This window comes from Pelobates fuscus, chromosome 9, assembly GCF_036172605.1.
Source record: "Pelobates fuscus isolate aPelFus1 chromosome 9, aPelFus1.pri, whole genome shotgun sequence".
Lineage (NCBI taxonomy): Eukaryota > Metazoa > Chordata > Amphibia > Anura > Pelobatidae > Pelobates > Pelobates fuscus.
In genome coordinates, this window is record NC_086325.1 from 165,975,821 (window position 1) to 166,041,374 (window position 65,554).

The window sequence follows — 65,554 nt, forward strand, 5'->3', positions numbered from 1 at the left end:
AAATTATAGTTAGGGGATGGAGTGATATATAGCAAGTGTGTGTGTGTTTAGGGAATGCAGTGTGTGTGTGTGTAAGGAATTCAATGTGTATAGTGAATGCAGTGTGTGTGTGTGTGTGTGTGAGGAATTCAATGTGTGTAGTGGATGCAGTGTGTGTGTGTGAGGAATTCAATGTGTATAGTGAATGCAGTGTGTGTGTGTGTGTGGAATTCAATGTGTATAGTGAATGCAGTGTGTGTGTGTGTGTGAGGAATTCAATGTCTATAGTGAATGCAGTGTGTGTGTGTGTGAGGAATGCAGTGTGTGTGTGTGAGAGGAATTCAATGTGTATAGTGGATGCAGTGTGTGTGTGTGTGTGAGGAATTCAATGTGTATAGTGGATGCAGTGTGTGTGTGTGAGGAATTCAATGTGTATAGTGGATGCAGTGTGTGTGTGTGTGTGTGAGGAATTCAATGTGTATAGTGGATGCAGTGTGTGTGTGTGTGTGTGAGGAATTCAATGTGTATAGTAGATGCAGTGTGTGTGTGTGTGTGTGTGTGAGAGAGAGGAATTCAATTTGTATAGTGGATGCAGTGTGTGTGTGTGAGGAATTCAATGTGTATAGTGGATGCAGTGTGTGTGTGTGTGTGTGTGTGTGTGGGAGAGGAATTCAATTTGTATAGTGGATGCAGTGTGTGTGTGTGTGAGGAATTCAATGTGTATAGTGGATGCAGTGTGTGTGTGTGAGGAATTCAATGTGTATAGTGAATGCAGTGTGTGTGTGAGAGGACTTCAATGTGTATAGTGAATGCAGTGTGTGTGTGAGGAATTTAATGTGTATAGTGAATGCAGTGTGTGTGTGAGGAATTCAATGTGTATAGTGAATGCAGTGTGTGTGTGTGAGGAATTCAATGTGTATAGTGGATGCAGTGTGTGTGTGTGAGGAATTCAATGTGTATAGTGAATGCAGTGTGTGTGTGTGTGAGGAATTCAATGTGTATAGTGGATGCAGTGTGTGTGTGTGAGGAATTCAATGTGTATAGTGGATGCAGTGTGTGTGTGTGTGTGTGTGTGTGTGTGTGTGTGTGTGAGGAATTCAATGTGTATAGTGGATGCAGTGTGTGTGTGTGTGTGAGGAATTCAATGTGTATAGTGAATGCAGTGTGTGTGTGTGTGAGGAATTCAATGTGTATAGTGGATGCAGTGTGTGTGTGTGTGTGAGGAATTCAATGTGTATAGTGGATGCAGTGTGTGTGTGTGTGTGTGTGTGAGGAATTCAATGTGTATAGTGGATGCAGTGTGTGTGTGTGTGTGAGGAATTCAATGTGTATAGTGGATGCAGTGTGTGTGTGTGTGTGTGTGTGAGGAATTCAAGAGCTACACTGCTATATCTGCTATTCTCTCTTGGAGGAGAGGTCTTCTCACTGGCAGCTGGATCCAGGAGTTTGGTCCAGGGTGAGAAGGGACAGTGAGAACCCCAGCCAAGCTGCGGCGGCTAAGGGGCTACGGTGTACGGTGTGGTGCTTATGGTGCTCAAGGCTTATTAGGAAGCATCGATTGGTGGAGGCACCCAGTTGGGGTGCCTGGCGGTCCATCACAGTGAGCCTTTATGTTAATTGGAAGATTGAATTCCCCACCACCACATTAGCCTTGGGGCCTGCGCATAAAATGGCGGCCGCTCCTGAATCTCAGCTACTTCCTAAACCACCAGCCACTTATCTGAAGGCCTTTGACGACTTGTGTGCCAGATTGAGCGCGTGCCTGGAACAGCGCAATCAGCTGCTTTCTCAAGAACGTTTCAATGTCATGGACACCCAACCAGCTAACCACACATCGGTCTACTTACAGCCTACTACCAGCTACCGCGCTGTGAGCATCAGTGGGAGATCCCCTTCCACCGATGGAGGCGCAGAGAGTGGCCTGATCCATGGGCAACACGTCATGGCTTGCATAAGGACCTGGGGCTGGTGGCACACCAATTTCTCCTGCACCATCTTTATATTTCATGATATGAGGTCGGGGTGGACTGATAGCTCACCATTTCGGGCTGGTCCTCGTATAAGCTATGAGCTGTTTTACTGCTCTTTTTATTTGTCTGCAAATTGCTCCTTTTTTCTGTTTTTCTCTGAGCCTTGTAATACGGTGAGGGTGCGACATCCTTTTATTGGGCAAGCTGAGACCTAAGTTCGAGCACCCAGTGATCCCTTTCTACATAAATAACAATGTAGCTACATGTATTGCACTTTCCCTTTACGTTTTATCAATAGTAGGGATATGTTCAGTTAATCATTTATTATTATTATTATTATTATTATTAATTCAAAATGTGCAGCCTACTGTATACTGTACTGTATTCCTGCAAGAGACCTTATTTACAGAACTGGAACCGCACTCCATCCTCTGTCCTCAGCCTTTCGAACACACAGAATAAACCGAACGTTCTCCAAATGTGTAAAAATAAGAATCTTGATTTATATTCTCAGACTAACAAGTCTTTAGCTTCCTGTGAGCATTTTTACACTAGATTCCATATGGCGACCACTGACCTCTGGTACCTAAAATTGATTACTTTTCCAGAGATCTAAAGGTTAAAGAATCTGCACTGACACCGCTGACTAATTTTGAAAGACAAGTCATGGTTGTGTTTCTTATTTATTTTCTTTTTTTTTTTTTTGTATTTGCTTGTTTCATCACTTAATTTTGTAATTTGTTGCCAAAAAACATAATTTTTTTTAGGTTAGATGTGTATTTTGTCGGTTACTGCCTCCCCCTCCCCCCCTCTCGGTTTAAACGAAACATAAAATCGCAATTAAAGGGACACTATTGACACCAAAACAACTTTAGGTTACTTAGTTTTTTGTGTATAGATCATGGTCCTGTTGTTTGTAATGCTCAATTATCTGCTATTTACGAGTTAAATCACTATTGCTTCTGTTTATACGCACCCTAGCCACACCTCCCCTGGCTGTGACTGACACAGCCTGCATGAAAACAAAATGGTTTCATTTTCAATCAGATGTTAACTGCTTTAGAGGTTTTATTTCCTGCTCTGTAAATTGAACTTTAATTACACACAGGAGGCTCCTGCAAGATCTAGCAAGCTACGAACAGAGCATGAGATAAGAAATTCTAAATTAACCAGAGTGCAATGAAAGAAAGTTTAAACATTAGATGATTCTTTACAGGAAGTGTTTAGGAAGGCTGTGTAAGTCACATGCAGGGAGGTGTGACTAGGGCTGTATAAACAAAGTGATTTTAATCCTAAATGGCAGAGAATTGAGACTGCAGGGGCATGATCTATACTCCCAAACGACTTCATTAAGTTAAGTTGTTTTGGTGACTGTTGTGGCTCCTTTAAAGTTATCTTTATTCCAGCAACAGGACAGAAACCTCATGTTGCCTTCCCTATATTATTGTAGTCAAATAAAAGGTGAAACACTGGTTGATGAATGAACTACCAGCATAGTTTTATCAAAATATGCCGTCTTTTAATACATTTCGGAAGATAATGATTTATACCCACATCGTGTCTGATTAAGGCAGCACAGGACTTTTTTCTTTTATATTTTTCATTAATTTCTGTTTGTTTTATTTTTGTTTTGTTGTTTTAATATTCTGTTTAATAGAACCCCTTGTGTTTCGCATTATAACGTACAATAATGGCTGATCTTTGTAAGCTCTGTATTTCTATGTGAGACGACTACCAGATTAAACACTGTAGTTGTTATGGTTAAGTGAGATCATTTAAGTTGTGCTCATATAGTTATCATTTTATGAACTCCTAATAACTCGTTCAAAACTATTGTCTGTTTACCGTTAATTTGTCTCTAATATTAAAAATCTTCCCACTCATACAAACTATAATTTCAGAAAATGTGCCGGTGAATTTCTGTGCATAATTCTAATTTTTCGAGTGAATCTGTATCTGTTTAATTCTAGAATCGCCGTATCACGGCACGTGTGAGAATAAACGCGATGGATTTCTGGAATTTAACTAATGTGTGAACTTGTGGTTGGGTCACACTTTGTTAGGGCTGGAGGCTGGAGCCATTATATAATTTTAAAAACCAGTTTACATTTATATCATGCTGCCTCACATGATATATTAATACATACTATTTGGAAATAAAGCAGACGGAAAAGATAGTGACTGGAGACCTGCTCAGACCAGTGTTACAGCTTCCAGAAACTCCTCAATTTATGCTTTCCTGTAGTCCCCGCCAAACGGAACCCATAGTGGATGGATGGGGTGCTGAGCCCAATCGGAATCTACTCTGGATTCCAAATCTACACAGCAAAACAGAGAATTGGAGGGGGAAGGGGTGTACCCCCGGAACATGCATTAAAACATGTTATGTATATACACATCCGAAACCTCCCACGCCACAGCTTTGTACACGTTTCCTACGCAGGTGCCTAACACCAAGTCCCATACAGCAAACACAGTGATAAAGGCTGCACTCCTGGGTCTTTTTAATAAAATTCTTCCTTTATATATAAAACGCTGATGGTTCCCCATAGAGATCATTGGTATAATGAATTTCTATTAGGAGATGCTGATTGGCGCATTGGATTGGCTGAGATCATCACCACTGATTATCTCAGCCATGGGTGGGGGGGTTACCCTTTAAATTTTCTCATTTTATAAAGACTGCAATGTCTCCCACGCTGCACTCTCTTGTTCAATGAGATCTGGACGTATTGTGTTCCTGCCCTCCCCACGACCTCTCCATCGCCATGTTTAATGGTATATACACCTCCCCACCAACTCGAAAAAAGGCTACACTTTCCATAGCCAGTAGGGGGCAGACTTGTATCCATTGGGGGTTATGGCTAAATACCCAGAATTATGACTGTCTCTTATTACTGAACTGACCCTTCCTGCTGGTATGTTTATTAGACAAATTACCATAATTTGTTGTGGTGTTTTTTTTTGGTGTTTTTTTTTTTTGTGATGTCCTGTTTTATTTTAAATATTCGCCATCGCAATCCAGTTTTATTCAGGGCTCAAGTTGCATTGAAAGGGTGAGAAATAGAACCATTGTTTCTCTGTCTCCTCCTCTCTATATGCTCTCAGTGCTGACTGACAGGCGCAAAGGGCGGAGCTTGTAGCAATGTTTGAATGGCAGCCATTATGTAGGTACTCCGTTCCAGGATAGAAGGATGTGAATTTCTATATTTAATTTTATTTTTCCAGAAATCACAATTATTATTATTTTTTTAATATAGCGGTAAGTAAATGAAATATTAATAGATTCAGGAACTGGCAATTCCCCTGTAAGTCTTTTTATTAACCTTTATTACTATTTAACTGTGAAAATTGGAGCACAATAGAGGTCACGGATCGGGGCGCTCTCCTACATTCAATTCTACAGTAAAATAAATAAATAAAAATTTGCCGGCTGTTCTCTCTGGGGACCCCAGGTTCTGACAGACCGTTAAGATTATTCAAAGATCTGGCAGAACCTCGAGGATATTATCTGTTATTTTCTCATTACTAAATTTCACAGCTGCAAGCGCTGTACGTAGAATTCATGGCCCCTACAGGGAGCGTAAATGGGGGAAATGCTAAACCATCAGTCCCAGGAAATAAACTCAAATTCTATCATTTTGCTGTTTAAAGCCCTGTCTTTCTGTTCAGTGTTGTGTGCTCCTTTTCTTATCACTGAGAGGTAAGTTTGCCGTAAGACATTCAAAGTACCATAACCACTGAGACACTGTCTATTATTACAGCTCAGTGCAGTAGTTATGGCGCAAGACTTAGTTTGGTGCAGTTTTTGTTACACCATTTTCTAGCGGTTTCCCTGCACCCAAAGCCCAGCAGTTAACTTGCCAATTACACAATGTGATAGGCTGTAAACTCAGAGCTGACCCACCCACAGCGCTCTCAATGTATTATCACCGTCTCCGGCGTCTCGTACAAATATGTTTAGACTTAACTCACGTTCTGTACTGGGTGGCAGTCTTAAGTGTATTTTGTCATTGTCTACACTGTAATGTAGGTGTTTTGCCGAAGCAGTTATGTTTCTGGCACACACCGGGTTAAAGTGAGAATGAAATTTGACATTACACAGGGGTGCGGAATAACCAGACGCAGCCACTGGAATGTGCTCACGGCCTGTAAGTTAGGAAAATGTTTTATTCTGGAATCCGGATCGTGTACATGTGTTGTGCTGATTAGGGTCTGCCCCGGGGACTCGAGTTTTGGAAAAGCCGGCATCATTTTGAAGGATAACATTGTGCTATCTGTGAAAGGCATTGTGTGATTTGTTTATATTTTGCCGATGATGTCATGTTTTTGTTTACTTTTGACATCATTCAATAAATGGTGCAGGAATCGTATATTCTCCAGTATTTATCACAACGTATCCGCTGTCACAAAATTTCCACCAAAAACCGCACTGAACAAACTAAGCAACATTCACGGTTTTATTAGCGAAGCAATCACGAACGGCAATTTAATATAAACGAGAGAATTCATAATATATTTCACTCTCTACTTTTACCAATTATCGAGGATATTATTGCAGTTATTCTTTCATCGCCCCAAGCGATGCGTTCCTGAGCCACGGGATTCCTCCAATACGGTAGTTTTTCCCATCTCTTCCTACTTGGCAGGAACGCAGGCTGGCAACATTATTTAATAAAATGTCCTTTGCCAGGAATTCCAAATAAATGTCAAACTTTAATTTCTGGTAAACAGGAGCGAGAAAAGACACAAACTGGGATGGTGGATTAGGGGTCCCATATCGGGACTGTCCCCCTGAATACAGGACCGGTTACATGCGTGAAGTGAATAGTAGCCCCATGTATAATTGTACCTTACTCCCAGTATTTATATATATATATTTTTAGTTTTTATTTTGTTGGACGGTCATGTCCAGAGATATCTGAGATGTAACGCATTGCGTCAGGGTGGGATGAGTGAGGATATAATTTGGTCTATTCACTCAAGTCTTATTTGTAGCTATCTGAATTCTGGATGGAATCTGCTGTCTTCATTGTTTTGCCGTTTGGATCGCAGTTTGCTACAGTTTGTTATTAAGTGAATAAGCCTGGAAGAGACTCTTGGAAGGAGAGCTGTTATTACCGAGATGAAAATCTGTGAGAATCTAACGCAGAGCTCTGTTTATCGATGATTTCATTTCAGCTGGCGTTCTTCTAGGAATCAAGCGAACATCTGTAAACTCTGTGTTTTGGGGATTTTATTAGCTCTTTAAAAGTTATTCCACAGAGGGCTAACATTATTTAGTAAAATTAAAATAGCAAAAGGTCTCTTTATTGCCTCTTTTACCCGAGGAATGTTTGAAGGGTTTCTCTAACCCTTTTTCACTGATAGTATAATGATAATAGGGAATTATTCTATCAGTCACCCCAGCAAAAACAATCAAATAGCCTTTTAAAATAAAGCTTTACTTACCTTAATCCAGCGCTGGACGAAGCTCCTCGGCACTGCTCGATTTACCGCCGTCTGCCATCAAGGGAGCCGCGCCAAGGCCCAATTGGACCTGTGAAAATAGGCAGAGAGGGAGGATTGGATGGTGGGGATTTAAAAAAATAAATGTTACTGGGATTAGGAGGAGAGAATGCTTCCCTCGCTGACGGAGTGTCACGGCTTACGGTGATTCTGCTGGCGTGTTTGCACATAAAGTAAGCAGCCACGCCAACAAACAATTCTTACTTATCTTGCTCGCGGCAGATCACTGCCCGACATCCCTCCGGTCCGGTCCCCAGCGGGTGCAACGCTCTTAGGAGCGCCGACTTCTGCGGTTTGGATTTTTGTTATAAACTTGCCTTCGCCTACACCAAAGATGGCGCCAACGTGCGTGCGATGTCACGTCAAAGACACACACGCATGTTTTGGGGTCAGAGGTCTGAGGCAGCCAATTACAGCCAAAGGCGGGGTATTTAAACCCAAATGACCTTTCTGTCAGTGCCCTGTCGTGGTTTCCCTTTGATGGTTATCCAAGAGTGTGTTCCTAATCTTGTATATCTGATTTTTGACTTTGGCTTCGTTCTGACTCCCCTGATTTCTGGTACCCTTGAGTTTTGGCTTTTCCATATCGCTGTGTCTCGTTCTGTATCCCTGGCCTCTGCAAGTATTTTGACTATTCTCGGGTACGTTAAGTCCGGCCATTCTAAGGTCCGGTTAGACGTTATCCTTAGTCCTAGGTGTGATACAATTCTGCGTGTTGGATCAATGTCAGGGTACCTGTGGTCTCTACCTCCGAAAGAGGTAGAGACTTAGCTGTTCCTCCATCCAGACGGTCTGATGGCTCCCTTCCCCGCGGTCTATCCGGTCATGCTAGGCCGGCCGCGAAGGAGTGACTGCCTTTTACAGCATCTAGGCAGGAAGTAGTCATCAGGACACTCCCCCGGAACAACCTGTCAGTCAATGGCTGCAGGACCAATCAGGACGCCTTGGAGGCGTGGTTACTGCTCTGAACAGGGTATTTAACAGAGCTTCTTTCATTAGCTCATTGCCCTGTCGTGGTTCTAGCTTGTTCTAGTCACTCAGTGCTTGTGTATTCTATTATCCCTTTTGGTTTTGACCTGGCTTGTTTACCTTACTCTGCTTATCTCTGTTACCCTTGATTTGGCTTGTCTCTCGCTTACCTGTCTTCTGTTACCCTCGACCTCGGCTTGTCTTTGACCATTCTATACTGTACTACTTACGTTAGTCCGGCCATTCTAAGGTCCGGTATACGTATCTGGCTACTGTTTGTACTCTGCGTGTTGGATCCCTGTCCCGATCCTGACATTACGACAGGGCCAATGGATCCTGCAAGTACAAACAGTCAGCTGGCTGCTCCTGATCCTAGGTTTGAAGCCATGGATCACAGAATGGATCAGATGGCGCTTGCGCTACAGGCTCTATTAGCTTGTGCCAATAACCCACCAGAGGAGATACGGAATACCCCTGTTTCTCCTGTCGGTTCAGGTCTAGAGGTAGCCACAGTGGGTGCTTCTTCTCACATTACCCCCCCAGTACGCTATGGTGGGGCTCCTGAGAAGTGTCGTGGTTTTTTAAACCAAATTAGTATCCACTTTGAATTGCAACCTCGCTCTTATCCTACAGATAGGGCAAAAGTAGGATTTATTATCACCCTACTCATTGAGAAAGCACTGAGATGGGCCAACCCACTATGGGAGAACGATAATCCATTAGTTTATAACTATAACGCATTTGTAGCTGCTTTTAGAAGAACATTTGACCCTCCAGGTAGAAAGGTTAATGCAGCCAGATTACTGTTGCGCCTGAGACAGGAGAACCAAACACTGGTGGATTATGCACTAGAGTTCAGGTCTCTGGCGGCAGAAATCAAGTGGAATGAGCAGGCGTATATGGATGTATTTTTGAATGGCCTATCTGATGTAATCCTTGATGAGGTTGCTACCAGAGAACTCCCTGAGAATTTAGAGGATTTAATTTCGTTCATCTCTCGTATAGATGAACGTCTAAGAGAGAGACAGAACACTCGAGAGAGGAACCAGAGACCTTCTTTTAGGTTTGCTCCCGCTGTTCCAAGTCCTGACTCCACGATATCTTTGCTTACTGAACCTATGCAGATAGGGTATACCCGCCTCTCTGAGGAGGAAAGACAGCACAGGAGAAGAGAGGGTTTGTGTATGTATTGTGGAGCCAAGGGTCATTTACTCTCGAACTGTTCTAACCGCCCGGGAAACGCTCGCACCTAAGTCTCTCTAGAGGACAGGCCTTGGGTGTTTCTATTTTGTCCTCTACTCCTGATTATAAAGATCACAGGCTTCTGCTACCAGTTTCCTTAACTTGGGGGAAGGAAGTAGTAAGGGCTATGGCATTGATAGATTCCGGTGCTGCTGAGAATTTTATCGACCAAGCCTTTGCTAGTAAGAACAATTTCCCATCCCAGCTAAGGGAGACACCTTTGGCCGTTGAGGCCATAGATGGTAGACCACTACTAGACCCTGTTATCTTTCGTGAGACCATACCCATTAATCTAAATGTGGGTATCCTACACGTGGAGAATTTATCTCTTCTGCTCATTTCGTCTCCTTCCGTTCCCATAGTTCTGGGGTACCCATGGTTGAAAAAACATAACCCTATTATCGATTGGGAGTTAGGAGAGATACTCTCGTGGGGCCAGGGCTGCCAGGATCGGTGTTTGTGCAAGGTTTCTCCATTAGCTAATATTAACATACCGGAGAATCCTACTCAGTCCACAGAAAGACAAATACCAGACCTTTACCTAGACTTAAGGGCAGTGTTTGACAAGAAGAATGCCGATTCTTTGCCTCCACACAGGTCATTTGACTGTAAGATTAAGCTTCTACCCGGCACTATGCCTCCGAGGGGCCATGTATATCCTTTGTCTGTTCAGGAAAACTCGGTTCTAGAGGAGTATATTCGGGAGAATTTAGAAAAGGGATTCATCAGGAGGTCTTCTTCTCCGGCCGGGGCTGGGTTCTTTTTCATTAAGAAGAAGGATGGCACGCTGAGACCTTGTATCGATTACCGAGGCTTGAATAAAATAACTGTCAGAAATGCCTATCCTATCCCACTGATTACCGAGTTATTTGATCGTCTTAAGGGCTCCAAAATCTTCACCAAGTTAGATCTCAGAGGGGCTTACAATTTGGTGAGAATCCAGCAAGGTCACGAGTGGATGACGGCATTCAATACCCGGTATGGCCATTACGAATACACTGTTATGCCATTTGGACTATGCAATGCTCCTGCAGTATTTCAAGATTTGATTAATGAGGTACTTAGGGAGTTTCAGCATGATTGTGTTATTGTTTACCTGGACGACATACTAATACACTCTAAGGAGATTGAGACTCACCATAGACAGGTCAGAAAGGTATTACACAAGCTGCTGCAACATGGTCTATATTGCAAATTGGAGAAGTGCAGTTTTGATCAGTCTCAGGTAGACTTTCTTGGATACGTGATTTCTGGGGAGGGTTTTAAAATGGATCCTGTAAAACTTCAATCTATTTTAGACTGGCCCTTGCCCAAAGGACTCAAGGCTATCCAAAGGTTTATTGGTTTTTCCAACTACTATAGGCGCTTCATTAAAGGATACTCCTCTATCATTGCGCCTATTACCAATATGACCAAACAAGGGGCTGATACTAAGTTCTGGTCTAAGGAAGCTCTGGGTGCTTTCAAGACTCTCAAGGAACTTTTTGCCTCGGCTCCCATTCTAGTTCATCCTGATACGACTCTGCCTTTCTTGCTCGAGGTCGATGCCTCTGAGACAGCAGTTGGGGCTGTTCTGTCTCAAAGGTTAGGGGTGGATAAACCGTTACACCCTTGTGGTTTCTTCTCTAAGAAATTTTCTGGGCCTGAGAGCAGATATGACATCGGGGAAAGGGAACTGTTAGCAGTCATTAAAGCCTTAAAGGAGTGGAGACATTTGTTGGAGGGGACCCTACACCCTATTACGATTTTGACGGACCACAAAAACTTGTCCTATATTGGGGAGGCTAAGCGCTTATCCTCTAGACAAGCTCGTTGGTCCTTATTCCTGACTCACTTCAATTATGTACTGACTTACAGACCTGGTTCTAAAAACTCTAAAGCCGATGCATTATCTCGCCAATATGAACCTTCTACTGTACCTGAACCAGTTCTTTCTTCTATAGTTCCGAAATGCAATATCATTGCTAATACGAATCTCAGGATTCATTCTCCATTACTGGCCGAGATCATTAAGTTGCAACATCTAGCACCTAAACGGACTCCTGCGGGCCGTCATTTCGTTCCTCCTGCTCTTCAACTGGAACTTTTACAGTGTTTACATAATAGCAAGATGGCGGGACATCCTGGTATTCGCAAAACTTACGCGTTGATCTCTAAGGACTTCTGGTGGCCTGCTTTACGGAGGGATACTGAGGAGTTCATCGCTGCATGTGAAGTTTGTACTAAAACCAAACAACCCCATACGCTTCCATGTGGATTCCTGCAACCCTTGGAGGTTCCAGAAAAACCATGGTCCTGTTTGGCCATGGACTTTATTGTCGATCTACCCATCTCTAAAAGACAGACTGTTATCCTCACCGTGGTTGACAGGTTTACTAAGATGGCACACTTCATTCCCCTGCCTAAACTCCCGTCTTCTCCCGAATTGGCAGAGATATTCGCTAAGGAGATTTTTCGCCTACATGGGATACCCTCTCAAATTGTATCGGACAGAGGCTCCCAATTTGTTTCCCGCTTTTGGAGGTCCTTCTGCTCTCAACTTGGTATTAAATTAAACTTTTCTTCTGCCTATCATCCTCAGTCTAACGGAGCTGCTGAACGTACCAACCAGAAAATTGAACAATATTTACGATGCTTTGTTTCTGAACACCAGGATGATTGGGTCGGTTTGATTCCTTGGGCGGAGTTTGCACACAACAATCTCGTTTGCGATTCTACTCATTCAAGCCCCTTCTTCATGAATTATGGTTTTCATCCATCTATTCTTCCTTCGGATTCCCCTTCCCAGGGGGTGCCGTCGGTTGATGTTCATGTTGCCAATTTGAGGAAGTTGTGGGATCAAACTCGACAAATCCTTGTGCACAACTCTATGTTGGTCAAGAAACACGCTGATAAACGTAGAAGGGCGGCTCCGGTCTTTGTTCCAGGTGATAGGGTATGGCTGAGCACGAGGAACATCCGTTTAAAAGTGCCCTCCATGAAGTTCGCTCCTCGTTATATTGGACCCTACAGGGTGCTGACCCGTATCAATCCAGTTGCGTATCGTTTAGCTCTTCCTAATACCTTACGCATCCCGAACTCGTTTCACGTTTCATTGCTGAAACCACTCATATGTAACAGATTTTCCTCCACAATAGCCCCTCCTCGCCCCGTTCAGGTGGAGGGTCAGGAGGAGTATGAGGTTAACTCTATTATTGATTCTCGAATCTCCCGGGGGAGAGTACAATATCTGGTTGATTGGAAGGGATATGGTCCTGAGGAGAGGAGTTGGGTACCTCAGGAGGATGTTCATGCTCCCCGTCTCCGCAGGGCGTATCACTCTCGCTTCCCATCTCGTCCCGGTTCATTCCGCCCGGTGGGCGTATCTGAGAGGGGGGGTACTGTCAGGGTACCTGTGGTCTCTACCTCCGAAAGAGGTAGAGACTTAGCTGTTCCTCCATCCAGACGGTCTGATGGCTCCCTTCCCCGCGGTCTATCCGGTCATGCTAGGCCGGCCGCGAAGGAGTGACTGCCTTTTACAGCATCTAGGCAGGAAGTAGTCATCAGGACACTCCCCCGGAACAACCTGTCAGTCAATGGCTGCAGGACCAATCAGGACGCCTTGGAGGCGTGGTTACTGCTCTGAACAGGGTATTTAACAGAGCTTCTTTCATTAGCTCATTGCCCTGTCGTGGTTCTAGCTTGTTCTAGTCACTCAGTGCTTGTGTATTCTATTATCCCTTTTGGTTTTGACCTGGCTTGTTTACCTTACTCTGCTTATCTCTGTTACCCTTGATTTGGCTTGCCTCTCGCTTACCTGTCTTCTGTTACCCTCGACCTCGGCTTGTCTTTGACCATTCTATACTGTACTACTTACGTTAGTCCGGCCATTCTAAGGTCCGGTATACGTATCTGGCTACTGTTTGTACTCTGCGTGTTGGATCCCTGTCCCGATCCTGACAATCAACTAGTAATCCTGACAGGAAGGGAGGGGAGACACAAGCTTACTCTTGTAGACTTTGCCTAATGAGGTGACACTTGTCGCTAGCATGCAGTGAGTGCTGACAAAAATGTAATTTATGCACAGAAATGACATTAGGCAACCTGGGCTTCCTTAGTCACATGTGCTGGGGCTGCAACTAGCCTCCGGCCCACAATTAGAAATATATCTAGATGTGCTGTGTTTTTTCATTATTAAAAATGATTATAACTAATCCTAATAGTAATATTATAATACTAATAATGCAACATATTGTTATTATGTTATAGTAACGGCAATAATAATATTATAATAATTCTAATAAAATAATAGTTATAATAAGAGTAGCAATATAGTAATAATAAAATATAATCGTTAAGGATGCAATGCATGAATTGGCCCCAGCAGCACCCTTATAATGTAACGCATGTTCAGGTGAATGCAGCCTCTCGGTTATATAGATATAAAATAAACCCTGAAATTGGAGTGAAGTTTTGAATGTTCATCATTTGACTGCCACCTTCTGTCTAAAACCAGTACTGCACTTCATCCCCATTACCATCGCATCCTACAATGCTCAGCATCATACAGACACATTGTTTAATATTCTACTTTCTCCCTCCACGCCGACAAATGTATATTATCGAAAATCGGCAGAATAAACTGGAGCCCTTTCAATGTGTGTCTGGTAATTTAGCAGTTCAGGCTCTGCCCCTCCCCCCCCCCCCCAAATATTGGTTTTATAAACTTCTCCCTGTAAACATTCAGCAATTCTGTCTTCCATCTTTGGACGCACAGACTGTGGGACATTGGATGTATGATGGAACGCGTGCAGACTGGCCGGCAATATTCATAGAACAATTACACCGGTTATTGTTACAAAAAGAAAACTTGATTCATTTGCTTTTAATGATTCGGGATCAACGTTACAAAACATTCCATCTTTTACATTTTTGTATAATTGTTTTTTTACATTTTAATTCTCACACCGACCAAACCCTAATCACAATAATCTTTTGACGTCACTAGGTTTGGGGTAGAAGCTGCTGAGAATTATGGGAAGCCATGCAGATTAGGTATGTTAGCTCGCCTGTAGCTTTTAACAGCCGAGCCGTTAGTTACTGTAGAAGCTGCTGTTCAGGACAAACTCTAATGCAGGGCCCCATTTACCACTCTGCGAGGAATATTGTTTCTAACTTGCCGCCATCTTGTTTTGAAATGACCATTTTTAAGTCTGCATGAACTTTTGAAAAGTCCCGAGAGAATCAGGTATTCCTGTGAAGGGTCACAGAGAGATGGCTCAGAGTGATGAGATAGATACAGAGGGATCATGTAATACAAGCAAGTTCTTTGTTTTTGGCATCGTCTCATTGCGTATTTCGCCAAACGGAATGTTGCCCTAATCTTATGTCTAACAAGCAGCTTGTTATTCTTTTTTTTACCTGATGCTAGACTGACAGGCCTCGCTTCTCGAGACTCCCCACATGTAACCGGTCTTGTTAATTAGCCGCCTCTAATCATCCTATGTATGTACACGCTCATGTTTCTGATGTGATCTGGGGATAAACGCTGTATTTATCGTCTGACGATTGTTCGTCAGAGTATTCCTGTCTCTCTAATACTGACAATATTTCTGTTCGGTTCATCAAACTTACCTTTTCGTCAAATAAACTCTGAGTCATTTCCAGGCTCGACTACGATATCTGAAGCCTTTAAATCAAATCTTTAATAATTCTCTTCCAGTTAACCTTTCATTTTCTTTATCTAAAAGTTCCACTTTCCATCAGTAATCCCTCCCACGCCCCGTCTCTCGTTTATTCTCTGTCTGCTTGCGGACATATCATTTATCTGTCTTAATAACTAGCCCGGACACTCTAAGGACTGCTACGCGTTCCTGTAAGGTTTCCTTTATGTGTAATCTCCGTTCTTGACAACCTGATACTTAGTGACGGTGCTTGTCTTGCAGTTCAATGAAACACACAGAGCCCAGTTAACGAGGTAAATTTTATTTAATATTTTTTATTAGGAAATGACTGAACAAGAATTTTTCTTTCACTGTTCTGTCATCCAGAAACACATGGCTATTTTGCACTTTGGAAAGATTTTAAAAAATACAAACTGTAAAAGGCTTTCCACACGACATAAAATCAGAGCATTTTACGTTATTAACCTACGCAGATGTCAGTGTCTTCGTTTTGTATAGCAAGATAAAAGGTTATAGCAGGTGCGGCGTACGTAGGTGATATGGTGGTTCTATACAGGGAAGAAGCTGAGCTCAAATCCCCAAATGGTGAGAAAAACTGTAATTATTCAGTGCTTTGAAATGCGTCGGGCTTACATCGCCTAGTGGCTTCCAGAATGACCCCAGCAAGTTTACCTTACAACAAAGTCTCAGTTCTTATTGCACCAGCGGATATTACACACACACACACACACACACACACACACACACACAAAATAAATAAAAAATAAAAACTCGTGGCAATCAGACTGCCTACACAGAGCACAATATAAAATGATCTGGCAAATTGCCAAATTGAGTTTGAGAACGCTGGCAAGTTTATGCTTGTGTGTCCAATTCTAATAACGGTATCTCCAGTCTCTTCTCTGACCGCACAGTAACAAGAGTCCAAAAAGATTTTAACAAGAAATCATTCCTTTTATCATTTAATCACAACATGAAATTTAATCTGCATATTCCCTTAGTGCACATGAGCTACAAACTCTCTTTTTGATTATTAAGAGTAATCAAGAAAAGCGTAGTGTAAAGTTGAGACCTTTTGTCGACTGATGAAGTAGGAACTAAATTAAACTATTTAAAGATAAGGTAATGCAACTAATCTCTTAGATGCCTGTGCTCTTAATTTCACACAGTTAATAAAATGATTACCTTTCATTAAAAGTATTCAGCGTTTCCATGTCAATCACTCTATAGTGACCTATAATCTTTAAAACACGCACAGAGAAGGTTAATCTAGAAATTCAATATTTCTTTCTGAATTATAAATAGCTGTCCAACCTTCCGACAATTTAACACAGGATACATTTCACGCTGCATCAAACAAGGAATTCCGTAGAATTGGTGCCGAACGTTTTCTTTTTTTTTTTAAAGGTCTCTCAACACTACGTAAGTGAGTTAATTGGATTTGGTTTTTAACAGTCATACACTATTTAATCGATTGACCCACATACCCCTTTACAATCCCCAATTTCACTGCATATATCTGTACAAGTAAACTGTTCTCAAAGATAAATAAATCTCCATACATTATCTCATCAAAGAAAATATTTCTAGACATTTTCTGGAAGTCACGCGATTTCATTTTTCATTAACCTTATTTTGCACATTTTTTTTTTTTTTTTTACTATAATCCTGTTTTAATGTATTTGGTAAAATGGTGTATATCTTTTGAATACCTGGACATTTATAAACAACTTTTTCTCCCATTAATTAACATACGTTAATGTATGCTAAATCCAATCAAAGCTATTCTATACATTAAGGATATATTAGCCTATAAAATGTTAGTTTAATGTATTTAATATATTCAGCAAATAGTTTTATTCTTTAAAATGAATATCCTATTCAACAGTTAGTGTGTCTACAAATATTTAGCACTAATAATCTATACAATGTATAGTTTAAGTTATCTATACAAGTTAGTTATCTAGAAGTCGTCATGTAAATTGAAAAACAAAAGTGGCTAAAATGGACCTAAAATCTTTACAACTATTTCCCCACATCCTACAATAATTAATCCTGTTTATTTATCTTTTAATTAGCTCTCTTTGTCGAGAGAAGAACAACGCATCAATTTCAAAAGGTTAGAAATGTATTCGAATGCAAATGCTGTGATTTACTTTTCATTTCATTGCGTATGTTACAAGCAAACTGTGATACAAAAAGAAAATAAACACCTTAAAAGATTTGAATATTCATAAGTTGTTATTGGCGAGCCAGCCTCGACTGGGGCTAAAGGCACTGGATGGAATGACAGAGGTTCTACCCAATGAGACGGGTTGTGTTTAAATCTCAAATTTAGATTAAATATGTTGGTCTCCGGGCATGTTATTGAGAAATCCACTGGTGGGTCACCAACAAATTGTAGCATGTTCTGATATATTCCAAGTTAATTACATAACTAATTATATTTCTTGTGCATTTTAGAATTTAATGGGGTTTTGAGATAATGTCTGCCAAGAAAAATATGCTACAGTTACTGTAAGAGTTTAAAAAACAAATCTTCTGTTGCATGAATACTTCTGATGCAGTCCTAGCTCTTAAAGCATATAACGAACACCCTCTACAAGGGGGGACGACAGCACAGGATAACTTAAACTGTGACACAGTACGCGTTACGATGTATAAAATTGCTTGTGGAGTAGGAACAAGTGCTGCTTGATGGAGGATGATTAAATAGTGTGTTTTGGACCCAAAATCAAGCAAAAACTGGGGTCCATAAACACGTTGTGTTCTGATGGTATTATTGGGTAAACATAGTTTGCATTCTAGACCCCACAGGCTTGTCAAAGACACCTTAGTGGTATTAATACAAATGGACACATTAAAATATGAATATATATACATATATATATATTCCCTGCACAGCTAGGAATAATACAAAATAGATCAATATCAATGGCATAGTCTTATTAGGGGTCTCTAGTGGACAGGGTGGAGGGAGGGGGGAGGAAGGTGAGCGCTGGCTTGTTCCCACCACAACATCAGAAGACTGCAGGCCTATAATTCAATTATATTATATATAAGACCTAACCTATGACCCCCAGCATAGTGGAAAATAAAATGGCACCCATTTAATATGACTAGTCACGTCAAGGTCACTGCGTATGTAAATAAATAATTAGCAGTTTTGTACACTGTGTGTATAGATATATGTATATATAAATTAGATATACACACATTCTTACATCTTATAAATTAGATATGATATAAAGTCTAGCATAGTATATTGTAGGCTCTACTAAAGTCTATTAAACACACCTATAATCAATATGGACACTTTGTAAGTAGATAGTAGAGATTAGGTGAGTTCGGGAACCGCAAAAAGCATCCTACAGGATTAAGGATTTTTTATAATAGGCAATAAAACATTTGGTTTATCAGCAGCTAATTTTTTAACCTCTTACCCCGTCCAAAACACGATCTGTGTCGTGAGTTCTGCAGCTGGTTGCTGGTGATTTTTAAATCGCTGCAGATCATATCCCCCATTACTGCTGTTTAACTCCTAACAGTGCAGAGCAGTTAAAACCAAAATAAACACGTCTGCACGGTATTAATGTTAACTATTAAATCTACTATTAGAACCTCTAAAAATAAATAATAAATTGCACTTATTGTCTAGATGAAAATCCACAAAATGTTACTAGGCCCCTACGGAGATATATATATATATGTGTGTGTGTATAGCTATATCTAGGTGTAGTCACGTACAGATCGCACCATTGGCTATGATAACGCGAGTCTCCAGGCTCGTGAGCTTGGTCTTCAATCCGTAATGTGAAGTAAATATATAAAAGTCACCTGGATTTTGCTACCAAAAAAAAAGGTCCACTGTGATATTTAAAGGCTAGTCGGACTCCTTGCCAATTAGTGCAAGAATTATTAATATTATTGTCTTAAGAAAACCTGAGCTTAAGTCTTACAAGGACCTTAAAATATAGGGCCCTGGTATCTATTTGTATTTTGCCCTGAAGTGGTGAAGCCCAGTACAGCAGAGACTTCCCATCTGTAACATATTCTCCATCTTCTGACTCCGAAACTTCTCTCCAACTTTACTTCCGAGGTCAACCCCTGGCAAGTAGATTAACTCCACTCTCTTCTCCTTCCTTCTCATCGGGTCCTATCTTCTCCATTTTGGAAGATCCCTTTTGGTGGGCTCATTCATCCCCCAGCAAACTTTTTTCAAAAAGTGGTCAAGTTGAAACACCATTCCCATTCAATGTGGGATCTCCGTAGGCTCATAAAATGTCGTCGTAATCTAGCAGTTTGGAGTGCTGGCGAGTTTTCCACAGACGGTAGAGACGAAAATCAAAGTAGGTCTCTATCAGCTGCTTACCTGAAACAGTGGAGGGGAGATATGTCAGTATCACAATATTTTTAGAGTCTTCAGAAAGAAAAGAGCAGAAATTGGAGATAATGAAAGACATACGGGATAGGTGGAACGGCTTGCAAGTTTCTCCTATAACATCCAAGACTGATGGACCAATGTGGAAGATTTACAAATGTGTCTCAGAAATGTGGAGCAATCACCATGGAAACCGTTGAAATATCTCCATTAATGGTTCCAATTTTAGAATTTTCTTCTATGGTGTTTGCAACACTAACAAAATCTTTCCCGGATGTTCTGCGCAGCCAGGAAAGTGTGCGATTAGGGCTCATGAAATGACGAATGCAAGCTCCAAGTCGGGGATGGGGCAACGACACAAATACACACCTTCCAAACCGGGAAGGTGTGTATTTGTGTCGTTGCCCCATCCCCGACTTGGAGCTTGCATTCGTCATAGAAAGCACAGTTGTGGTATTTTTTTTTTTTATTATTATTTCTCAAAACTTGACAAAAAATTTGGAGTTATTTTTGTGGACCTTTTCAGGAACCGTAGATTCTTCCACCCACTCCCCCCCATAAATGCCAAAGAACTGGTGACATTTTAACGTCAGTAGATGCCTCTCTCCAGGTTTATAACGAGTCACGGACTGACAGTCCTGACAGCATATTAAATACGAATTACTCGCGGGAGATGGAATGAGGTGGTTTAATTATCTCACTGGAAATTAAGCCATTGAGCAGATGGGGTCTTTAACCCTCGCGATAGTACATACAGAGAATATGGCTCTAGGTGACTGGGGCCAAAATGAATCAAATAAGGGAAAACGCTCTATTTTTATATCACAGGTTATCCGAGGACAAGTATCTATTTTTACATCCATTTTTTTTTTGATTGTCACGGCTGCACAATCAGCATGTTCATGGGAGCTGGGACTGTCAGCACACGTTGGCTATTTGGGGCATGTACCTGTTATATCCGTGGCTATTTGGGGCAGGTATCTGTGTTATATCCGTGGCTATTTGGGGCATGTATCTGTTATATCCGTGGCTATTTGGGGCAGGTATCTGTGTTATATCCGTGGCTATTTGGGGCATGAATCTGTGTTATATCCGTGGCTATTTGGGGCATGTATCTGTTATATCAGTGGCTATTTGGGGCATGTATCTGTTATATCCGTGGCTATTTGGGGCATGTATCTGTTATATCAGTGGCTATTTGGGGCAGGTATATGTGTTATATCCGTGGCTATTTGGGGCATGTATCTGTGTTATATCCGTGGCTATTTGGGGCATGTATCTGTTACATCCGTGGCTATTTGGGGCAGGTATCTGTGTTATATCCGTGGCTATTTGGAGCATGTATCTGTTACATCCGTGGCTATTTGGGGCAGGTATCTGTGTTATATCCGTGGCTATTTGGGGCATGTATCTGTTTTTCCACCAGCGTGGACCCTGTAAAAGACACGAAGGGCCATTTTCATCAATTGCTGCCCATGTCTTACCTTGTGCCGAAAGCTCAAGAGGTGATTTGAATTCAATGTGATGGGGGCTCATAAGGTTCTTCAGATTCTGAAAAAGCTACAACAGATATAGACATAATTAATGTGCGCTCGATTATTCTCATAGTGTGTGATTGCTGCTTTAGCAATATTATTATTATTAGTATTATGTTATTATAGTGCCATCAAATTCTGCAGCGCTTTACAGTGGGTGGACAAACATACATGTAGTTGTAACCAGACAAGTTGGACACACAGGGACAGAAGGATTGAGGCCCTGCTCAGTGAGTTTACATGCTAGAGGGAGTGGGGTATAGTGACACGGTAACAGAGGGATTGAGGACCTGCTCAGTGAGTTTACATGTTAGAGGGAGTGGGGTATAGTGACACAGTAAGAGGGATTGAGGGCCCCGCTCAGTGAGTTTACATGTTAGAGGGAGTGGGGTATAGTGACACAGTAACAGAGGGATTGAGGGCCCTGCTCAGTGAGTTTACATGTTAGAGGGAGTGGGGTATAGTGACACAGTAACAGAGGGATTGAGGGCCCTGCTCAGTGAGTTTACATGTTAGAGGGAGTGGGGTATAGTGACACAGTAACAGAGGGATTGAGGGCCTGCTCAGTGAGTTTACATGTTAGAGGGAGTGGGGTATAGTGACACAGTAACAGAGGGATTGAGGGCCCTGCTCAGTGAGCTTACATGCTGGAGGGAGTGGGGTATAGTGACACAGTAACAGAGGGATTGAGGGCCCTGCTCAGTGAGTTTACATGTTAGAGGGAGTGGGGTATAGTGACACAGTAACAGAGGGATTGAGGGCCCTGCTCAGTGAGTTTACATGTTAGAGGGAGTGGGGTATAGTGACACAGTAACAGAGGGATTGAGGGCCTGCTCAGTGAGTTTACATGTTAGAGGGAGTGGGGTATAGTGACACAGTAACAGAGGGATTGAGGGCCCTGCTCAGTGAGTTTACATATTAGAGGGAGTGGGGTATAGTGACACAGTAACAGAGGGATTGAGGGCCTGCTCAGGGAGTTTACATGTTAGAGGGAGTGGGGTATAGTGACACAGTAACAGAGGGATTGAGGGCCTGCTCAGTGAGCTTACATGTTAGAGGGAGTGGGGTATAGTGACACAGTAACAGAGGGATTGAGGGCCTGCTCAGTGAGCTTACATGCTAGAGGGAGTGGGGTAAAATGACACAAAAGGTAAGGATAGTATTAGACTAGTGACAGTTGCAAGAGTGGAATCAGGTCGGGAGCTATTAACAGTTTAATTGATACGATTTTATGAAGAAGTGGGTTTTTAACGATTTTTTTGAAGGAGTGGAGACTGGGTGATAATCTAAAGGAGGAGGGAAGGGAGTTCCACATGAACGGTGCAGCCCTCGAGAAATCTTGAAGGCGAGCATCAGTACGGACAGAAGATAGACGTAAGACTTCAGCAGATCGTAAGGGCCTAGACGGGACATACTTGTGTATTAGGGAGGATAGATAGGTGGGAGCAGCATTATGTAGAAATTTGAAAGCAAGAACCATAATTTTAAATTGAGCCCAATATCTTACAGCAAGCCAATGACTGACAGAGGGGTGAGGCGTGGGAGGTGCGGTGGACAGGAAGATGAGCCTTGCCCTCGCATTCATTATGGACTGCGCAATGTTTTTGAGATGAAAGCGGCAGGATTTGGCTAAAGACATGAGGCTTGAAGGAGAGGTCGGAGTCAAAGAGAACACCTAGGCAGCAAGCCTGCATGGTGGAGCTGATGGTAGCACCGTTGACTTGGAGGGAGACAGACACAGGAGTAACAACACTTGAGGGAGGAAAGACCAGAATTTCAGTTTAGGTCAAATTTAGTTTAAGGAAGTGGGCAGCCATCCAGTTAGAAATTGCAGAGAGGCAGTCAGAGACACTAGTCACGAGGGACAGGGAGAGATCAGGAGAGGACAGGTAGATTTGCGAGTCATCTGCATAGAAATGATATTGGAAGCCAAAGGAGCTAATGAATTTACCAAGGGAGGCAGTATAGATGGAGAACAGTAGGGGACCAAGGACTTAACCTTGGGGGACACCAAAAGAGAGGAGTTGGGGAGAAGAAGCAGAGCCAGAGAAAGAAATACTGAAAGAGCGCTGGGAGAGGTAGGAGGAGCACCAGGAGAGAGCAATATCTTGTAGACCGATATTGCGGAGGATGAGAAGAAGCTGTTGATGATAAACAGTGTCAAAAGCTGCAGACAGGTCAGGTAGAATTAGGATAGAGTAGTGACCACGAGATTTTGCAGCGAGTAGATCATTGGATACTTTGGTCACAGCTGTTTTAACAGAGTGCTTATTGCGGAAACCCGACCGAAGCGGGACTAGCAGAGAGTTTGACTCGAGGAAGTCTATCAATCTTGCATACACAATTCTTTCAAGGATCTTGGATGCAAAAGGCAGTAGCGAGATAGGACGATAGTTGGATGGGGAGTTAGGGTCAAGGTTGGGCTTCTTTAGAATTGAGCTTACAGTTGCATGTTTGAAGGGTGATGGAATAATGTCAGAGGAGAGAGAGAGATTGAGAATTTTAGTGAGAGGTAGAGAAAGAGAAAACAGAGTACGGATGAGATGCAAGGGAATTGGATCTAGGGAGCAGGTGGTGGGACGGGAGGACTGGAGCAGAGCAGAGCAGAAACCTCTTCCAAGGTAGTGGGTGCGAATGAACATAGAAGAGCGGAGGGAGTGAGGCTAGGGGAAGTATTGTAAGGGGAAGAAGAAAGATGAGATATCTCTTCCCTGATTGTAGAGATCTTGACAGTGAAGTAAGTTGCAAAGTCTGAGGTGGTCAAGTTAGTAGGTGGAGGAGGAACGATAGGGCGAAGAACACAGTTAAATGTGTGAAATAGTCATTTGGGTTTGCGGGAGAGTGTGGTTATGAGGGTATTGAAGTAATTTACTTTTCCAGAGTAAACCGCCAAGCTGTATGAGCGCAGCATAAATTTATAGTGGAGAAAATCAAACGCACAGTAATACTTTCTCCTACAGCATTGGAGAAAGTATTACTGCTGTTCTGGAGCATTAGGAGGTATCGAGTCAGCTTGGTGTGCCAAGGTTGTTGTTGGGGGCGCTTGCTGCGTTTAAATGTAGGAGGTGCCGTGATGTCTAGTTGAGAGGAGAGGGTGGAATTGTAGAAGGAGGTTGCAGAGCCAGGACAGGTGAGGTTTGAGATGGGTAAAAGGAGAGTTTGGAGATTAGTGGGGAAATGCTCTAGGTCAGACGGTGGTGTCAATTGGGTCTGGGGTATGCCGATGTCAAAATTCAGCAGATGGTGGTCAGATAGAGGAAAATGAATACTGGAGAGATTAGAGGCGGTACAGAAATTGGTGAAGGTGAGATCAAGAGTGTTTCCCGCTGTATGGGTTTCTAAATTGGACCATTGCTTAAGGCCAAAGGAGGAGGTTACAAAGAGCAGGCGAGAGGCATCAGTGCAGTTGGGATTATTGATTGGGATATTGAAATCCCCAAGTATAAGGGAAGGAGTGCTAGATGAGAGGAAGCGGGGAAGCCAGGAAGAAAAGTGATTAATGAATAGCCTTGGATAACTGGGGGGCCAGTAGATGATAGCAATTCTTAAAAGAGTGGGTTTAAATAGGCGGACAATGTGAACTTCAAAAGAAAAAAAAGGATAGGGCAGGGGGAGTTATGATTGGTTTAAAGGTACATTGAGGGGAGAGAAGGATGCCTACACCACCTCCTTTACAGGGGAGTCTGGGAGTGTGAGAGAATTTTAGCCCACCAAAACATAAAGAAGCAGGAGTAGCGCTATCAGAGGGGGACAGCCAGGTCTCTGTAAGTGCAAGCAGTGTGAGTGAGTTTGAGATGATATCTCTGGGGGCTGGGCTGTGGGATGCCAGGGGCCCTCATTTAGTGTTAAACTACTAAAAAATGGTTAACACTGAATGGGGAACAGCGCCAGGGGACTCCAGGCACTATAACCACTTCAATGAAATAAATGGTTTAACACTGAATGTAGACACAGTGCCAGGGGACTCCAGGTACTATAACCACTTCAATTAGATGGAATGGTTTAACACTGAATGGAGAACAGTGCCAGGGGACTCCAGGTACTATAACCACTTCAATTAGATGGAATGGTTTAACATTGAATGTAGAGACAGCGCCAGGGGACTCCAGGCACTATAACCACTTCAATGAAATAAATGGTTTAACACTGAATGTAGACACAGCGCCAGGGGACTCCAGGTACTATAACCACTTCAATTAGATGGAATGGTTTAACACTGAATGGAGAACAGTGCCAGGGGACTCCAGGCACTATAACACGTCAATGAGATGGTCTACAGTGTCCTTTATTTTTTTTGCAGTATTTAACAAGTAACCCCCGTTTACTTTAAACTCGCTTACCTTCTCCCCGTTGGGATTTCCTAGTACGTAGCACCCCATAATATGGATTACATTGGGGTCGGGGTTCATTTTGCTCATTAGTCTGCTCAGCCGTCTCCAGAACCTGTAAATATAGAATTCATTATTCGCACATATCTATAAAGAGATTACAAGACAAGCCATTATTTAAAGACACAGGACACAGCGCATTAAGAAATCCTAATAACTCTGTAAAATCACTCTGAGATTCAGCATACTCAGTAAAAATAATAAGTTCTTGTTCCTAACGGATTATATTTAATGCTTTTGTTACATTATGTCACTGAGAAATTTGGGGATTGATGCCACATGTTTCCCATTTGCAATGATAGTATTTTTGGATCTTGTATTAAAAAAAAATAAAAAAATATTTAGATGAATATAATTTCCCTAGTGTTACAAGTGTTTCCTGAAGAGGCACAGTCAAGGCATTTCATGCAAATCCAGTTTAATTTCCCAACAAACCCCTACAAAGAGGATTGCTGGTGGAAACCCCATGGTCGTGTATTGCTGAATTGATGTAAGTCAAAACAGAAGCAGTTATCGGAAGAACTGATTGATTTGTATAAAGATTAATAAAGTAGGTGATTGTTTAAAACAAAAAAAGTTAAGAACATTTCATATATTTATTGTACAGCGCTACGGAATTTAGCTGGCTCTATATAAATAATAAAATAATAATAATATATACTTTGGCCATAACCTAATATGTGCTTATAAGTTGTCATTCTAATTTGCGTGGTCGGCTTTTTTGTATTCATTTTAAAGCCTTCTAATAAATGAACCCTTGAAGTATAAACCATTATTTATTTCTGATACAAAGTATGATTGAAAATGCACACAGAACCAATCTGAATCCTTTATTCATTAAATTACGTGACGTCCGCCCCCAAAATTCTTTGTTTTGACCCTTACGGCTCAATCCCATGCGAGACATGTCACGTTGTAAAAAAGGATATTTAACTACAATACGTGGTATGAAATACTAACAAATAATTTGTGTATTTTTAACGTTAGAGACTGTGCCTGTTAATGTCTGGATTCAGGGAATCTTTGGGTCACTGTAAGGGATCAATTTGTGTTTAAGTAACGTGCTCACAATATGCATTGTATGTCCCGGTGCTGGACCAGGTATTTTAGGTTCTGTTCTCTTTGATTGCATAGGATGCTATTTGTGTCTGATGTAAAATATTAACTTACAATATAAGATCCTCTTCTTTTTCCACTTTGGCAAAAGTTGCAACTTTATTTTTTAACAAGTACAAATACCCGGGACCTCCCTGCAACGGAATATAAACAGTTATAATAAAACTCTCACAATATCCCCCAGTGCATATACAGATTTATGTATAGTCCAACCATTCTAGACCGCACCTGCTACGCTGGAAGAACAGACGTGATTGCTCTAGAGCAGCGTTTTCCAGACCAGTCCTCATGGCCCACCAACAGTCCAGGATTTATGTATTTCCCTGTTTTATCCAATGGAGATACTGACAAAACCTGGACTGTTGGTGGGTCTTGAGGACTGGTTTGGGAAACACTGACTGCTCTAGAAAGCTTCCATCTCTCACTTTATTTAGTAACCAATAGATGGCAACGCGTTATCCCTATAACATGTTTCCCAGTAGGTTCTAAATAACATCATGACATGTTGTCATGTGTGTAAGCAAAGGCCCAAAGCAATTTGCTATAATAAAAATGTGTACACAGTATACAGCTTCACAGTTAGATAAGCACATTTCAAAACGCTGCCTTTTCTTTTCATATTATATTTTATTTAATCTTCCATTTGATAACTTTAACTGACAGGTTACTAATGTTACAGCTCCAATCTTCTCAATCCAAGCCAATTTCAATCTTCCTATCGTAGACTCTAACAGGAGCTTTGAAACGCACACATTTTACAGTTGGCAAAGTATGCGTCCCGCTACCAGTGGGACGCTGTCTGCAAATGTGCATTTTTCACATTCTTTCATGCTGGTATATTGTCAGCGCATTCGTTTTTAATTTGCAGAATGAGATAGTATACATGGAATACTGACTCTAACGTATATCTGTGTATCATCCCATTAACGGAGCAAGTAAAGGAGAATTGGATTGTTGGGGAGAAGGTAGGGAGATCCTGACAAATCTGCGCCTACAGACCCCTGAGGTGTAAATCTGGCATTGGGCTTTAATATTTGGATATGTTGTTAAGCTTTAAGTTGTTGCTTAATAAATAAAAATGTGACAAAATCAATTTAGACTTAAAATTCGCAATCCCATAATACACTGCGGGCTCACTTAGCTGCCATCCGTTTTCTTTCAAGTAAATGACCACTTTATTAGAACTCTCAAAGGATCTACATACCTGGCAAAATATGAGCATCTCCCAAATTTTGCATCCCTTTCGGTAGACATTGAGTTTCTTCTCGATCTCCTCTGCAAGTAAAAGCGAGACATCACTTTGTATACACTCTGCGTACAGTGAATCATTATCACATGTAATTAGCGTAATCAGGGAATAGCCGCCATTCAGGGCTGTATAACTAGACTGTTTAGATTTTAATGACATTAAATGATAAGTACCCAAGACACGTGTCACATCAAATTACAACGCTGACGCACAGACTGCCAATATACGTGCTGTAACAGACTGTAACTACATTGAAATATCTCCGTCTACTTATAGCCTTAGCGAGCCATCGCCGCGGATTTCAATCTTACAAAAGCACAGTTTGGCAGCGATGCCCTGCCTTTCAAAATAATTACTATACGTATGACAGGTGAGTTTGCCAAAAAATATGGGCGGCTGCAAAATATCTTGCTCGTTCTAGCAGCCTCCCTGCCAAGCTGAGAGTGATTAACGTGTGCAAAGACAGAGGGACAAAATAATGTAATTCTACTAACAGACAGACAGACAGACAAGGTCCCTGAATACGAATATGATGTTATTAAAGGGACAGAATAATCCCACCACAAACGGGTGCAAATTACTGGTGCAAGAGGGGAACAAAAGTCTGGAAAATTAATTATCAAGCTACACCTAATGAACTTGTGACGAGCAGATCATTTGCCTTTTACTCCCTCCAGTGCTGAAGGGGTTAAAAAGTCTTTGCACATCAGTCCCAACATAAAGTGCTTTCTATCTCAGAAATCCTCACTTGATTGGGTTCTTTAAAAAAAATACACTCAATGAAATAACTGCCCGTCTCGGGAAACGCACCTAGAATGTCTTCAAATGTTGCATGTTCGTGGTCCTGGGAGGAAAAGAAAGGATAAATAATAGAGAAATAGTGTAATTACTGACATTCCTGGAATGAAGGAACGCCAAACGTATTGAATGTTACATCCAGGCTGAAATTCTTCCTAATAGCAAGACTAGTTTTCACTGCTGTGATGTCACTGCTAACCATTTATTGTATTACTACAGGTAAATACCCTGAGCAATGCATTATTACGGGTCACCTTTAATATTGCGGTTTATTCGCTAAACTCTGAATTGTGATAACTTGAAATCTGACTGGCAAAAGTTAGACTGAAATAGCAGAATTGGAACTGCAGATGAGTTGGATCATTTTTCCATATCTGCTATTTTACCCTTTATTTTGCCACCTGGAAGGATGTTTTAAGCATTTTACCCCATGTTTGCAGAGACCTTGGACAATGTTAATTTTTACCCTCTGCGTTCCGCAGCTGTGTGTTTACAGTGAGGAATTGCACAGTCTTGTACAAGCGTCAATAGATAAAACACTCGTTATGTATTCTCCTGTCCATCTGCCAAGGTGGTTTTACTTATACGAGACCTTGATCTATACATTCCCCCGGCCTTGTAATGAGTCTAGCATTGTGTCTGTATGACAGTTATATAAATACATGATCCCTGGCAGGCTGCAGATGGGGATATTAAGATGTTATGTAACACTCTCTGTATATCTAGAAATAGGAAATTCTTACATAGAGAATGGGAATGATGGATGGGTCGTCTCTTCGGATTATTGTCGGAATGTATTCAGCTTTTGGAACTTTGGATGAAATTAGCTACAAAAATAAAATAAAATACACATTGAACCGCTGACGTACAGTTTCTGTCATACAAACACATGATACATGTGATATATCTGTGTTTCTCACCATAATCTTGGGTGGAATAAAGTCTTCCCCATCACACGACAGAATCTCCAGCTCGCGTTCGGCCTCCCAGTTCAGGTCCTCGCATTGCTCGTCGAGCGTGGTGCACGATGTCTGCAAATCATGGCCTGCGCGGGGGGAAGAGACACCGGCAAGGCGAGGTTATGGATCGAACGCAATCTCCTGCTATAATTTCACTCACTCTTTGCTTTGATACTGTGCCATGTGAGAGGCAATGCTAAGCCAAAACTAACCAGGTTTCCTGATGCAGAGAGATTTATTAACACCAGCATAGGTCAGCTCAATAGTGGCACCTCATGAAATATTAAGAGAGCTCTCAGTACACTGCAGGCCACAGCGGAATTCTTGTAAATGAATTCGTAAAAATAATTCGAATTTAGCATTTTTAAACTTCCACAGCAAATCTTAGAGATGGTAATTTTGTAGATAAACTGTCATTCATTCGCTTTTATTTATTTAAATGTTAGTAATTGATATCTCCTTACTTTCTCCTGAATCGTGAATGGAGTCGGCTTTTACTGGCGTTGGATCACTCCAGGATCGACTAAAGCTCCTTTCTCTGCGATCTGCAAAGCCTGGCAAAGAAATAGACTGGTGAATAGTTGGTCATTCTATTAGAATGTTCTGGGAATGTATAAGAAGAAGACATATTTGTGTCCACTGTATGTGATCAGTTACTGTGGATCAATCAGTCGGACATTCTGTGGCTTTCCGCTGTGATTGATCCACTTTTAGAAACGTTTCCCCCGAATGTCTCTTTCCACGGAGCTTAGTATTTAAAAGATAACACCCAGAACCTGGAAATATCTGAATTAACGGGACTACGTAAACTGCGTAACTGTATAAACATATGAACACAAACCTTCTCTAACAATAAACTGAAAAGTGGTCACCACGAGGATTATCATTTTTTATTTTTTTTTAAATGTTCATGGTACACAGACTATTTTTCTGATCACAGAGACATTTTAATGAATATTTTATAGTGTTGCAAACATGCTCTGGATTACCTAGACCAGGCATAGGCAACCTTCGACACTCCAGATGTTGTGGACTACATCCCCCATAATGCTGGCAAATCATCATGAGAGGTGTAGTCCAAAACATCTGGAGTGCCAAAGGTTGCCTATGCCTGACCTAGACTACATATTAATTTACCCCAAATGGCATGCCATTACTTACTCTGCGCTTTCATTCTTCGACTTCCAACCATTCGTAAATGTTTGCGAAAATTCCTGAAACAAAAAATAGAGCTCAATAAATATCACGGAGAATGAAAGGAATACAGAACAAACGTTGTATCTACAGTCCTTGCTGCAATCCATCACTGGATCTATTTCAGGCTGGCAATGCATCATGGGAGATGTAGTTGTATACGAGCAGGGGACGGGGCAATTTGTTTGTCCATCCCATGATCTATGCAATACGAGAGTAGGGGATGGGTGTAAAGGTCCAGTTGGCCAGCTGAGCTGACCTCCCAGTTCCTATTAAAACATTGTGAATATGCTTTTAGTTACAGAGCATGATGTACAATTGGGAAGGGGTTTGTCATCTGACCTATTGAAATTGAAAACTTAAAATCAGCTGTGTTGATTTTCATTTAAACAAAGCATTGTCTAACTGAACCTTTTGTTCGAGGTCTACAACTGCAAATATATATTGGTAGATCATTTATATTAAAAAGAATACCCTGTTACAACAAACCAACCACGAATATCCTTAACATGCACTCTAAAAACAATCTCTGTTGGGGAGTCCTAACTGGGGGAAATAACTACCCTATATGAAAATACATTGATCCCATTGTAAAGCGCTACGGAATCTGATGGCGCTATAGAAATAAAAAAATAATAATAATAATAATTAAACATGAAAATAAATGGAACTACTCAAAGAAAAGCATGTTTTAGCCGTATTGAACCCAAACGGAGTTTTGGCAATTAGAAATTCCTTTAAATACGGTATATTAATAAGCAAACCGTAGCCGAGTCAGATAAATTAATGGATATTTATCTATAGATTTGTGTTTAGTGATATACATCAGAGTTCCTTAATTCCATTTTTTTCCCTGCATAGAATATAATTAATCTTAACCTTGCCACAAGAACAGACTGGCAGCGCCACGTCCTGCCAATCACTCGGGTACATTCAAACGAAACACAAAAGAACCAATCTATTCTATTAAGGAAATTGAACTTTACTCAAAAAAATCAATTTGAACTGGATATTGTTATTCATCTCAAGCTAAAAAAAAAAAAAAATACTTTTTTTAATTCTTTTATTATTTGAATGAAGTCATTCCAAAGATCCAGTAACATGTGGTCTGGCTGTGTTTGATTGAAACAAACAAAAATTCAGTATTAATAATGAATACTGATTTACTACAGATATGCCTACGAAGTTAAATATTCTTCAAGGTAACAGGAATGTTAATTTGTTGTTAATTCATCCCCCGGCCCGGATTAGTGTCTTTCTACACTGGTACCAAGCTGGCCCCTACCGATTCATTTACTTATTTAGATCTCCTTATTCGGAAGGCTTATTGTGTTTTGGGGGATTTGGGGTTTTTCTCACTGAACCAGTGACACAAAACTATCATTTTATGGCCAAGTTCCAGGATTTTCTACCATAAAATGATGAAGTTCCATTTTCTTGGAGGCCTCAGCGGCCACTTTATTGTTCTTTAATGTTTTTATTGATCTGTTATCTGTGCATGACTCACTTTATTTCCTATGAGAGATTTATTTTAACCTTTCTCGGGTCTGCATCGCATTGTAGGCTTGACAGTATTTCTTTTAAAATTTAATGTACAAGACTTTTAGCGACATCTAAAGAGCAACAGAATAAGGCATTGTCAACATGACAATGTACAGCTATTTTGTGCTCGGTCTGCTTTATGTTCGCAACACAATGCAAAGAAAAATCCATGGCGATGTCTTGGAACTTTGCTAAGAAGAGAATTTTTTAAATGTATGGTTTTATGTAAAAAATATAATCACTTTGAAAGGGGAAGTACCGTAATATGCTTTGAGGAAGTGTGTTGCCCATTGCCTACTGAAATTTATAAATGGCGAAGAGGGAATAAAAATCTAATTGCCGTCAAAGAGGCTTCAAGAGAGCCCACTCACTCTCACAGTTCGCTTTATTTTTTGGACCAATGACATCAGAGGAAGCGGCGCTGTGAGTACAATGGGAGCTGTGATTGTACTTCATTGATGCAAGGTATACAATATATTAGAATTTCTGACACTCTGTGCTGCTAATTGTTCCTATATACAGAGAAAACCTGTATACAATGTAAACACTCTCCGATCAATTCATGATCATTCAATATTCTGTTTCGGGAGAGCCTCTAAATCCTGCTTTGGTTAAGGCTACAGACTTTACCCCAACGCATTTCAACACATCTTAAAGGGTCACTCTATGCACCATAACAGCTTCCTCATACTTAAGTGTTTATCGTACAAATACGCTTTCCCTACAGTCCTTCTTTATAAAATGTTTAATTCCAGAGATAAATTAAGTTTTCTCTGTGTATTGGGCCTACTCATTTCACCGCAATGTGATGACACCTCTGTCATTACGAACTTCCAGCGGTAAGCTCCGTGTTTGAGAAGTAATCCAGCTTAGCATAAATGGACGCTGAACTCGGCTCCCTCTAGAGTATTTGCCTAGTTCCTTTTGTTGGGGTGCCTAACTCAGTCGCTATTTTAACATAAGCCCCATTATTTTTTAAGGGGTCCTAGCGGTGGGCAGGACTTGTGACAGATTACAAGCATCAGATGTATCGCTAACATTACAGGGAGTTACAGAAACGCTCTGCATTTCGCTTTTTATGTTCAAAGGAAATAAAAGATCCTTTCCGCTCCAGCAAATCTTTTGAAAACTCTGCAAGTAGTGACTACAGGATTAATTTAACGTTCCTTCAGCTAAGTGAATCTGCTGGGAGAATAAAAAAACTCTTAATATAGGACTTGCGTCAACAGTGATGGGAATTTAGACAAACCTATCATTTCTATACACTGGAAGCGGAATTAACCCTTTACTTTTGTGCAAATCCACATTTATTTTCTCACCCTTCGAGTGTTAGTAACCGTCTGTGGGCCCCTGGGAGTGGGCTCTAGGTAACTACATTGTATCCCCACACAGACTCCCATAACTGTGTCTTGTACACAGCTTGTATACTGTTGGGGACTTTTGTGCCTGAATAATAAGTTTTAACAAAAGAAGGCTACAGCTGGCATTAGAATATCGCTGGAGAAGCAACTAAGACAAGCCCTGTCTAGAGGGACCCATGCACGCTGAACCCTACCTCTGTATTACAGCAGCTGAGTCATTTTCTCTCTTCCTCCTCTTCCTCTCGGCATAGCCTCGGAAAGCCCTGAGAAACCGTTCTTATGTCATTAAACCAACCCAACACAGAGGTGACGCCAAAACACAGCACAGCTCGGCCCATGAGACACCATGAGGACAGACAGGACAAGGGGGATCTAAGCTCACGGAGCACACACAGAGATAGCGGTGAGAGTGATACCATATCGGGGACACAGCCAGACCACAATTCAGAGGGGCTTGTGGAATCCCCGTCTCTCTATACCCACAGATTTGTAATATTCTCATAGAGGAATCCGATTTTATATTAAATAAAAATAAACAAAATACACAGTGCAGGGTCTCGGTGTCCTACCAAAAGCGCAGGTCTATGGATCTACTAGACTAATTCAGGTTTATGGGATGTCCTAGATAAAATCAAATTTGTTCAATCTTCTAGATTTACTCGGGTTTACTGGATTTCCTGCACTATATACAGGTAGATCGATCTCTCTGACAAGTCCACTTGTGTTACTGAGATACATTTTGAGAATATGGAATACGGTTTATGAAGTTACAGCAATAAAACTCTCCATCTGTCGCACCAATAGCCACCCACTTGCCAAATTCCAAATAAACCCTGGATTTAGTAGGAGTGTTTTATCAATAATCTGTTCTTTAACAGCGTGAATCTCACAAACCAATCTGTCTACTTCTGCAGCTCAAGTGACGGAATTGTCGGGTTTATAGGACGATTGCATCCATCATGCATTAGGACAACTAGTAGTCATTGAAATTTACACGAGATAAATTTATACTGAATGTAATCCATGCTGAAACAAGGAATACTGTCTCCGGGATGTACAATAAAAGGCTGAAAGTGGGCGATATTCAAGTATCGGTCTTTGGAAACGTATCTAATTGATCCGTCGCTTGTGCATGCATTCTAAATGGTACGGTCACCACGGTTTGCCGTTTGCTCTTCGGACATACTGTTCTACATACAACCCCTTCTCCTCCGTGTAGAATTAATAAACTGAATGAAGAGGCTGAAAAGTGTAAAAACACACAGAACGCCATGCAATTTCATGAGTCCATGCCACAAAGGGTTAATGAAGATGTTCAGAAGCACAAAGGGTTAAATGAAGAAGTACTTACGAGATACTGAGAACAGGGAAATGATTGAGAAGAGAGAGAGAGAAACATTGTGTTTAATTACCAAATTTACACTTTTGATAGCGGTTTATAGAGGAGAATTACTCCACTCAATAAAAAATGGAAAAACACCTATAATGTGATGTGATGCTTCATTTTCTTCTAAGTGTATATTAAAGTTTTAGCAAGGGACATCATAATACAGTTCAGGGCACAAAATGCAAATGACGATGAGATCTATAAAAGGGATTCTATAGTGCCAGGAAAACAAACCCGTTTTCCTGGCATTATTGGCTCCTGCAGTACCCCGTCCCTCGCTCCTCGTCCCGCGGTGCTGGAGGGGTTAAAACCCCTTTAGTGACTTACCTGTATCCAGCACCGATGTCCCTCGGCGCTGGGCCAGGCTCTGCCCATGCTCCTTCCCCGCCGACATCGGCCGGCGGGGCAGACCTAATGCGCATATGCGGCAATGGCCGCTCACGCATTAGACATCCCCATAGGAAAGCTTTATTCAATGTTTTCCTATGGGGATTCCGGCGACACTGGAGGTCCTCATGCAGAGTGTGAGAACGTCCAGCGTTGTTTAAAACACTTTTCGTGTTCTAAGAACACAGAGGTCCCTCTAGTGGCTGTCTGATAGACAGCCACTAGAGGAGGACTTAACCCTGCAAGGTAATTATTGCAGTTTATAAAAACTGCATTAATTACACTTGCAGGGTTAAGGGTGGTGTGAGTTGGCACCCAGACCACGCAGAAGTGGTCTGGGTGCCTGGAGTGTCTCTTTAAGCTGTTCTTGTACCCACAGTGTTTCTTAAAGTGTCCATCCTGATTGACTGAGTCACTTCCTGGTCTCAGCAGAATCTACAAGGCCTGGCGATTAGTAGCAAAAGCAGGGAAACTGAGTGTTTTTTTTTATTTTATTTTTTATTTATTGATTTTGCATATATTCCTAAAACATAATCCATTAAAAACAGAACTGGCCGATTCTAGCCGTGAGTTTCTCTTTAAAACCTGATATATAATACACAGGATTGAGAAAAACCTCCACTTCCTGAGACTGAACAATTGTTCTATTAAGGCTTCATTACGGGGAGCCGCATTGTGGCTCAAACGCCAGAAGCTATTCTGCTTCTCTTGGAAACGTTGCGTGCCAGCTAAATATGAATTCTGGCCAAATAAAATAAGAGGGAGCCCAATTTACCCGCTCTTCCTCTGAGATTTGTGTCAGAGGAATGCAATGTGCACAACGCAAACAATTGTGCTTTTATAGGCTTTAAATTCGCTATTTAATATGACTGCAATCCTTCGTGAAGTGCGAGGCCAAGTAAAGCCAAGCGCAGATTTTGGTTCTGGGGAATGTTCTTATTCTGTCACAATCAATATTTCGCTGCTTGAATAAAACGTCTTTGTCAGCGCGGAGGGTCAGACGCAGGTAAACCGCAAATCCCAGCTCTGACTGGCTGTGACCGGGGGTAAAATTTCCACCTCCACCTCCAGTAAGTCAGAAATTGATTTAGTCATCTGATTTATTTATATTCATTGCTGCTCTCAAGCTAGACCGCTAACAATTAAAAGGTTAAAACATTAGTTTGAACGTATATAATAATACATAGCATTCTATAATCTGTTTACAACATGCGGTGAGACTGAGCAGTGGTTGTAGTACGTTGACCTGAATTACTTAACGCTGTACTCACACCATTTTTTTATTCTAATACAGTGATACTTTAATGGACCACAACACATAGGATAAATATATATTAATATGTCGGTGCTTTGTGTTCTAATTAATACGTTACGGCATAGAGGGATTTCACTTACGCTTGCATAGTTGTCGTCGCAGTTTGAAAGGTGAAAAGATTTTCTTTAGGAAACCAAGTACGGATGGGAACGTCATCTGCAACGAGAGAGTGCTTTAAATGAACCGCGTTACAATCCACGCCACATCGGTTAAACCTCCGCAAGCCAGTATCTCTAACCGGTCCTCTCTCTTTCTATTTCCTTAGAATACTTCCTTTACTTGTCTCATTGTTTGTTTAAAGATACATTTAAAGAATTATTATAATAAACACTCGATGCTATTTAATAGTCTGCTTCAGAATTCAGAGAGAAGAGACGTAACGTACAGTAGCTCTGCCGTAACAATTGGGGGGGGGGGGGGGGGATAGAATGACATATTGCTAGATTTTCCGTAAGGATAAAATGTTATGTTTAATCAAAAACGTGACTGATGCGTTTTGATGCATCCCATGGTACATTTCTATTTAGAGAACGTCGTTTTGGGCTGCTCTGTAATTTCTCCAAAAGACACGTCTGCTTACCAGACACCCTGTCGATGCTGTACATGCGTTCCAGCTTCTTCCTGCGCCATCCAGACTCGTTGGCTTGGTGTTGCTCGAGATCAAAGGAGTGTTGCGTTGGCACGGTCAGTCTGGCGCAGTTCGGGCACTCCTTCGAGTTCTGCCGGCTGCCCGACCAGCTTTTTGATGGCCTGGTGATGTTATGTGCGCTGCCTGAGTTCTGCAAGGGCTGATGGTGATGGGAGTGATGATGATGACGATTATCCTTCATCACCACCAGCTCCATGCTGCCGCTCTCTTGGTCGGAAAGCATGGTGGTCTCGCCGGAGATGGTGTAGACGCGAGGTTTGGTCCCGTCACTGGGCAGTGTCTCTCTGTGCTCCTCCGAGAAGCTCCTTTCAAGCTTGTTGTCTGAAATGGCGGAAAGACGACGCTTATTCTGAGATGCTTGTAGCATTTCCGGAGAGTCCTCTTGGACAAGGAGGTGATCTGTGGAGGAGTAAACCATGATCATTAGTAAATCTGTCTATCACATGTCTCGACCCACTCACTCAACCACACTTTATTAAAGGTATTACCCCGTGTTAAGGAATAGAAGTTCCAGTACTCTCCTATACTGGGGGAATAAATGTTCCGGTACTCTCCTATACTGGGGGAATAAAGGTTCCGGTACTCTCCTATACTGGGGGGGGGGAATAAAGGTTCCGATCCTCTCCTATACTGGGGGAATAAAGGTTCTGGTACTCTCCTATACTGGGGGAATAAAGGTTCCGGTACTCTCCTATACTGGGGGAATAAAGGTTCTGGTCCTCTCCTATACTGGGGGAATAAAGGTTCAGGTCCTCTCCTATACTGGGGGAATAAAGGTGCCGGTCCTCTCCTATACTGGGGGAATAAAGGTGCCGGTCCTCTCCTATACCGGGGGAATAAAGGTGCCGGTCCTCTCCTATACCGGGGGGGGGGGGGGAATAAAGGTGCCGGTCCTCTCCTATACTCGGGGGGGGGGGGGGAATAAAGGTTCCGATCCTCTCCTATACTGGGGGAATAAAGGTTCTGGTCCTCTCCTATACTGGGGGAATAAAGGTTCAGGTCCTCTCCTATACTGGGGGGAATAAAGGTTCAGGTCCTCTCCTATACTGGGGGAATAAAGGTGCCGGTCCTCTCCTATACTGGGGGAATAAAGGTGCCGGTCCTCATCTATACTGGGGGAATAAAGGTGCCGGTCCTCTCCTATACTGGGGGAATAAAGGTGCCGGTCCTCTCCTATACTGGGGGAATAAAGGTGCCGGTCCTCTCCTATACTGGGGGAATAAAGGTGCCGGTCCTCTCCTATACTGGGGGAATAAAGGTGCCGGTCCTCTCCTATACTGGGGGAATAAAGGTGCCGGTCCTCTCCTATACTGGGGGAATAAAGGTTCCGGTCCTCTCCTATACTGGGGGAATAAATGTTCCGGTACTCTCCTATACTGGGGGAATAAAGGTTCCGGTACTCTCCTATACTGGGGGGGGGGGGGAATAAAGGTTCCGATCCTCTCCTATACTGGGGGAATAAAGGTTCTGGTCCTCTCCTATACTGGGGGAATAAAGGTTCAGGTCCTCTCCTATACTGGGGGAATAAAGGTTCCGCTCCTCTCCAATAGTGGGGGAATAAAGGTTCTGGTACTCTCCTATACTGGGGGAATAAAGGTTCTGGTCCTCTCCTATACTGGGGGAATAAAGGTTCAGGTCCTCTCCTATACTGGGGGAATAAAGGTGCCGGTCCTCTCCTATACTGGGGGAATAAAGGTGCCGGTCCTCTCCTATACCGGGGGGGGGGGGGGGGAATAAAGGTGCCGGTCCTCTCCTATACCGGGGGGGGGGGGGGGAATAAAGGTGCCGGTCCTCTCCTATACTGGGGGGGGGGGGGGGAATAAAGGTTCCGATCCTCTCCTATACTGGGGGAATAAAGGTTCTGGTCCTCTCCTATACTGGGGGAATAAAGGTTCAGGTCCTCTCCTATACTGGGGGGAATAAAGGTTCAGGTCCTCTCCTATACTGGGGGGAATAAAGGTTCTGGTCCTCTCCTATACTGGGGGAATAAAGGTTCAGGTCCTCTCCTATACTGGGGGGAATAAAGGTTCTGGTCCTCTCCTATACTGGGGGAATAAAGGTTCAGGTCCTCTCCTATACTGGGGGAATAAAGGTGCCGGTCCTCTCCTATACTGGGGGAATAAAGGTGCCGGTCCTCTCCTATACCGGGGGAATAAAGGTGCCGGTCCTCTCCTATACCGGGGGGGGGGGGGGGGAATAAAGGTGCCGGTCCTCTCCTATACTGGGGGGGGGGGGGGGAATAAAGGTTCCGATCCTCTCCTATACTGGGGGAATAAAGGTTCTGGTCCTCTCCTATACTGGGGGAATAAAGGTTCAGGTCCTCTCCTATACTGGGGGGAATAAAGGTTCAGGTCCTCTCCTATACTGGGGGAATAAAGGTGCCGGTCCTCTCCTATACTGGGGGAATAAAGGTGCCGGTCCTCATCTATACTGGGGGAATAGAGATTCGGGTACTCTCCTATACTGGGAGAATAAAGGTTCCCGTACTCTCCTATACTGGGGGAATAAAGGTTCTGGTCCTCTCCTATACTGGGGGAATAAAGGTTCAGGTCCTCTCCTATACTGGGGGAATAAAGGTGCCGGTCCTCTCCTATACTGGGGGAATAAAGGTGCCGGTCCTCTCCTATACCGGGGGGGGGGGGGGGGAATAAAGGTGCCGGTCCTCTCCTATACCGGGGGGGGGGGGGGGGAATAAAGGTGCCGGTCCTCTCCTATACTGGGGGGGGGGGGGGGAATAAAGGTTCCGATCCTCTCCTATACTGGGGGAATAAAGGTTCTGGTCCTCTCCTATACTGGGGGAATAAAGGTTCAGGTCCTCTCCTATACTGGGGGGAATAAAGGTTCAGGTCCTCTCCTATACTGGGGGGAATAAAGGTGCCGGTCCTCTCCTATACTGGGGGAATAAAGGTGCCGGTCCTCTCCTATACTGGGGGAATAAAGGTGCCGGTCCTCATCTATACTGGGGGAATAGAGATTCGGGTACTCTCCTATACTGGGAGAATAAAGGTTCCCGTACTCTCCTATACTGGGGGAATAAAGGTTCTGGTCCTCTCCTATACTGGGGGAATAAAGGTTCAGGTCCTCTCCTATACTGGGGGAATAAAGGTTCTGGTCCTCTCCTATACTGGGGGAATAAAGGTGCCGGTCCTCTCCTATACTGGGGGAATAAAGGTGCCGGTCCTCTCCTATACCGGGGGGGGGGGGGGGGAATAAAGGTGCCGGTCCTCTCCTATACCGGGGGGGGGGGGGGGGAATAAAGGTGCCGGTCCTCTCCTATACTGGGGGGGGGGGGGGGAATAAAGGTTCCGATCCTCTCCTATACTGGGGGAATAAAGGTTCTGGTCCTCTCCTATACTGGGGGAATAAAGGTTCAGGTCCTCTCCTATACTGGGGGAATAAAGGTGCCGGTCCTCTCCTATACTGGGGGAATAAAGGTGCCGGTCCTCTCCTATACTGGGGGAATAAAGGTGCCGGTCCTCATCTATACTGGGGGAATAGAGATTCGAGTACTCTCCTATACTGGGGGAATAGAGATTCGGGTACTCTCCTATACTGAGGGAATAGAGATTCGGGTACTCTCCTATACTGGGGGAATAGAGATTCGGGTACTCTCCTATACTGGGGGAATAGAGATTCGGGTACTCTCCTATACTGGGGGAATAGAGATTCGGGTACTCTCCTATACTGGGGGAATAGAGATTCGGGTACTCTCCTATACTGGGGGAATAGAGATTCGGGTACTCTCCTATACTGGGGGAATAGAGATTCGGGTACTCTCCTATACTGAGGGAATAGAGATTCGGGTACTCTCCTATACTGGGGGAATAGAGATTCGGGTACTCTCCTATACTGGGGGAATAGAGATTCGAGTACTCTCCTATACTGGGGGAATAGAGATTCGAGTACTCTCCTATACTGGGGGAATAGAGATTCGGGTACTCTCCTATACTGAGGGAATAGAGATTCGGGTACTCTCCTATACTGGGGGAATAGAGATTCGGGTACTCTCCTATACTGGGGGAATAGAGATTCGGGTACTCTCCTATACTGAGGGAATAGAGATTCGGGTACTCTCCTATACTGGGGGAATAGAGATTCGGGTACTCTCCTATACTGGGGGAATAGAGATTCGGGTACTCTCCTATACTGGGGGAATAGAGATTCGGGTACTCTCCTATACTGGGGGAATAGAGATTCGGGTACTCTCCTATACTGGGGGAATAGAGATTCGGGTACTCTCCTATACTGGGGGAATAGAGATTCGAGTACTCTCCTATACTGGGGGAATAGAGATTCGAGTACTCTCCTATACTGGGGGAATAGAGATTCGGGTACTCTCCTATACTGGGGGAATAGAGATTCGGGTACTCTCCTATACTGGGGGAATAGAGATTCGGGTACTCTCCTATACTGGGGGAATAGAGATTCGGGTACTCTCCTATACTGGGATTATAACATTTCTATAACAAGTTTTTATAAAGGTGCCACTAACATTCAGTAAATGTTAATATACTCATATTAAAAGTCTTCTATATCAAAAAAATGCAATATAATGTAACCGAGTGCCAGCTAAATCACTGTGTTATTAGATAGCTCTGCTATTATATTATAAAACCACTTGAGGCTGCCGTAATCTCCCTGCATCGAGATAGACGGGTCAGCAGCCGCATGTAATCCAATCCGACTCTTCAATCGCGTAAATCAGCAGGACGCTGAATGATACACGGGCTGCACAGAGCTATTTAAACCCATAAGCCGGGGCTCACAGTTAATTAAAACCCGCCTACAAATAATTAAAACCGACTTCAAGCACAATCCCAGCCCAAAGCGATTGCTTCTCCCCCTGCGATGACCCGCTTCGCTGAGCCTTGCGCAACACTTGCATAATGGCTGGTTAGAAAAAAATAACATGTTTATTCTGTTTGCCATTCTCTGGATCATAGCAGCCACATCCACGATTAAAATACGTGGCTCCTCAGTTTATTCAATCAGGGGCCACTAATTGGCACCTGGCGTTTGTTAATATTAATTTTTGTATTTTATCTTGAAAATAATATTTTTAAGTGACTGACAAGGTGTCCTGCCATAGAAACTTAATCCCTCTGGGATCCCAGAGGAGGTATATGACATAAGTGGATTGGCAAGTGAGTGCTAGCCTAAATTGGCACCCTTGAGCCTGTTATACAGAGCCTGTGAGTGGTAGTCCTATGTCTATTCACATTGTATTTGTGTATACTGCTCACACTATGTTGTGTTTTATGTTTACATATTATGAATACCATCCATTTTTTCATCGCTACATGCTGGTATTACTTATATTTTCACTGGGATTCACTGATATATTCTATTCTTGGTATTTTATATTTTAAGTGTTTGGGAAGCACTGCTATATCAGTCACACTGCCTGTTGATTCATTTGACCACGTGCTTTTACTTGTTTTATCCAATTGTGAAGCGCCTACACACTATTATTTTATATTTTAATTAGTTAATTAACCCCTTAGTCCCTTGATTTGCTTTGCACAGACTGTTACTGCCTGTGTACGGAATGAGAAGACGTCGGCAAGATCTCTTATATACACACCTTCCCGCACTCGTCACCTCCGTAAATGCTTCAGTAGGATCTACTACGGTGAGAGAACAAAGGGACTGTCACTACTATAAAAATCCTCTAATTAAACACAATAAACGAACACTCGAGTTAGGAATACAAACATGTATTCCGTAATTCCTAGAGTGTTGTAGTTCCTATTTATGTTCAACCTGCTCTCCAACTGCAATAAAAAAAAAATCCGGAAAAAACACGTTACTTTCCTTTGTTCCCAATTCTGAGACTCGGTGCTTTGGCTTGCTCCTCCTCTTGCGACGTCATCCAGCAGGCATCGCTTCATTGCCTATTTGTCCAATCCAATGCTGATCATAGAGAAGCATTGGTGACGAGAAGCGCATGAGCGGCAACCACGGGACTCGTCCAATCAAATGTTTCTCATATGAACAGCGTTTGATGACGTTCAACATCTCCATTAACACTAAACGTCACATGACCCGTCCCACTCGGTCATTGCAGCAGTCTTTGTTAGAGAGGTATGTTTAATCACGCAATGGAAGCTTTGCCATTTGTACAAAGGCGCCATGTTTAACATTGCAGTGTTAAAATGGCAGGGGCACGGCACTAAGACCTCAAATTACGTAATCTGGGTCCCTTTAACACAGTGGAATACAATTACTCCTCTGATATACTAGCCTCTCCTGTTCTATTTACTATGACTTGCTGGTCAGTGATTTAGAATGCTGCGTACAATATAGGCGTCCTGTGGTTTAGCTGATCGCCATCGCAGGTCGGACTGTCCTGGAACACCGCTTATACTATTATAGAAAGCATTTATTGGTTGCTTTGGGACCTGCACCAGAATACACAAGTTTTGAGTCATTTTGCAATATTCTGTGTTTAGAAGAACAGACGACTGATTCATTTTCAATGTCAGGAAGGATGGATTAATTATAGACAAGGCTACATTGCTTGTACACACAATAAATGGCTTGTGAACAAAAAAAACAACAAAATTGAGGACGAAGCTCTCTCCTAGACGCTGCACTTTCAAATCTCTGCAGTGATAAAAAGCTGTACAGATCTAACGGTGCGCGTTTCTCTGTAGCAAAGTTCAACCAAGTCAGTACTTAATTTTAATTACATTTCAGCCGTGGGGCTATCAGTCTTGTACAACCTCCCGCGCCGTAATGCAAGACTAAGCGTTCTGTTTTCCTACAGAATTGCGAGAATTTGCATTTGGGGAGAATAAAAAGTTCCTTTTGTATGCAGGATTTTCTTTTTGTTATTGTTGAGGCCCAAAAGCAAAGGAAGATTTTTGTCTCCTAATTACTTGTTTCAATCAGTGAGGCAGACAGATTCCCGGGCCGGGCCCTCGCTGGGCTGCTAGATAGCAGATCAATGTAATTAGTTTCAATAAATGTTTAGTTACACAGATGCTGCGAAGCGTCATTGCAAGCCCCTGTGCCGCGCAGGCAAACACTGCACCAGATGATGACTTTTTGGAAAAGAAGTCACCAGCATCTGTTTGTTCATTTTATGGATGTTAAACTCATTGTAGGCGGCCGAGAATATCTGCTTTGTACTTTTAACCTTGGCTCTTACAGAACCAAGCTGCGTCTGTTTTTTTAACACAACATGGTGGTAAATGCAATTTGGAAAAAAGTCTGTAGAGGACACTGAACTGAAGCTCCTATAGTCTCACGCATTGATGGCACTGCAGGTTAATGTGAACTGCATGTCCCATAATGCTCCAACAGGCATATGGGGCAGCCATCTTGTTCCTCGGCCACTTTGCAAAGTTTGTTAATCAATTCCATGCAGAAATGTGCTCACAAGAGATGTTAAATAATACCCTGTGAACTTGTTAGAGGGTATCATGATACCCGCCCCGCTGCGAGTACCTGAGGACATTCTTCCCCTTAACCCCTTAAGGACCAAACTTCTGGAATAAAAGGGAATTAAAAGGGGTTAAGTACTGCTTGAAGGAGCTCCGGGCCAGACAACGGGAAAAACCCTCTGAAAACCCTTAAACTTGGTCCAAACCCGACCCGAATAGCCTCAGCTACTCATCTTAACGGGATGGGGCGCAAAACGAAGAAATTGAAGCCTGAAAAAACCAACCCGGGCACGCATATCGGAGAGCTGTGGCGGAGGGCCCAAGAAGCCTCTACCGCTAACATGGCGTCCCTCCATGGGGGTTGCTCGGACTTCTATAGCGAATCGTCTGACGACGCGGAAGGGGAGCTCACACAGGCAGCCCTCAAATCGCCACCGACCCGACAACAACCTCCAACACCTGCCGCAGCCGTTACGCCAGTGAGCATGGAGGCCATCCGAGCCTTAATGGCAGACCACCACAAAAAAATAGCGGAGGAGGTGGCCTCGATCCGGGACACCCTGACAGGCCTCAATGGACGACTAGGGGCGGTGGAGCGCACCACACAGACCCAAGAAACGCAACTCCAGGAACTGCGGCAGGAGGTCAGAGAGCTGAGGAACCTTTCTAGGCAACATGAGCTGCGGTATGCGGAGATGGAAGATAAGCGTCGGCTGAAACATCTCAAGATCAGAGGTGTAGCGGACACTATAACAGACTCCGAACTCCCCCATTTTGTGCGACGGCTCCTCACGGTGATGCTCACTCCAAAACATGCCAAAGCGGTGATGCTGGATGACATGTTCCGCATCCCAAAACCAGCTAAGGCTCCAGAATTGGCCACCCGGGATGTCATCCTACAGTTTCAGGCCCGGAGGGATAGAACCGCAGTCCTGTCAGCGGCCAGGGCCCAGCCGACCTACCCCTTTGAGGGCATGACTTTAATGTTTTATGCAGACCTGTCGGGGGCAACGTTGGCCTGGAGGAGATCCCTGCAACAGCTCACGGCACTCCTACGGGAGCAACATATTACATACCGCTGGGGCCCTGCTCACACCTTGCTGATAACGAAAGGCGACGACACGCACAAACTGCACTGCATACAGGAGGCGCCGACGATCCTGGGGCTGCTCGGCCTTCCTCAGACCATACTACCCCAGCCCGCACCCAAGGGGAGACGCCCGAACCCTCCAAGCTGGGAAACTGCCAGCAGTGTTGAATTTGTACCCAGAGGACAAGCCGGTACATCCACCGTTTCTGCCACAACCTGAAGGCCTACACGAATCTCTGGGACTTTGCCCCACCATGAGGGACTTTAATTATGGAGACTGTCGTACATTATTTTATTATACAGCCGACGACTAACTCACTCGCGCCAGGGCACAAACGGCGACACCCCGCCGAACTGTTAGGCTACACCAGGCCCGAACTCTCACTGTTAAAGTCTATGAGTTTCCAGAGCCAGCAGCTCTAACATTGTTCCAGGAACATTAGACCAAGCAGCCTGCATATTCTCTGGACTCTTGTTTATGTTTCTGTTAACCTGTTAATGTCATGTTCACTATGTGGAAAATATGTGAGGTACGGACCGCCAGGGCTTGCACCGCTCTCAAAACCACCGGCAAATGCTGGCGGGACCAGATTTATTTCTTACTGCCGTTAACCGCACAGGCTACTATCTGCTTACATTTACTTTTACTTTATTTTATTTTCTCTAGTCCATAGCGGGTGACCATCATGCGTTACCTTAACCTCAGGCAAATCAACACTGCCACATGTATAACTCATACCCGACATAGATTACCTAATGTCTACGAAACTGCAATATTTGGCATATCAAAGAGAGAATAGACGTAGTATACACCAGACCCCAGGGGTAACTCACCCATTGTCTGCTTAGCTTGACATAGAATCCTACTTTACTGCATAGACCACACCGCGAGGGCTACTCCGTCAGATGTTTAATTTTTCGATAGTTTATGATGTTACTAGCACCCCGGAGAGCTCTACACACGAGCACATTACCCGCATGAGCACACTCCCGCAGGTCAGTGTGCCCGTACAAGGGACACATTCACACACGTTCCCTCCTAGCCTTTAGACACGCCGATCTCCAGGAACCTGCGGGTGCTTTCCACACGCGCCATCTCACTGCGCTGTTGGGCAGGGATACCGGGCTACTAGGGCAGAGCAGGTACACTGTCCTTCCATGCACGTTACAACGCAAAGAATGGTAAAATCTAATATTTTTATTCATTTCACACACCAGTCGGTTTCTTAGCACTGTCCTGTTATGTGTATCTTAAGGAAATCAAGATATTTAACCTTGCCACTGTTTGGATGTTACTGCAACCTATATGTCCAGCTAGCGTCCACCAACATATGAAACTCTTACTGCATTTACCGTTGATAAGTTTTTGTCATATACTACTTAAAAAAAAAATGTGCATTGAAATACCTGCCATGTTGTAAATGTCTACTGTAAAATGTGAACGAGAGCCGTTGTGGCTTAGTTTGCAAAGTTGTTCACCTCTTGCACGCAAAAATAAAGAATTAAAAAAAAAAGTACTGCTTGAACAGTCAGGAAGCTCAACAGTTAAATAATATTCATACAGTTACAGTACTCACAGAAACAAAATGTGATCCATGCAGACTGCACAGTGTATTTATACGTATATTGTTAAAATCATACGGCGCTAGACCTTTTAGTAAAAGGCTTAAAGAGAACGCGGCTTGAAAGGGAATATTTTTTGCTGATTGTGCAATGAATGTAAATCAATCTGGCTCTCCTCGGTTGGATTTGCGTTAAATGGTTCTGATTCTTCTGGCATTATAAAGCGATCAAACCGTTAACAAACTTGCAGCGTTAAGAAAGTTCTAGATGGATATATTACGTATTGAGGTCTGTGAGTCTTACCTGATCCGTTCTGGCTGTCAGGATGGGTCTGAGACAGGTACTCTCCAAAAGCCCTCGCTGCTCTGCACACCGCACAGCACCAGCAGACGGGAGAAACAGAAGGAGACAAGGAGTCAGAAGGCAGAATTTCCAGTAATATCCACATATTGCTAGCAGGCCCATGAGCCGTCACAGAGCACATAAACTGCAAACTGGTTAATAGACGTCAGAACCACATTTACAAAACCAAAATCGGCCAGCAACACCGCCCACTGCTAACAATCTGCACATTACATAATTAAACATTAACCCCTTAAGGACCAAACTTCTGGAATAAAAGAGAATCATGACATGTCACACATGTCATGTGTCCTTAAGGACAACACAATAACGATGTCATCTGATTTAAGTGGTTATAGTGCCTGGAGTCCCCTGGTGCTGTCCTTCCATCCATACATCAGAAGTCAGCTGACACTCACTGAGCAATCAAAGGCGCGTATTGCTGCTCCGGCTAATAATTCCTCATTAAGCCGAGCAGCACAGGCTGCTGGGGACTCTCGTTAAGCATTAAAACATTAAAAACTGTTTAACGCTAAATGGAAAGATGGCGCCAGGGGACTCAAGATACCATAACCACTTCGGTGAGAGAAAGCAGTTACAATGCATACAGTGTCCCTTTAAGTAAAATAAAAAAAATAAGTCGGAGATCAATATCCAGATTGGGTCAACGGCTTCTTCCTAACAAAGATAAAAAAACGACATCTCTGTATTTCATGATGCTTTCAGATCTCCGAGCAGTTAAAGGACTCTTCTCATACACAGTGCAATCAGTCTTGTAACTAATCAATAAGTGAGCTAATCAGCTGTGTGTTTAGCTGGTGTTACCGTCTATCTGAGGATTGCAGTAATCCGTTATAATGTACAAGATTCATTACACCCACACTCTGTGTTTCACTGATACATAGCGTTGCCAAGATCTGGTCAAATATGCCATCATCAGGCCAATGGACAGGAAGTGTGTGGGCCAGGCGTATCGAGACTGTATATATTGCGGGAGGGAAATCCGTGAAGGACTATGAGTAACTGAGAGAATGGTTCACGCTCTGTGGACATACTGAGAGGTATTGGGGAGCAGTGTGCGCATGGTATTACTGTAACAGAGTGTGCGCCGCTACTGTGTCGCATTGCAAAACCTAATAATACATTGGGTAAGTAATTTGGCTGTTTAATAAGGGTGAGAAACGCGATGGCTCTTTCTTTACATTTAAAGGCATTGATGGTAAACACAGCAAACGTGTGCTTTGTTTAGTTTTTTACATCAGGCGCTATTTGCATCCAGTGATGTCCCTAAAATTCCCTGTCGCCAACGTCCAACGGAAGGCTCGCTAAGAATCAGCGGCCCAGCACACACAAGGACAATTCTGCTCTGATTGGAACGTCGTTACTCACTTAAAAAAACATGTAAATTCCTGCAGCAGTAACTTGAAGCATGTGTTACACTCTTTAATTCGTTGATGAATGAACCCCAGGTTGTGGCAGGATTGTGTCCGGCTATAAGGGATACATCAGGAAGTGTGTGTGTGTGTGTGATGGCATTATCTCAGTCTCACTTATTCCTAAAATAAATAAATAAAATAATGGGAGCAGGAATTGGCCAATTCCTGGTATAGCCAGACGTTGCTGGAGGAGGCTCGTCTACCAGGGGAAATAACAAATCAGGAAATTCAGAGGGAAGTATTCTTTATATTAGTATAAATTCACAGTTATATAAAAACGACCTGCGGTTCTCCGTCACGTTACACGTTACGCAGCCTTTCACACGCCATCTGTTCAGGTGTGAGATTTCTTAAAATAGTAAAACGTGTCCTCATTGAGACGCATATCAGGACTATAGGACAATGTGATCCAAGGATCAGCTGCCAACAGATATTATAAATAAATCCCTGCTTCCCCCCCCACCCCCCCCCATGGTCTTTAGGTCTGGCTGAGCATTATGTGACATGTAGTTAATAAACATCTAGGCTGCCACTGGTAATCCGTCTTCTGAATGAAAGTGTAAATTCATTTCTGTTGTTATAATAATAAACTGAAATGTGTTTTCTTTTTTTAACATTGTGTACACAGTTACATAGTAATCTAGGTCCATCAAGTTCAACCTTTGTGTTTTTCGGTTCTAGTAATTCATGTGAAATAATTTTCGCGAGCCGGGAACACGTTAAACCTTTGCAATTAGTAAGGTGACCGTTACCGCAGCGTTGGGAGCGGGGTCAGTGTATTATACGGTTTGTTTTCTAAGCTCAGATTTGAGCCGGGTCCCACATGGGGTTCCTTATAACGTGTCCAGTCCCAGCGTTCCGTCACATACATCGCCTCCTTGGCTTGTCTCTACCTTGTCGCCTTTTCCCTCAACACCCGTAATCATCTTGTTTGAAGCCCACGCTCACAGATCTATAAAAATCCTTACAGAAAGGCGCCCGCCCCCACAGCCTCCCTCGAGATGCCTTTACGATCTGTCAGTTACGCGGTGCCCGAAGGAGGAAGGATATTATGTACAGATGAGGGAACCAAGCTTTTACAAAGTACACAGCTCATTGTTTGGCTGTCAGCCCCGGCACACAAGCTCCCAGCTGGCTATTTGCTGTTTACTCTGCCCTGGTAATGATTGATGAAGTCCATTTCTATAATTATAAAACAATGCTACCCTTCTAGGTCAAGGCTAGGCAACCTTCAGCACCCCAGATATTGTGGACTACATCTCCCATAATGCTTTCACAGTCATAACGCTAGCAACAAAACCCTATGTGACGGAGGAGCTATGGCCGACTCCAGATGTCAGAATTCTCTCTATCCAGTGATCAATAATCCATAGTCCTTGGACAGACAGGACTGGAAACATCACCCTGTCTATAATGTGCAAAATTACCATTTTTCAGAACAAAAGATTGAGATTTACGAATGTGAATCGGACATACATATTTAATAATAAAATAATAAAATTATTGCCCTAGATTACACCAATCCTCCAACATTATATTTAAACACAGGGGGCCCTAGAATTATTGAACCAATCTGAGAATGGTGAGATCACAGCCGAATGTTCATGTTTTCAATGTCAGAATTCCTCTTGTGATGCAATCATGAAGCACTAGATGGCGCTCTCCCCCCCACCCCAGATACACGTATTGAAAAGTAAGGCTGATTTAACCCCCAGCAGAGACACGTCCCGGAATATAGAAAATGAATGATAGAACAATATTCTGCATTATACTGACAGCTCCTTCCATCCGTACATCCGTCCTCCACTCGAGAACACAGCATTCTTGGCAACGTAATAATTATCCATTTGTTCTAATATAAAGAGGTTGGAAAAAAAACTAATCTCTGAAACTATTATATATTGTATAACATGTATAAAACCTATTACGGGGCCAATTCACTAAACAGCGATTCGCGGACCATCACAGCATCTCCATTCAGCGGAGCGCAAGTTTTTTCTCATCGGTTACATTGACCTAAATATTTTGAAGTTGTTGCCCAAATCAGCACATTTTACCCTCTGTTAACAAGAACCTGCAGCAAGGCTGACACTAGGAACCCAACCAGGCCAGATGTGGCCCTCGAGGATTTCTTAAAAGGGATGGGCTAGAAAACTGGGAAGTAGTTTTTTTATTTTATTTAAATTTTGAACCGATGAATATTTTTTTACCCTCTGATCATCTAATTAGCGCGTCAATCTAATGCAAAACATTCCATAAATAAACGGCTCTCCTCCGTAGCTTTAACCCCTTCGTTGCCAATAAGGACAGATCATAACAAAGAGTTCTTAGAGATTCTATTTCAAAACAGAACCCAGTCTTTTAATAGATGCACGGTTCTGCTGAGATTCCAAAACGAAGGAATCACGACATTCCACGCCGGCGTAATGTCATCACGGAACGGATTATGACGACCTCAAAGTGCAGCATGTGGGTTAAGGGACGTCTGTCCATCTTGCTGAGTATAATGGGAGTTAAAGTCCACGTTTAGCACTCCGTAGTAATTCCAAAATCTATTAATTTCATCGTTCATCCCCCTGGCATTCAAAGAGTTACCGCTGAAAGGATTTCCTTTCTCTTCTCATTGTCCGAGTAAAACATAATTAAAATCTGATAAATCAATCATGGCTTAGTGGAGTTTACCGCAAAGCGAGTTTATTTACTGTACGTCCAATAAAGAAATCTTTCGATCCCGGCACTCAACAATGGGTGATGAGAAACAATTTGGTGCTGGTCTATTAAATGCTCGCAACTGCCTGCCATTTAATCCTGGACGCCATTTGATCGGAACGCAGGGGTTTAATAGACTAGTACCAGAAATGTCTACACTATATTTATCAACACAGGACCGCAATGAGTTAATGGCAAAGTGTGTTTCTGGAATTGAACATCTTTTTCTGTGGAAGTGTGGAATTTCCCTATTTAATAACAGAGTTGAGATTTTATAAAGTGGGCACAGAGAGTGGTCAAGGCAGGTGGCATTAATTCAGTTATTTTAACATTGGTCAAAAGGGGCGGTATGGGGAGACAGTAACGGGCACCTGTATTGTCCCCAATAAGTCATCACATAGAACTTTAAGATACTTCAGGGTTTATTCACTAAACACCAAATTGTAGTAAATTAAAAGCTAAATTACAAAAATCAGGCTAACATTGGGGAATTTTTAAAAATCTGCACTTTTGGCCGGACCCATCATGAAAATTCACTGCTCATAATATATGAGGGTCATTCTTAACAAGTGAACCCCAACATGTGTTAAAATATTATCCCTTTAACAATCCTTGGTCCAGACACTATGAAGTAACTTGCCCATCTTGCTATTTGAAATTTCGGCACATGTGTGCTCCAATGATGCATTAGAAAAGTCCAAAGAGACAAGTGCATTATGGGAGCAAATGGCTAAGTGCATAGTTAAAACTTGTTTTTAATAAATCTGATGGGTACAATATTCTGCACCCAGGTTTGTGTGACTCCCAGAATCTACCTGAGAATCTGCACATTTATCCAGAAGTTCTGGAAATTTTCCCAGAACTTTTTACCCCAAGATCGACCCTTAGACATAACAAACATCTGATCTCATTGTACAGGAAATAAATTATTAATATCTCAACCATAATAGTTCAAAACCTAAGCCAAGGTGGACACTGACAGAAAATTATAAATATTCCTAAAATGTACAACTTATGGATATTGTATCATCTTCACTAAACAGTTTGCTGTAGAAACCATCTTCTCTTTAAACTGTTGTTCCACACCCTCAGTGCAAATTACATTTTTTTAAAGGGACACTATAGCCATCAAAATAACTTCAGCTTAACGAATCAGTTTTGGTGTATAGATCAGGCCCCTGCAGTCTCACTGAGCAATTCTCTGCCATTTAGGAGTTAAACCACTTTTGTTTCTGTTTATGCAGTCCTAGCTACACCTCCCCTAGCCACACCTCCCCACACCTGACACAGCCTCCTTTAAAAGAGGGTTTTAGATATTGCTTATTTTCAAAGTTTTTTATCTCCTGCTCTTTAAATTGAACTTTAATCACACACAGACTCATGCGGGGTCTAGAAGGCTTGAGCAGTGCAGGAGATGAGAAATTCTAAGTTAAAAAGACTGTGCAATAAAGGAAGTATGAACATTAGCTCTCTCTTTACAGGAAGTGTTTAGGAAGGCTGTGTAAGTCACATGCAGGGAGGTGTGGCTAGGGTTCATAAACAAAGGGATTTAACTCCTAAATGGCAGAGGATTGAGCAGTGAGGCTGCAGAGGCATGTTCTATACACCAAAACTGCTTCATTAAGATAAAGTTGTTTTGGTGACTAGTGTCCCTTTACGCTCTCCCTATAAATTATCACTATACTTTCGCTGAGCCCAGGAGGCTGCGACTGCGCAGACAGGAGTGACAAAGCCAACATGCTCACTGAATGGCGTAGCCAGAGCTGTGACTTCACACTCGCAAAAGGTGGCACGGAGCTGCGAGCGATAGAATTACTGTAAAAACACCCTGCGGCTACGGGGCCGACGCACAAATCGCACAGAATTTGTATTGAGGATTTTATTGTTTATGTTCGGTGTGAAAATTTACTAAGAGATCAAAAACCTTTTTGTGGACAAACCGTTTAATATTGTGAAGTTGAAATACATGTATTTTCTATGTGTTAAAGTGGCTGGCCCTGAGCGCTAATTTTATTTTGATGGTATTTGATTTTTTTTTTTTTTTTAAATCAATAATTTGTGTACCCTTCGGGCAATCAGAGGGTTAACCTGGCACTATCTATTTCGGTTTACAAATAGCGGCCACTGAAGTCCAGGAGTCTGATTTACCTCCAGAGAGAGAGTCCATTCCCCAGTGTGCGTCTTGTTACTAAATATCCAGTTACACAGGCTGCACAATATTTTCTGTAATATAGAAATTGTTTGTCGTCGCTGCCTCTGGGGCCGTCCGTGTTAGGTCACAGTTTGTTTTGCAGCGAGCTTTACATTATGCATCTCTTGTCGATTTTATAATATATATTTCAATCTTCCAAATACCTCAAGGTATTCCACAACGCGCACAACAAAGGTATCGAGAAAGGGATGTGGAGAGCCGGGGCATGTATGCATGCCATTAGGAAAAATAATAGCAGGAAGAATTGTAAATGCATGGAGCCTCCTCCCTGCAGAGGTGGTAATTCAGCGGAAGAGTTTGGGAAGGAAACCATAAAACAGACTCTGGTAAAACACATAGCGAGCAACGTTTTTGTAGTGCTACAAGTTTGATCTATAAATTTATATCATGAGTATTCTGACCTGAAACTGGCTCCATAATTAACATTTAGAGGGGGACAGTGACCCTAAACTCTGCTTTCATGTAGTTAATTTACAGACAAGATTGGGTCATTGTCTTTCGTGTGCTATGATAATAATGTTTCTATAAATACGTGCACAGCGTGTAAGATTACACCGGATCATTCTGATGTCCTTCAGCAATGGCGGTATATTTAAATATGGCGTCACTGAATACCTTAGAGCTTGTTTGACTGCTCTGACATTATCTAGTATTTTGGAAGATAGCTACTGGGAGGCTCAGGCACTTAGATGCTGTCAGACTACAACCCAGATCACACTCAGCCACTGTCTACACCATCGTCAGTGCCAGTATAAGACCACAACCAGAATCACTCTCAGCCATTGTCAGCACCAGTGTAAGACCACAACCTTGATCACTCTCAGCCATTGTCAGCACCAGTGTAAGACCACAACCTTGATCACTCTCAGCCATTGTTTGTACTACTGTGGAGCATAACATACCATTCACAAAGATACATGTAAACTAAAATATTGAGTAGTCATCATTAAATGGCCTCCACGGGCCCTAACTTTTGTAATAAAAAGAGGATTTTCTGATAACGCTGTAGACAGCCATACAGGGCCACTTAAAAAAAAGATTTATCATTAAAAAAAGGGTTTTTATTATTGTTATGAGTCTGTATACACCAAACAAACAATACTTATAGATTTTTTTTTAACCTGTATGAAATCTGGCCACTTAGCCTCTTGTGTGCAGCTGCACGTGGTGTGTTGTGGCTGGCTGCCTGTGGTATGGTATGCCATGGCTGGTTGCATGTGTTATATTGTGGCTGGCTGCCTATGGTATGTCATGGCCGGCTGTTTGTGGTATGTCGTGGCCGGATGGCTGCCTGTGGTATGTTGTGGCCAGCTGCTTGCGTTATGTTGTGGCTGGCTGGCTGCCTGTGGTATGTTGTGGCTGGCTGGCTGCCTGTGGTATGTCGTTGCTGGCTGGCTGCCTGTGGTATGTCGTTGCTGGCTGGCTGCCTGTGGTATGTCGTTGCTGGCTGCCTGTGGTATGTCGTGGCCGGCTGACTGCCTGTGGTATGTCGTGGCCGGCTGACTGCCTGTGGTATGTTGGGGACGGCTGCCTGTGGTATGTCATTCCTGGCTGCCTGTGGTATGTTGTGGCTGGCTGTCTGTCTGTGGTATGTTGGGGCCAGCTGCCTGTGGTATGTCGTTCCTGGCTGCCTGTGGTATGTCGTGGCTGGCTGCATGTATTATATTGTGGCTGGCTGCTTGTGGTGTGCCGTGGCTGGCTGCCTGTGATGTGCCGTGGCTGGCTGCCTGTGATGTGCCGTGGCCGACTGTTTGCGGTATGTCATGGCTGGCTGCCTGCAGTGTGTCGTGGCTGGCTGCCTGTGGTATGTTGTAGCTGGCTGCCTGTGGTATGTTGTGGCTGGCTGCCTGTAGTGTGTCGTGGCTGGCTGCCTGTAGTGTGTTGTGGCTGGCTGCCTGTAGTGTGTTGTGGCTGGCTGCCTGTAGTGTGTCGTGGCTGGCTGCCTGTGGTGTGTTGTGGCTGGCTGCACACAGTCCTATGAACAGCAAGTCCAATCACTCACCAGGCGTGCAGAAAATGCAACTGTATATGCATAATGTATTATTCTGTATATTATTTATTATAGTTTTATATTCTGAGATCCTTGGTGTTTCAGCCTGCAAATGGCACCAAACCCACCCTTTACCTCCCAAACATGAATCCTGCATACAGATTCCTAGTTCCAATAGAATATAGATACAGTGTCTGACACTATGTAACTTCCATACAGACAGCGATTATAGACAGACAGACAGACAGACACACATACTGATATATAGAAAGATATATAGATACAGTGTCTGACACCATGTAACTTCCATACAGACAGCGATTATATATAGACAGACATACAGACAGACACACATACTTATATATAGAAAGATATATAGATACAGTGTCTGACACCATGTAACTTCTATATAGACAGCAATATATATAGACAGACATACAGACACACATACTAATATAAAGAAATATATAGCTAGATACAGTGTCTGACACCGTGTAACTTCTATATAGACAGCGATATATATAGACAGACAGACAGACACAATTTGTATATTGCAATACCTTTTTTTATTGGACTAACAGAATTTTGTAATGACAAGCTTGCAGGTGAACCTCCCTTGCAGAAATGCTTTAGACTTGAGAAAGGGAGGTTCTCCCGAAGGCTTGTGATTAAAATAATTCTGTTAGTCCAATAAAAAAAGGTATTAAAAGATACATTTTTTACATCTACATCACTGGACTGATACGGCTACAATCTCTACATATATGTATATATATATACACACACACACACACACACACACACACACACAACGATGTTGACAGAGAGAGAAATCTATAGGTACACAGAGAGCGATATATATATATAGATACCCACAGAGATTGTGTGTGCAAGTACTATATAAACTATGAATAATACAGCATGAGCTCCGCACTATTTGTGTGACATTCCCGTGTAGTATTAACCCATGCAATGCCAATGATTTGTACACACAATACACATATTGACACAGCCAATTCTATCCAATACCATTTATACCATAACGCAGCCTACAGCATTCCAGCATTTAGTTAATATAAACTTCCATTCCATTGTTTCCTGATATAGTACGGAATAATCTAAGGCTGATCTATGATATAATAAAAAAAAATGACATTTAAAGCGGTGGTGGTTACTTTAATTAAGCAATGCATTTTAAATGTCAGATCCAATCATACATGTGGAGTGGATGCACAATATTAATCTATCTCAATCAATCAGATCAATTTTATTTCCTCCCTCGATTTCTGCAAGCCCAGGGGATCATTATGTAACCTGGAGAAAACACACAGCATCTTCCAGCAGAGTGTGTGGGGTTTATTAATAAAGAACGAATTGCAGTGAATTGAAAACACAAAGCAAAATTGGGGCAAAAACAACGGATTTGGACAATTTGTCCAAGCTGGTTACACACAACTATTGTAACCTGAATCTCGCAATTCTGTTTTAATTTCACTAGAAATTGGTGTTAGTTGGAGAAGACAACTGCCTGATTGGGGGGGTGGGGGGAAGCAGGGGGGGCATGTAAAGAACCTTAAAGGGGTCCTTCTTCTTCAACCTGACTAGAAAAACTACAGGAAGCAGGAACTTCTCCATTCTTCCAAATTCACACCATCATTTTCTAACTAATAGTGTTCCCCAGGTGATAGAACCCTGGGGCGTAATCGCTAAACGGACAGATGACTTGCAGAATCTAGGCCATAATGGCTGCAATGGAAAAATCTCTTTTCATCTTCTTATTCTAGACAATTAGATACTTCTATTTGTCTCCTGGCAACTAAATATGCCCTTAAATAATTTTGGAGTTTTTTTTTTTTTTACTAAATTGTGGATTTGTTAGAATTAACAAGAGGGTTGCAAATTTAAGGCCAAATTAGCTGAACCGAAAAACTGTTGTTGTTTTTTTAACCCCTTGCAGTTTTGGCTAATAAGCCCCAGTTTACTGGATTGGTTATCTCTGTCTCTTTAACTCTCTGAGTGGCTTTAAAACCGGTTTCCTTCTCCCAGCCCAGGCGAACAGTCTGATAAATATTCCGCGTGACCTTGGCAACCAACGTTTATTGTGTTCCATTTGACAAGGAACTAATTACCTGTAGTTTTACGATAATAACCGAGAGGCGTACATCTTTTTTCTCTCTTTTTTTTTGCCCCAAACCCCCCATTTTTCTACGCCCAGAGTAGGAGAGCCTGAAAAGGCTGTGGGTGCAGTGGGATTGCCTCCCAGCTCCGCACGGTGTCTGGGACAGTATTACAGGGGTTTGTTTAATGCTAGCCATTGCATTTCGTTCCCCTTGTGTGATGTTTCCCGTCTGCCCCTGTCTAATTAAGAGATAATAATTATAATTAGCTGGGCTTCGCTGCACTGAGCCTGTTCACAGACAATTTCGCAGCAAACAGATGCTTCTTTATATTTAAATTATCCTCTAAAACATGGGCAACAGTCGCATCGCACAAGAAGGGGCCAGTGACCCTTACTAATAAATTTGCCCGACCCCCGCCATTTAATTTTAGTTGTGTCACACAGTACCTAGCACCCCTAAACATTCTGCAGTCACCCCAACTCTAACAATTTGTAAACCGCACATTATTCCTACACTATTAGCATCTTGTGAAATTTGGGGGTATGTTTGGGGATTAAGTGAATGGGCTATGTTTTTAAGGGCGATGGTGCAATTTAAGTACAGTTCCTACGATGCACAGCCTGCCCCTGGGACTGGTTCCTCTGTCTGCAGGTGCTGTTCAAAATGTTTAATTTTGTATCTGTCCATGTCAGCCTGACCTCTAGAGGGTGAGCCCCCATTCCCTGTATTGGGGTACACTGCACTAATCTACAGATAGAATGGCACAGAACATGCAAGGTTTGGGAGGTTAAAATCATTTTTTTCTAGAATATTTAAGAATGCTGGAATTATGATCTGAAGGGAGACCTCCATAGTAATGTGGGTGAAGCCAGGCTGATGAGGCGGAGAAGTAACATTTAATTAATATAATGCTTGAATTACTCCAACACATTCTGCAGAAATCAATGATTTTAACCTCTTGGGTGCTGGAGTTTTCTGAAGTCTACTGCTTACGACTATGGCATACAAACTGTTAAGTCAAGTTAGGCAATAACACAGCTTTTCATACAGCCTGTCAGTACTGAATATATGCTTTCAGTAAATGGCTAAATGTGAGCTCAGATGCCAAATACAAATCACTGCTAGTTCACAGTTTGCAATCTAATGCCCACAAAGACATTCCACATGAAAGGTCAGACAGATGGTATCAGACTGGGTATCTCTCCACGCTAGGCATGGCAGACCCCTGCGTGCCCTCCCTGGTACCCTGCTACCCCCTGCATATCCCCTATCCCACGGCACACAGCAGGCCACGTGCCCCCTACTCCTGCATGCCCCTCTGGCATCCTGCTATCCCCTGCATACCCTGTACCTCCTGGCACCATGCATACCCACCTGGTACCCTGCTCCCCTATGCATGCCCCCAGCCCTGGCACCCAGTATGCCTTCCACCCTCTGCATGCCCCTCTGGCATCCTGCTATCCCCTGCATACCCAGAACCTCCTGATATCATGCATACCCACCTGGTACCCTGCTCCCCTATGCATGCCCCCAGCCCTGGCACCCAGTTTGCCTTCCACCCTCTGCATGCTCCCTACTCCTGCATGCCCCTCTGGTATCCTGCTATCCCCTGCATACCCTTTACCTCCTGGCACCATGCATACCCACCTGCTCCCCTATGCATGCCCCCAGCCCTGGCACCCAGTATGCCTTCCACCCTCTGCATGCCCCCTACTCCTGCATGCCCATCTGGCATCCTGCTATCCCCTGCATACCCTCTACCTCCTGGCACCATGCATACCCACCTGGTACCCTGCTCCAGTATGCCTTCCACCCTCTGCATGCTCCCTACATCCTGCATACCCCCTACCCCCTGCATACCCCCCAGCCCTGGCACCCAGTATGCCTTCCACCCTCTGCATACCCCCTACATCCAGCATACCCCCTACATCCTGCATACCCCCTGCATGCCCCCTGGCACCCAGCATGCCACTTACCGAACTTTAGCTGCTACGTTGGAGATGGGGTCATTCCTCAGAGCCTTCCTCTTGGATACAGCTGTGCCCATCCTTGATACAGGGGCAGATTGGGGGCCACATCCGATCAGCCCAGCTGGTAGCATGCAGGGGCCCCTGGCTGGCAGAATACTAGCCCCTCACCAGCCCTGCTGCAGACCCTGTGCAGCCAGCAGTCTCAGGGCTGCTCTCATTGATTGCTGCAGGAGGGAGGGCAATGCACACTCACAGTCACACTCACTGGCCCTGCCTCAGGAAACCACAGCCATCTATGGACATGGCTTCCTTATTAACTGAGCATCACACTGACAGATAGGGGGAGGAGAGACAGAGACAGACAGAGAGAGAGGGAGACAGACAGAGAGAGAGCATCACACTGACAGAGAGGGGGAGGAGAGACAGAGACAGACAGAGAGAGAGAGACAGAGCATCACACTGACAGGGGGAGGAGAGACAGTCAGAGAGAGAGAGAGAGAGAGAGCATCACACTGACAGATAGGGGGAGGAGAGACAGAGACAGACAGAGAGAGAGGGAGACAGACAGAGAGAGAGCATCACACTGACAGGGGGAGGAGAGACAGACAGACAGAGACAGACAGAGAGAGAGCGAGAGAGAGAGACAGACAGAGAAAGAAAGAGCATCACACTGACAGATAGGGGGAGGAGAGACAGACAGACAGACAGAGACAGAGCATCACACTGACAGGGGGAGGAGAGACAGTCAGAGAAAGATATAGAGAGCATCACACTGACAGATAGGGGGAGGAGAGACAGTCAGAGAGAGACAGAGGGACAGACAGAGAGCGAGAGAGCATCACTGACTGACAGAGGGAGGAGAGACAGCCTGAGAGACAGGGGGGATAGTTTGATATATGAGATGGTGCAGGGAGGACAGTTTGGTATATGGAGATGGTGCAGGGAGGACAGTTTGGTATATGGAGATGGTGCAGGGGGGACAGTTTGGTATATGGAGATGGTGCTGGGGGGACAGTTTGGTATATGGAGATGGTGCTGGGGGGCAGTTTGGTATATGGCGAGGGTGCAGGGGGGCAGTTTGGTATATGGCGAGGGTGCAGGGGGGCAGTTTGGTATATGGCGAGGGTGCGGGGGGGGCAGTCTGGTATATGGCGAGGGTGCAGGGGGGACAGTTTGGTATATGGCGAGGGTGCAGGGGGGACAGTTTGGTATATGGAGATGGTGCAGGGGGGGCAGTTTGGTATATGGAGAGGGTGCTGAGGGGACAGTTTGGTATATGGAGATGGGACAGTTTGGTATATGGAGAGGGAGCAGGGGGCAGTTTGGTATATGAGATGGTGCAAGGGGGACAGTTGGGTATATGGAGAGGGTGCAGGGGGGCATTTTGGTATATGGAGAGGGTGCAGGAGGGACAGTTTGGTATATGGAGGGGGTACGGGGGGGCAGTTTGGTATATGGAAAGGGTGCAGGAGGGACAGTTTGGTATATGGAGAGGGTGCAGGGGGGACAGTTTTGTATATGGAGAGGGGGCAGGGGGCAGTTTGGTATATGGAGAGGGGGCAGGGGGCAGTTTGGTATATGGAGAGGGTGCTGAGGGGACAGTTTGGTATATGGAGAGGGGACAGTTTGGTATATGGAGAGGGTGCGGGGGGCAGTTTGGTATATGGAAAGGGTGCAGGAGGGACAGTTTGGTATATGGAGATGGTGCAGGGGGTACAGTTTGGTATTTGGAGAGGTTGCAGGGGGGCATTTTGGTATATGGAGAGGGTGCAGGGGGGACAGTTTGGTATATGGAGAGGGGACAGGGGGGCAGTTTGGTATATGGAGAGGGTGCTGAGGGGACAGTTTGGTATATGGAGAGGGGACAGTTTGGTATATGGAGAGGGTGCGGGGGGGCAGTTTGGTATATGGAAAGGGTGCAGGAGGGACAGTTTGGTATATGGAGAGGGTGCAGGGGGGACAGTTTGGTATATGGAGAGGGGACAGGGGGCAGTTTGGTATATGGAGAGGGTGCTGAGGGGACAGTTTGGTATATGGAGAGGGTGCGGGGGGCAGTTTGGTATATGAAGAGGGTGCAGGGTGGACAGTTTGGTATATGGAGAGGGTGCAGTGGAGGTAGTTTGGTATGTGGAGAGGGTGCAGGGTGGACAGTTTGGTACATGGAGAGGGTGCAGGGGAGGTAGTTTGGTATATGGAGAGGGTGCAGGGTGGACAGTTTGGTACATGGAGAGGGTGCAGGGTGGACAGTTTGGTACATGGAGAGGGAGCAGGGTGGACAGTTTGGTATATGGAGAGGGTGCAGGGGAGGTAGTTTGGTATATGGAGAGGGTGCAGGGGAGGTAGTTTGGTATATGGAGAGGGTGCAGGGGAGGTAGTTTGGTATATGGAGAGGGTACAGGGGAGGTAGTTTGGTATATGGAGAGGGTACAGGGGAGGTAGTTTGGTATATGGAGAGGGTGCAGGTATATGCTGCTTGGTGTATGGGTTATGGAATCTGTCACAAGAGAATCTCAAAGAGTTAATTCAGTCGTTTCCAGAAAACCTTACTTAATGCTAAAAAAATAACATTAAATTGATTTAAATGGAAATCTATATGCGCATATTTCATGTTGCACGCCTGGTGATAATCAGTAATAAATAAGGTGCAGTAAAAGGTTTATTAAGGTTTCTATCCTGAGATCAACCAGCAATATTTCCACCCAGAATGGGTGTTCATCAATCCTTGGCTTACAGAGCTGGAGGTAGTGAACCCCATTATTGCAGCCGGCTTATTAGAGGAGTCTGTTAGAACACCCCACTTAGCCGGCTGCCAGTAGTTTAAGCTCTGAACAAATTCCGTATGTAATTGAATTTAATGTGGTCGGTTGATATAAAGAAAGATGGCTTCCTAAACGGAATCACCGGGACGGGAGGTAACCTGCAGAATTTCTTCTGGAAACCGGGGATTCTGGAGAAGTCTCAAACTCAATTATACAGTTCCCTTCTCAAACCTTCCCGGTTCAGTGAATTGAATTAATATTAATTAAAGGATCAATGATTGGAGAGCCCTGATCAATACCTCCGCCCAATTCCTGGTAAACCGTTATAGGGGCTGAATGTGTTTTATTCTCTAAACTGAATCCCGTCCAATGTATCCAACCTGTGATTATATGACCGCATTCTTCCCAGAGTTTAAGTGATAAACACATTCATATTCAGGAAATAAACCGTGACGTTTACAATCTATCTAGTATAAAGGGAACTTAAACATTATTAAAAATGTATGATCGCTTAAAATCACTTGTGGTAAATATGACAAACTAAAATATAAAAAAAAGAATGTTTCGCCCATTTTTTTCTATGAAACCTCTCTTTAGGAGTTATTGCATGAAGTCTTTTCCAAGGTTTTCCAGTGATATGATAAATGCGGAGAAGTCATTTTAGAAGTTTTGTGTTTTACTGCATTGGAGACACTGGATCGAGGAGTTGTAGGCGCTGTGGCAATTTTATTTTCATTTTGCAATTAATGGGGAGATTTACCAACTGGCCATAGTTGTTAGTGTGGGGGAGTCGTCATGGAAACCAATGGAATTACTTAATTTATTACAATTACTTACATGGCTTCAACGTACTCTGCAGCGTTGCACAATAGCTAAACAAGACAGATAATTAATTCTAACAAAACACATTTGACATATGGGAAAAGTAGTTGGAACGTGACACAGTGCTGCTATTTAATAATTCTGTGTGTCCACCCCGTCGCTAGTTGATTTAATGTTTCTGATTGCGATCATTCCATTTGTGGCTCCCCACACCCAGGACATATCTCCGTAGCGTGATTGGAGACCCTCAGAGCTCAGTCCCTGGGAGCAGTCTGTAGCTATTAGCAGAGTACAGAGGGTCATCCTGAGCTTGTCACTGGACATCAGTGTCATTCAGCCATCCGCGGGTTCTCTCCAGTGAGATGCGGAGATCCTCCACTATGGCCGCTGCACAGAATTCATCGAACGGCGTATAGCTGATTAGGATCAAAAAGAAATTACATTAAACCATCCCTAAATATAAAAAAAAAATATATTAAATATTGTAAAACCTAAATCCAAGTATTCTGTGCTATGGATGGCCAGTGGCCACACCCGGACTTGGTTACAGAACGTGATCCGGGGAGATCAAAGAAAATTCGATGCTTTAATTACTTTTTATTATTGTGATTTATATAGCGCCAACATATTCTACAGCGCATTACAACTTTACAATTGTGATAAAATGGCAAAACTACTGTGAACGGTTACAAGATCTGAAAAGTGTCCTACACAAACGCACAAACACACTTTATATCTAAAATAATAATAGTATAATAATAGTATAATAATAGTATAATAATAGTGAGCACACATTCCACTAGCAGTTTACCTGCCGATCTTCCAGCTATGTCTTACTCCCGGCTGGTCTGTGAGCCTTATCACATGCTGTCTGTCTATTTAAAGAGTTACCTCAATCACCATAACCACTGTTACTCCTGGCACAGAGAGCTGGTCTGTGAGCCTTATCACATGCTGTCTGTCTATTTAAAGAGTTACCCTAATAACCATAACCACTTCAGTAAAATGTTCTGTGTACTGGGGCTATATAACAGTGGGAATAAGTAATTTATTTAGGGGTGTAGTATTCTAGATTGGGGTGCTCATTGCTCTATATAGAGATATAACCGTTTGTATTAAGCAGCACAGTGTTCTATATAGTGGGTGAGTACTCTGTGTAGTCATGATTGACATCATGTGACGGTGTATAGTGGTTTGACAGGAGGTGGCGGCGGCCATCTTGTGTGGCGGCTGTAATAAGCGCTATAACGCGCAGTAATGTAAAGTGTTAAGCCGCGCTGGCGTCTAGCGTTCTCTTCCTGTCCTGTGTTTCCATGATTGACCGTCATACGTTTTCTGATCTTGAGCAAGAGACGCGAGGCAGCCATTTATAATCAATCCATTAAGAAATCCAACCGTGTCAAGTGTCGATATTATCAGGGATTCATCATCTTAACGCTTTACCAACCGCAAAAACCCTTCCACTGATACCGGAGAAACTGACGGAAGCCAAGCACAGAGAGATGGACACAGGTTTCTTCAGGAAGGAAGAGATTCTTTATTGGATCACCGATCGGGACTC

General features: G+C 43.2%; 1 protein-coding gene across 2 annotated transcripts; it reads right to left on the reverse strand.

Annotated features, from left to right (window-relative positions):
• Window positions 1-15,616: 15,616 nt before the first annotated feature.
• NSMF (NMDA receptor synaptonuclear signaling and neuronal migration factor) lies at window positions 15,617-60,726 on the reverse strand. 2 transcript variants are annotated; one of them, XM_063433002.1, is made up of 16 exons: window positions 60,419-60,726; window positions 47,937-47,998; window positions 37,524-37,991; window positions 37,024-37,099; window positions 35,206-35,211; window positions 34,049-34,117; window positions 30,919-30,971; window positions 30,222-30,311; window positions 29,719-29,843; window positions 29,542-29,625; window positions 28,811-28,844; window positions 27,956-28,026; window positions 26,806-26,885; window positions 25,588-25,690; window positions 21,197-21,272; window positions 15,617-19,703 (listed from the first exon to the last, which is right to left on the reverse strand). In XM_063433002.1, exons 1-16 carry the CDS (start codon window positions 60,541-60,543, stop codon window positions 19,606-19,608), a joined length of 1,620 nt encoding a protein of 539 aa, XP_063289072.1. In that variant the 5' UTR covers window positions 60,544-60,726; the 3' UTR covers window positions 15,617-19,605. The 2 variants fall into 2 exon arrangements, with proteins under 2 accessions (XP_063289072.1, XP_063289071.1); XM_063433001.1 differs by lacking the exons at window positions 34,049-34,117; window positions 35,206-35,211.
• Window positions 60,727-65,554: the final 4,828 nt, after the last annotated feature.

Bases quoted from the DNA above. Each gene is read 5' to 3' on its own strand.
- NSMF (XM_063433002.1), bottom strand. From the start codon at position 60,543: ATGCTACCAGCTGGGCTGATCGGATGTGGCCCCCAATCTGCCCCTGTA. The intron at 47,999-60,418 runs GTAAGTGGCATG...TGCGGTGTGCAG, and splicing joins AACGTAGCAGCTAAAGTTCG to AGCAGCGAGGGCTTTTGGAG. The intron at 37,992-47,936 runs GTAAGACTCACA...ACTCCTCCACAG, and splicing joins TGACAGCCAGAACGGATCAG to ATCACCTCCTTGTCCAAGAG.